The sequence below is a fragment of the Cupressus sempervirens genome, chromosome 1, assembly GCF_028749045.1.
Source record: "Cupressus sempervirens isolate cs-2001-9-10 chromosome 1, ASM2874904v1, whole genome shotgun sequence".
In the NCBI taxonomy this organism is placed as follows: Eukaryota; Viridiplantae; Streptophyta; class Pinopsida; order Cupressales; family Cupressaceae; genus Cupressus; species Cupressus sempervirens.
Window position 1 is genome coordinate 596832409 of NC_143118.1, and position 72089 is coordinate 596904497.

At 35.4% G+C, this 72089-nt stretch overlaps 1 long non-coding RNA gene across 1 annotated transcript; it reads left to right on the forward strand.

Moving 5' to 3' along the window:
• Positions 1 to 31189: 31189 nt before the first annotated feature.
• LOC149578850 (uncharacterized) lies at positions 31190 to 32618 on the forward strand. The gene is made up of 2 exons (XR_016364883.1): positions 31190 to 31399; positions 31978 to 32618. It is a non-coding gene; the product is annotated as an uncharacterized LOC149578850 (long non-coding RNA).
• The last annotated feature ends 39471 nt before the right edge of the window (positions 32619 to 72089 follow it).

Genomic DNA, 72089 nt, shown 5'->3' on the forward strand with positions numbered 1-72089 from the left:
GAAGGAGATGATATTAATCATCAAGCAAGACATGTCATTCAAATGACAAAGAGTTGTATTAAGAAAATATTTCATCTTGATCCAATTTTGAATACAATGATTTTCCATGCACATGCTCGCCTAGAAAGGGGTAAGGGAAGGAAAGTCACAGTTCCTATCTTTGCGCTCCAGTCTCTTATTAGGCCAGAGACAGTCTACTAGCTTGATCACCTAGTAGGGTATTATCCCCCTCCTAAAAGGAAGGGAAAGAGGAATAGAACCTCTCCTCAGATGATTCAGATGGAGCATGTTGAAGAATAGGTCTCCTCCAAGCAATAGGAATCGAGTATGTAAGAGCCCTAGGATGGTGGAGCTTCTCATATCTAGGTTGAATTTCTATTGCCTTCTATTTTGTCAAGTCAACAAGAAGAGGGAGAAATTATAGAGACCTCCATTCCTTTGGTGCACGAAGAGCCCACTTCTCCTATGGTTCCATGGAAACAAAAGAGGTTCAAGGTTAGAATGAACAAGAGGCAAAGAGTCTGTAAAAGATTAGTGCCTAATCCATCTATTCCTGAGACCATTCTAGAGGAAGAATCAGATGAGGAGGAAACAAAATCAGATGAGGAAGAACAAATACCTTTACAAAGGAGAAATCGATTGGAAAAAGCCACATAATTGGAGAAAAGGAAGAGTGCCACGAATACCCTACCACCCACCCAAGCAGAACCTATAGAACTCTCTTCTTTAGAAGATGAAGTGTAGCAATGGGTGAATGAGAAAAGGGAGCAACGTGATGATGTTCTCTCCATCTCAGATTTTGATTTCATGCCTGTGGGTACAAAGTTAGTTGGAGATAAGATCAGAGACACCCCTATAGGTGAACTTCAATAGCAAGATTGGACGCAGTTGCCACTAGAAACACAAGGTCCTCATTTCACTTCTCCATCTTCACCACAGGTCACGATGGTAGATAAGGCTTCAGTCACTCCTCCACCTCCAAGTTTGAAAGAGGAACATGTTCAAAAGGAACCATCATTACAAGAGCAACCAGAACTAAGGGTTACTGATGAGCCATCAAAAGAGGCACATATAGTAGAATGTGTACAACAACCTTCTCAAGAAGTTGAGGATCAAACTATAGGACCTATAGAGACTAAGACTATAGAAGAAGAGTCCTCACAGTAGGAGACTCTAAGCAAGAGTGATAAAGGGAAGGAGGTAGTTGAACACATCCCTTCATCATCTAGAGCCAAGGTTGCAAAGAGACATATCCCAAGATGGTTTTAGAAAGATATAATGTGAAGTGCCAAGCATCAGTTTTGTGCTTCAAAAGATGACATTTGTGATATTGCAAAGATTTTGAGCAAGCCTGAGTCTCCATTACATGATGCAATGCCTTTTGTGTTCGTCAATTCCATTCAGAACTAGGATTTATTTGCACAAGTGGCTCACCCTCCTGAAGGTACCGATACAAAAACTATTAGTCTTGAGGACTATGAAGTGAAAGATATTATGTTGGGAAAGCCTACACGGGATACATCTCGACAGATGATGACTATGGGAGTCAAAGAGGTTCTCAGACACATAGAATAGGATGAGATTGAAATTAGAACACTTTGTAGCCAAGTTGAGATCCTAAAGGGATATCTAGCTGAAGTTATTGGTCCTCTTGATCCTAAATGCCCCGAGGAGACTTTGAATACCATTCTTAGAGAAGGGGAAGGTGTAAAACTCAATCCATTTTTGAAAGCTTGTCAGGAATGATAGGATAGCCTTGAGGATAAGGGTGTCACAATAATCACAGGAGTCTGAAGTTGTTGCATGCTACACAAGACAATGTTGATAAGATCGTGGCAATTTTGAGGCAGGACTTCAGTATCATGGATGAGGTACAGGCATGGAGCAAAGATTTGCAAACTCTACAAGCCATAAAAGGGCAAAGGTACCACATTCTAATTGATGTATATATTGGAGAAGAATTAGACATGATAGATGATTGGATGGAGAATATTTTTGATGGAAATAAAGTGATGGAAACATTGCATGATGAGATACATAGGCTCAAGGACCAAGCTCGAGAGCAAATTTTGGGAGCAGAAAAGTTGTACAGTGATGCATGCTTGGACATTTTTGAACAAGAGAAGTTGTTACCAGTTGAGGTAGTCATGGAAAATTTTAGGAAGACTTTAGAGGGAGCATCCAGTGATGAAGACATCAGAGAAGCTTTCAGGATAGAGGAAGCATTGTTAGAGTTGGACACCAAACTCGAAGATTTTGCAAAGACTCGAATTGTGGTGGACAACTACAGCTAGAAGGTTAAGGATAAGGATGAGGCTTTGGATCTTCCAGATGCTGCTAATATTATTGAGATGATAGAGAAATTCAAGGGCAAACATCCAAACATAGCTTTAGGATGAAGATGGACAAAACCCAGATGCCAGAATTTTAATTTTGACACTTAGCAGAATTTTAATTTTGACACTTAGTAAAATTTTGAGATTTTGACCTTGTCAAGGTCTCGCAGTTCCACAATTAAGAGGTGCACTGATATTTGACTTCTAGTTCTAAAAATAGCACTTTCCATGCATTAGGAATGTGTTTTCATGGCAAGTTAACTCCAACACATGCCTAGTGAAGGGCCAGTTTCCATTTTTGACTCCTCCGTGCACTTCCACTTTGACTGATGGCTTCCTCCTACTTTCTCTCTCATGCTTTCATTATTTTTGACATGTAAAGGGCTCATGTATCCAATTAATGAATAAAATATGGATGGAGTCCCTCTAAGCACCACTTAGATTGTTAGTTTGTATATATTTAGTTTGTTTTAACATTTTAAAAGTATTTTATTGCATCGAGATATCTCTCCCTTTCAACACAAACTAAGGAGATGATTTATAAATACCTCATTGTAAAATGTAACAAGGATCATCATTATTATGCAATAAAATTATGCTTTTGGTGTTCACTTTTGGAGTGTAGTCATTCTTGCCTGAATGTGTCATATTTTTGTGGATTTTATTCATGAGATTGTGATTGAGCCAAAGGTTTATTGCATTGTTTCTGGTTGTGTGATCTTTTAGTTATGGTGTTTTCTATAGATATATGAATTTCATTGATGTAACAAGCTTGAAAAGAGATCACCCGATTGTGTCTACATAGCTTTTTGTCTCGCATGAGCTCACTTTCTGTGGCCTTGCGATTTGATGAAGAGTGAAACATTATTTGATTTGTTAAAGATTATCACTGAGGATTGCATCAGTGGATTCTAGGAAGTGTTGCTCCCATTTTCATTGGTTTCCTACCGATTTCTTTGAAGGTTTAACTCATAGCGTGTTGTGTTCTATAGCTTATGTCCATTTAGGAATTTCAATTTCATCTTATTTTCTTTTAGTTTCATTATTTTCTTTCAGTTTCGTTATTTTCTTTACTAACCCCCTGTTAGAATAGGACCTCATAGTAGCTACATTGTTAGAGTTGGATTCATTGAAAAAATAGAAAAAAATAGAAAAACTATTGTTCTTTTGGTGTGATATTTTGAGACAATGAACATATTTACTTCGATTCCAAGATAAAAGGGTCTTTGGTACCAACAAAGGCCTCCTTGTGAACACACATTTATTATCTACTAAGCGAATTTTGGTACGTCACAAGAAAAACACTAAACCTTGGAGTAGATCCCTAAAAAGATTTTCTTTTTAAGAGAGGAATTATGTAATGGATTCTTGCCATTGACCTCGTGCAAAATGAACAGCCCACAAGACCCTACACTAGATGAGGAAATAGTCATTCCTAGGTATGACTATGAAAATATGAATATTGATTAGATAAATAAAGTGCAAGAGGCACTGGAAAAGAAAAAGAAATAGAAGATACTCAGAAATGAGTATAAACATAGGCAAGCTTTGATTGAGATAAAGGACATCTTTTTAGATGCATTTAGCTTATAGGTACCTAATGAAATCAAGCCTATTATGGAGCAATTATCCAATATAGTGGACTAGGTACAAAATGAAGACCTTGATGCTAATGTAAAACTATTAGAATGGTCTAGAAAGAGATTTCAAACAAAGATTATTGAAAGAATATCAACTGATATAGCACTTTCACAAGTTAAGCTAGGAAAAAAGATTGAAAAGGTAAAGGCAATACCTGAGAGTATATTCTCATTGTACTCAAAATTGTGTGACCTATCAATTTTCACACAAGAGACTAGCCAATGAATAATGAGCTTGGAGAGGAACCTTAAAATATCAAGCATGCAACTACCCAAGGATCTAGCTCAAAGTGAGAAGCATTTTCAAACTACATTTTACACTCAGAAGGAACTATTTGTGCTTACAATAGATTAGGTAAATACCAAGGCCAAATTGATACAGATTCAATTTTCCATCACCCCACACATGCAAATTTTATAAAAAGAATTGGCCTACGCTGAAAATGTTTTAAAGAAAGACCCCTATCTTTCTACATTGGAAGGCCTAATTCACCTTGCAGCAGAGACAACCATCCAACTCAAATCACTAGAAATTGCACTAGACAACTGGGATGTTGCTCTCAGGATAGTTATGGAGGTAAATAAATCCTTTTTGGCTAAATATTCAGTTAATGTATAAAACCATTTGACATAAGTATCAAAAAAGGGGTATATAATTATAATAAAAAGCGGGAGATAAAACTAAGGGGGAGATAAGAAGATAAATTTTGAGAAAGAGAAAATAGAAAAGCCAAAAAGAAATTATAAATGCAAGAAAAGATGTGTGAAAGGGGGACTAAAACTAGAGTAGGGCAGATAGAACAAAGTAGACAGAGAAAGAATGACAATCAACATGAGACAAATCTAGCATGAGAAGTTGAGGATACAAAAAGGCACATCAACTCAGGGGGAGCTACAAATTTTGAGGTATCTTGACAAAATTTTGAACACTTTTTGAAGTTTTGTATAAATGTTGAACATATATATATTATAATAAAAAAGGTTAGATTCATCATGTATAGTTAAGTGTTTTTGACACTTATGTCAAAGGGGGAGATTGTTGATCTCAGATTGGTTTTCACAATTGAGTGTCAACACACTTAAGAAATTTTCTAAGTTGATGCCAAGTATAATATAGATGCCAAGTAGATAGACAATGTCAAGTCATTCAGATGTCGAGTGACTAATAGATGCCGAGTGAACTATAGGTGCCGAGCAAGACATAATTTCTATAGGTGTTGAGCAAGACAAAATTTCTATATGTGTCGAGCATCAATAATTAGTAAGTGCCGAGTAACACAAAATCAACATAAGAGTTTGTGCCCTCACAAAATAAGATGTAAACCATTTTTGAGCTGACATATGAAGAATCTCGAAGGATTTAAAATATCAAAGGATTTAAAAGATAAGATCAAATCTTTTTAATTCCCTATGAAATCAACATGCAACCAATTAGACAAATGGAAAGATTTGAGTAGGAAAGATGGATGAATCTCAATCGTAGATTCATACCTAACCCTAAGTCATGAAATTTTTTTGAGGTCAAAACCCCATAATTCAAATGAGTATGCAAGTGTATGCAAATGTATGAGAGAATGCTAGGGAAGTTTTGAAGGAAGTGAAAGGGGTGTAAAGACTTAGAAGAAGGACAACATTGCAGAATCAGTTATCAGAATAAAGTATCAACACTTCAAACAAAATTATATTAGATCAAGGAGGATCAGATCAGATTGGATAGAACAAGGATCTAAAATCAGAAATTGAGGATTGCAAGTTATCAGGTCAACACATTCTACTATAGTTTCTAGCCATTGTTAGGAGAATAAAAATCCTATGAAGACAGGTTGGTTTAACAAACATTTTGTAAATCCTTTAACAGGGTGACATTCCAAGTGAATGTTTGTAAATCCTTTAGATAGGTCACTTTTAACAGAGTGTTGGAGCCTTTAAAAGGGTAGGCCTTTCATAGGGCAGACCGTTGATGATGGTCAAACCTTGTAATCTTAACAAGTTACATATTGTTGCAGTGATAAGTTGTGGATGTCGTCCCCACCCTAGTTTTACCTTCTTATTTTGGAGGTTTTATGGGTGATCAAATATTTTTTTATTTTATTTTCATGCACGCCTTTACTTTCATGTTAATTAGATATGTTTCATGCGTGTATTGATTCTAGTTAAAAATTTTATAGCTTAAAGTTTGGTACTTCTGATTCAGCCCCCTTGCCACACCCCCTCCTTGAAGTATTCTTCCCACTTGTAAATTCCAATAGGAAGGACCAGACAAGAAGATTGTGTTGGCATAAATATTTGTTGATGATACTCTATTTACAGGAAATGATGACTTGTGCAAAGCATTTTTAGAAGAAATGAGTAAAGAATTTGAGATGTCTATGTTTGGTGAGATAAAATTCTTTGTTGGATTACAGATACAATAGAACAAAAATGGTATCAACATCACTCAATCTAAGTCTATCAAGGAAATATTGAAAATGTTTGGAATGGAAGATTCAAAACTAGTTGAAAACCCTATGTCTATTGGACATAAGCTCTCCAAAAATGATGATTCTAAAGAAGTAGATCAGACCACATATAGATCAATGATTGAAAAATTATAGTATGTAGTACACACAAGGCCTGATATTGCTCTAGCAATTGAATTCTTAGCAAATCCCAAGGAAAATCATATGATGGCAATCAAAAGAATCATGAGATATCTGAAAGGTACTGAAGACTATTGTTTATGGTATAAACTTGGAGGTAATTTGAACTTGAAAGTATTTACTAATGCTGATTGGGCAGGAAGTATTGATGACTGAAAAAGCACTAGTGGTGGAGCATTCTTTCTTGGTAAAAGACTAGTGTCTTGGACAAGAAAGAAACCAAATTGTACATCTCAATCCACAACAGAGGCATAATATATGGTAGCAATAGTTAATTTTTCTAACATTGTTTGGTTCAAACAATTGTTGGAAGGAATGAAGATAGAGATCAAGGATCTGATAATCATATATTTTGATAACACTAAAGCAATCAACATATCAAAGAATCTAGTGATGCATACTAAAACAAAACACATTGCAATAAAATATCACTTCTTAAGAGAGTTAGTACAAGAGAAAGAAGTCAAATTAGAATATGTTAATACAAATGAATAGATTGCAGATGTATTTACCAAGCCATTACCTAAGGATGTATTTCTATATCTAAGAGGTAAGCTAGGGGTCATTCCCCTATCTGAAGTTTACTAAATGAAGCTTAGTGATGCATCAACTAGAACCTATTAAAGATCAATTAGTTGGTGCAGAATTAGTAGGGCATATTGTAGATGAATCAGTACTGTCGAGCTATTGTTTTACGTGATGCTAAACGACATGAATTCTTGCAAACTCTTCTCTTGAAAAGCTGATTTTGTGAATTGACTCCAAGGTTTCAAGCAATCTTGCGACCTACTGGAATCTACTTAGTTGAAGATAAATGTGAATATTCATGAGGAGGCCTTTGCTGGTTCATTTTTATTTCAGATGAAATGAAGAATCTGCACATTGTTTCAAAAATAACACTAAAAAAGAACTATGTTTTTGTATTTTTATGGTTTTTATGAATGCAATCTAACAGTGTAGCTAGTATGAAATCCTATTCTAACAATGGGGTTAATAAAGAAAATAACAAGAACTTTAAAATAAATGACATGAAATTCAAAGCAAATAATGTGTAATTGAAATCCTAATAGACATAAGCTATAGAAAACAACACATCTGTGAGTTAAGCTTTCAAAGAAATCGATAGGTAACTAATAAAAGTAGGAGCAACACTTCCTCAATTCCACTAATGAAATCATCAGTGAGAAACTATAATGATTGTATGATATTTCACTCTCCATCAAATCACAAGGCCATGGAAAGTGCGCTCATGCGAGACAAAGTTATGCAGGCACAGTTTGATGATTTCTTCTCAAGCTAGTTACATCAGCAAAATTTGTCAAACTGTAGCAAACACTAGAACTAATAAATCACACAACCAGAAACAAAGCAATAAACCTTAAATGGCTTAATCACAATTCCATGAACAAAATTCACAAAAATATGACACATTCAGGAAAGAATTACTATACTCCGAATGTGAGCACCAAAAAAATAATTTTATTTCAAAATAATGGTGGCCCCAATTACATATTACAATGGAGTATATATAAGAAATCATCTCCTCAATTTGTGTTGAGAGTGAGAGATATTCTTCATGTAATAAAATGTTTTTAAACAATAAAACAAACTAATTATATACAAACTAACCATCTAACTGGTGCTAAATAGGACTCCATCCATATTTTATTCATTAATTGGATGCATGAGCCTTTACATGTTGAAAAACAAAGAATTATGAGATAAGAAAGAAGGAGAAGGCTATGAATCAAAGTGGAAGTGTCTGGAAGTGCCAAAATTGGAAGCTGATCCTTCACAGGGCATTTTCAGAGCTAAATTGCCATTAGAATGCATTTCCAATGAATGGAACGCTCTATTTTTGGAACTGGCAGTTAACTACCAGTGGAACTTTCGAAAATGTGCACTTGTAGAGTTGTGCACCTCAAAATGGTCCAAAATCTCAAAATTTTATTGAGTGTCAAAATTGAAATTCATGCATCTAGCTTTTGTTCTTCTTCATCCCAAAGATATGTTTGGATGTTTGCTCTTAAATTTTTCTATAATCTCAGTACTTTTAGCTGCATTTGGTAAATCTAAAGCCTCGTATTTTTCCTTGACCTTTTGCTTGTAATTGTCTACCTCAATTCATGTATCAACAAAATCCCCAAGTTTGGTATCCAATTCTAACAAAGCTTGTTCAGTCCTGAAGGCTTGCCAGATATCTTCATCATCAGCAACTTCCACGAAAATCTTCTTAAAATTCTCTACCACTGTATCTATAGGAAACAACTTCTCTCATTCCTCATCTTCAAAAATATCCAAGAAAGCATCGCTGTAATGCTTTTCTGGTTCCAAAATCTGCTGTCGGGCTTGGTCCTTGAGCCTATGGATCTCTACATATAATGTTTCCATCACTTTATTACTATCCGCAATTTTCTCTATCCAATCATCAATCATATCCAATTCTTCCCTTGTATATACATCTATTAAAACTCTATACCTTTGCCACTTTATGGCTTGCAAAATTTGTAAGTCCTTACTCTAGGCCCTTACTTCATCCATAATGCTAAAGTCGTGCTTCAAAATCCCTACCATTTTATTCATTTTCTCCTGTGTAGCATGCAGTAACTTTAGGTTCGCCTGAATTATCAAAATTCCTTTATCCTCAAAACTTTCCCGCCATTGCTGACAACCTTTCAAAAATGAATCTAACTCTACACTTCCCCCTTCTCTGAGTATGGTATTCAATGTCTCTTTGGAGCACTTAGGATCTAGAGGACCAACTCATTTGGCTAAATATCCCTTTAGGATCTCAATCTGCCTTCGAAGTGTTTGGAGTTTGACCTCTTCCTGCTCCATGCTCCTGAAGACTTCTTTGATTCCCATGGTCAATATCAGTTAGATTGTATCTCAAGTGGGTCTTCCCAACATAACCTCTTTCAATTGATAATCTTGAGGACCAAGGCTTTCCACATCTATTTCTTCAGGAGGGACAACCACTTACACAAATAATTCTTGGTCCCGTGTATTGGTGACAAATGCCAACGGTCTTGCCTCATGTGATGGGGACTCAGGTTTATTCAAAATCTTCACAATCTCAAAAATGTCTTCCTCTGAAGCATGGAATTGAGGTCTGGTACTCCTCATTATTTCTTTTTGGAGCCATCTTGGGATGTGCTCAGTCGAAGACTTGCCTCTCGAGGATAAAGGAGTATGTTCTGCTACCTCCTTCCCCTTATCACTCCTCCTCTGAGTACTTCCCCTTTGTGTGGGCTCTTCCTCTGTAGTCTCAATCTCACTGGACTCTACAGATTGCACCTTAGCGTCTTGGGAAGGTGGTTGAGAATGTTTCACCATTTGCCCCTCCTTCAACACTTCATCAGTTGCTATTTGTTTTGGTTCCTCCCCTTGTGACGGTTCCCAAACTTGTTCCTCTTCTGAACTTTGGGGCAAAGGAGTAACCAAGCCTTTATCTACATTATGACTTGTGGTGGAGATGCAGGAGTAAGATTAAGACCCTCTGAATCTTGTGGGATCTGCATCTAGTCTTCTTGTTGGGGTTCACCTATAGGGGTATCCCTGATCTTATCCCCAACTAGCTCTATTTCGATGGGCATAAAATAAAAATCTGACATTTTGAAAATGTCATCACCACTTCTTCTGTTACACTCTTAACCACTCTCTCTTTAGGGAAAAAATGCTGAGCTATTGTCATAATCAATTCTACTAATTGCATTGATATGGGATGTGCAACTGTGCTCACCAACCCGAAATGAATAAAGCAGATACTAGAGCTTATCTCTCTATGGGTTTGTTGCAGATTCTGAGGAACTCTCCTAAGTCTGTATGTCTCAAATTGGTATCTTTGATTTTTGCATAGTCATCTTGAAATATCGACTTTGGTGGCACGCCTTTGAATTTGAACATAATGGGCTTTGGTGCCATTTTCTCTCCAGAAGTGGATGCCATGTTCATTAGTTCAAAATAAAATTAAAAAACTTTAAAAATGAAAAAATAAATAAATTTAATTACTCTTCAATTAATGATGAATACAAAATAATGAACAAAAGGTGTATCTTTATTTGTTTATTATTTTATTATATTATTTATTTTTTATGTTTTTTAAAGTGTATGTGTGGTGCGGCTTGGTAGTGCGCACGACGCAAGGGCAAACAAGACATGTGACGCTAAAGTGCGTGATAGCATAATGATGACAGAGTGCCGTTGGGGAGGTTTTGAAGAAATGTGTGGCGCCAAGTGCGCTCAGCAAGTGTTTGGTGTGCAAAGTAGGTTTTTGGTGCATGGAGTGATGGACGCGAACCATGTGCAGGCACGAGCAGTGCAACGAGTGCGTGTAAGTGCGAGTGAGTGCGGTGCGAAATATGCACGCAGATGTCATTTGGTCTCATATCTTAGTTTGAAGTGGACTTGTATTTTGCAAAGTGTTGAAAAGAATGAAAATGTTTGGAAGGTGGTGGGGGGGGGGGGATATATAGCCATGCACCCACCCATGGGGTGTGTGGTACGCCTTTGTGCAAGTGCACAAGTGTGTGTTGTGCACCACCGTGGGTGGTGCATGCCTCGCGCATATGTGTGGTGCGTGGGTGCATTATTATTATTATATTTTTATTTTTTATTTCATTTAATTAATTAATTAATTTGAACTTTTATGACTTTTTTCGTTTTCTCAATTTTATTTTGGTTTTTCCAAATTTTTGGTTTTTTTGAATTTTTTTTGGGATCCCCAAATTGTGAGTTCGAGAAAAAAGTAGGGGAATGTTGTGAAACCACAAGTATTTAAGGTACATTTTTATTAATAGAATTGTTATCTTTGACATGTGTTGTCAAAAAGGAAGAAGTTTACTGTCATATCTCTGAGAAATTTTTGAAACTAGAATAAAGTAAGGAACCAAAGAGGGAGAAGTTTTCTAAAGAAGAAGAAGTTTGATAAAAGAGGGAGAAAGTTTTGAATGAACTTGGTAGTAGTTGTTGTAGATAGAGAAAGAATCTGGACATGTTGTGCTTCCATCAATGCCAAAGAGGGAGATTGTTGGATACAATTGATTAATTGTGTGTTATCTTTGATGTTACGCAAATGTCATATCATTAATATTCAGTATATGCCAAGCTCACTTGGACAGTAAAGACAATTTTTTGTGTCTACTGAGCATTCCTATGATTGCCTACTTCAAAAGGCAGTGTCTACCAAGTTCACTTGGGCATTGAAGGAAAGTATGCAGAAAGTGAGTGTTGACCAAGCTCACTTGGTTAATGAAAGAAAGTTGGATGGAACTAGTGTTAATCGAGCTCAGTTGGTTGCCAAAGGATTTTTGTGAGTTTGTAGTGTTAATTGAGCTTCTGTTGGTTAACAAAGGAAATCATTTCTAAGTTAGTTTCTACCAAGCTAGGTTGGCTAACAAAGGAGTTTTCTTATTTTGATATATTAAGCTTAATTGATTTATCTATTAATTCTAGCCGACTGAGGTGATGAATATTAATTATTCTAAGTTGTAATTGAGCCTACTTGACAAAGTGGAAGATATAAGTATAAGGTCAAGTTTGTGATTTCAAGGCATGAGGTGGATGCAATGCATGAAGATACTATTGAAGATTTAATGATGAGAAGAGGAAGAAAATTTGAAAGATAAGAAAAATATCCTTGTGAAGTAGAAAAACTATATTTAATCAGGAAGGATCAAGTACAAGCCAGAATAGAGATCTGTAATCAAAAAATCAATTGCATTCAAATCAAGTCATCTCATTGTTACTCTCTAACCATTGTAGTAGTGATCTAAATCTCCTAATAGAGTTGGCTTAACAATTATTTGCAAATCCTCTAACAAGGTGGCAGTTCTATTGAATTGTCTAAAGAACTCTAACAAGGCCACTCCTAACTGGGTGATTGAATCCTTTAATAGGGTCACACCTAACAGTGTGTTTTGTAACCTTTAATAGGGTTGGCTCCTAACAGGGCTCACTTTAGAAGAGTGAAAACAGTAACTAGTTGCAACTGGTGGTTTTTCTCAAATTGGGTTTCCACATTAAATCCTAGTGTCAAATGTGTTCAAGCTATTTTCTTTTATGTGTTTGCAACTAAGTTAAAGTAATGGTAATCATGGGTAACATCTAAAGTTTATACGTTAAGCATTTATCGAGTTAAAATATTTTGTATGTGTTTATTAAGCTTCAACAATATTCAGTTTTCAATTTGCATTTTATATTGACATCGAAAGGATCTAGAATTTATTTTAATAGTAATTGATTCACCCCTCCCCTCTTAGTTACTCCTCTTATATTTCCAACAAGCACTCCTTCACCCAACAAAGGTAAATCAATAATATATACCTCACCAGATTTTGAAGTTAGTTTGGATGAAGTAATTGAAATGCCACAATTAGACTTGGCAAATCTTACATTGGAGAAAACAATTTTGTTACAAGAAATTTTGGTGAAGGAAAAGAAGCAAAAAGAACTAAGAAGGGAGCACAAACTAAAGAAGGTGCTATATGATGTTAAAAACATTTTCATTGAAGCTTTTGATATTCAAAATTTTGATGGCGAGACCCCAATTATTTCCCAACTTGTAAATATTGTTGCACAAATAACTGATGGTGATATTGAATCTAATGAGAAGTTAATGAATTGGTTAACAAGAAAAACTGAGAATAAGGTTGTGGATAAAATTTCCATAATGATTTCTGAGTAGAAAGTCCAATTGCAAGAACATGTACACAAATATGACAAAACTTATATAGAGAATACAATTTTTGTACAACATTTTGTCAGATGTGCCAAGATTTACAGGTGATATTCAAGCACAAATTCAATAGATTCATGTTAAGATGTTGAGATCCAACAGCATTATTTCACATTTAGTAGAATCCAGTATTGAACACTACAATAAGCTATTGAATGCTCAAGGAAAATTGGTTGAGCTTCAGATAATTGACAATAGCATGAGATCCAAATTGATCTCTATTCAAGCAATGTTGATCAAGGTATATTTTAGTGGCTAATATTCACAAATTGGCTAATTTTAGATTTTTTTGGCTAGTAATTTGGCTAATAACTTAAGATTTGATACAACCTAAATTGCCATAGTTTTATAAAATTTAGTTCTAGAACATTTAAAATTGCTCAATAATTTATTTTATTGAAAAACTTAAATTCAAATATTTGCCACAGTATCCATTACATGATTAGATTTGAGTCACCTAAATATAATATATTATTGGAGAAATTAAATTGAACTGACCAATAATTATTATAATTATTAGTTACTTTAGGGATATATCACTAATAATTAGTTTTCAATATTGATTTAAATTATATGTAATGATCCTCATAATATTCCATGAGGTAAAAAAATGTTCAATTTTGATTTGTAATATTCCACAGTGATTAATGAACTTACTATTATTATTGAGATTCGTCAATATTTGAAACAAAAAAAAATATGATTAAAAATAATCACCAATATTAATCATATTTAAAATAAAATTTGAGAAATTTGCTAATAGAAATAATTTTGTTTTTTCAAAATAATGAAAGATTTGCCAATATTTTATATCCTTTTTTGGAGGTGACTTTCTTAAAGTTTACCCTAATGTTGATACCTCATTTGAAGGTCATGGAAAGGGAAATGCAATCAGCCCAAGATCTTATCAAAGAAGATCACAATCTTTTTGTGGCTGATAGCTTAATTGACTTAGCAACACAGTTATAGTTTTAGAATCACATCTTGGAGGCAACAAGAACCACTTGGGATCATGCACTTTCCATGATCATGCAAGTACATAAAAAATTCATTGATAAATATGGTTTGCTTCCACCCATTCAATGTCACCAGTAGTAAAGTGTCAAAAAAAGGGGAACTATTGCAATATAGAGTGGTCATAAAAAATCTGTATAAGTCTCCTAATAGAGTCCTTACTTTATTGTAACAGTCTCAAAAGATTTTAATAGGGTAGTCCCCTCATAGGGTAGATCATATATTATGATCAAACATTGTAACACTGAAAGGTTAACTATATTACTGCAGTAGTATGTATTTGTGGGTGCCATCCCCACCCTAGTTTTACCTTCACCTGGGAGGGTTTTTGGGTAACAAATATTGTGTTATGTGATTATCTTCAGGCATGTGATATATTGAATCCACATATTACAACAAGTTTACTTTTACAATTTTTGCATGCACAAGACAACTGGTGAATGTGTGAATGAATTTCTTTAAAGTAAAAGTGTTTAAGATTTTGATTCACCCCCCCTCTCATTATCTTTTTGTCTTATTTATACTTCCATCAATCAACATATATTAGGGTTTTAACTATTCAAGTAAGATCCCAAAGGAGGGGGGCAAGAATTAGTAATCTATCAATTAAACAACTTTTCAACCTCTTAAACCCTTATCAAAATATCAAATTAATAACAATAAATGAAAATATCAAACACATAAATACTTCAAAAAGGTAATGCAATACTAACATGAATAGTTGGTCTCGTGGAAACCCAAATTGGGTGAAAACCATGGTGGGAATTAGTACCCACAAATTGGGAACTTTTATGAAGTTTTCTTATTAGGAGTTAACCCTGTAAGGAGTTTACAAAGATGTTGTTAAGTTTCACCTGGTCAAAGGATTTACTTCTAGCCATGTTAGGAGATTTACCTTGTCAAGTGTATCCTTGTTATAGGACTAAAAAAACTAATTAAAGTTCCATCTTATTAAAGGATTTACAATAAAGAACATGTAAGGATCTATTAAGTTAAGGAATTTTACTATTGCAATTGTTAGGGAACAATAGATAGAATGATCTATTGAACAACACCTCATTTCCTTGATCAAATCCAATGTAGTGCACACAAACACTTCACTTCATACCCAACTAACTTACGACTTGATTAAACCTTCACATTCATGGCCACCACATGATCAACACTTAATTCTTGTCACATTCATCAAATATATAATGTTTTTCAAACCCTAAACGTTCCATTGACTTAACTGTCCCCAACACATTTTATTTTTAATTTCAAACATATAAATAGGTGTAATGTCCCCTTTCTAGCATTCATAGCATGATATTGTTGTTGGCCTATTTCCCCACAGTCTCGTAGGCTAACTAGGACATTAAAGGGGCTTAGAGGCCATTTGGCCTAGACAGTTTTAGTTGCAGGTCTTTCTAAGGGGTTCTAGGGCAACTTTGGGCATACTTACTATTTCTAGTAAGTCATCTTGGACATGGCCGAACATTCAGTCACAGTGGTATGTCGATGGTAATTGTTTAAAATTGATAGGAAAACTTATTTATCATTGATAAGATTTGTTATGCATTGATAAAGCCATTTTATAAAGTTAAATTTAAATATTTAACTTTATTAATGCATAGACTATAGTTTGTGGGAAATATTTAAATTAAAAGAGTTCCCTTTATTTTTATAACACATTGGAGACATAAGGTACATAAAGGGAGTTATGTTTTATCCCACATTGAGAAAACAAAGGATTGAGCTCTTGTGAGAACACTATAAAAGAAATGGAAGAGCTTTTTTTTTTTGTATGCTTGGATGAAGATTAATGTTATGTTGCTGGATATCTGATTATCGGGCTTGGAGGATGGAATCCCTCTTTGCTAGCATTCTCTTCGATGTTGGAAGACACAGTCAGGAGGATCAAGGGTGTTTTCACTTTAGGAAACACACTGAGTTTCATTTGGGGCATTTGCATAAAGAAATTTACAAGGGTTTGAGGTGCAGATCTAAAGTTAGTTATTGCTATAGTGCCAAATGAACAATATTTTGCTACAGTCGGCATGAACAATATTTTGCTACAGTACGGCGTGAACAGTGTTGGTATCAAGTTTACTTGTTTTTTCGGCTGATTAGAAGTTTGGAGGGCTACCGACTACATCTGCAAAATACTACATCAACTAATTCCAGGTTTCTTCTGTCAAATTTTGATACTTTGCATAATAATTTTTGAATACAAGTCTGAATAGTTGTTGCAGCCTTTAAGGTAGCTGTAAGTGCACATCTACATTTAAAAATCACCCTTTATCAGCAGATTGAAAGAGTTTCCAGATTTTTCATATACTGTTGAATGTGTGCCAAGTGTTTGTGAAAATGTTATGATGTGTATTATGCATTTTAATGTCACTTCATAGTTGTTCGTAAATCTACTCATTGGAAAGCAATTTATTGAGGAAATTAGCTTTATGAGTTTGCATACAAAGTGTTTGACAATATTCCTTAAGTTAAATTTCTTCAAGTCAAAGTTCAAATTAGGGGAGGATATTACAGTGGTATCAGAGCTATAAGTCCTGCCATCCTGTGGAGGTCTTATAGGAAATTTGGAACTGGCGGATAGAGGGGAAAGTGTTTGATGAAATGTCAAAACACTAAAATTAAAGCATTTATGTTTGAGCATGTGACAGGGGCCTTATAATTTCCGCAATACCAGAGCAAGACAAATTAGGAGTTCAGACCTACAAAGCAAACAGTCTAGTTCATCCGTACAGGGGGGTATAGAATCCAGTATTACAGACACAGAAGAGGTATTCTTTGATCAAGACAGCAATATAGGTGACTGAGATGACAGGAATACAAGATTAGGTGGAGGCGAGAATGCCGGTCCAAAGCCTGGAGAGAAAAGATTCTTACACTTATTAGAGACCTTGGTACAAGGTCAGCGAGTAGCAGAACAAAGGGCACAGGAACAGAATCAGAGATTGGATCTTATGATGCAGATGATGGATCGTCAAATGGGGTTGAATGCTAACATGGGTGGAGGAAATAATCAGAATGGTAACAATCAGAATGGAAATGATCAGGATGGGACACATAATGGAGATGAACAAGTTGGGAACAATTTCGGTCATGCACCCCAGCGAGCTAGGACAGTGAGTTCAAGGCCCATGATTCCTACATTTCCTCCTAGAGCTCCAGAGCAGCTCATACCAGAGCCCCAGATTACTGATATATAGGACCAGTTGAGGAGAGATTGGGAAGCCGGAGGGCCAGATTTTACTGCTGCAATTACCTTTAGGGAGTATATGGATGTGCGGATGAAACATATGCCACGTGGACATGACAGGAACCAGATCTATGAGCTATGGAAGAAAGTAGGGAGACTTGAGTTACCATATTATGATGGCTCAGGAAAGTCTACAGCAAGAGCTTGGGTTCAAAAGCTTGACACATACTTTCAATTGAACCCTATGCCCGAGGAAGAAGCTATTAAGTATGCAGCAATTCATCTGGATGGGTTAGCACATGAGTGGTGGCATCATGGTATGGTCACTATGGGACATGCACACATTACCTCATATGTGGAGTTTACAGAGAGGCTGATTGAATGTTTTGATAGGAAGGATCCAGAACTCCATTTCAAGGAGTTAGCTCAGCTTAAATAGTGGGGATCATTGGAAACATACATTTCAGAGTTTTAGAAACTTGCAGTGTTAGTAACAGATGTATCTGAATGGAGGATACTAGTTCTATTTATGGATGGGTTAGCTGATCCATTGAGAGGGTGGATTAAAGCTCTCAACCCTCCCACTTTGTAGGAAGCCATTAAGAAAGCTCATGACATGGATTCCTCTTCATCTTCAAAAAATAAATTCCAGGCAAAGAGTTTCCCTTCAAGGAAAGATAAGGACAGGAAACCTTTTCATAAAGAGGTTCAGCCAGCTAAGGAGGAAAGTAAGAGGTTGGACAATGAGACACTTAATGATCTCAAGAAGAAGAAGCTTTGTTTTCATTATAGGGAGCCTTGGGATTTGTCACATAAGTGTCCATTGAAAGCAAAAGCTAAGCAGATGGAGTACTTTTCAACCGAAGAGTCAATAGATGGAGATTCAGAGCAGTCATCTGAATCAGATGGAGATGATGATAGTTCTTCATAGGAGGAAGCACATGGTGATAGCACGATAGCTCAGTTGTCAAGTATACAGGAGGCCATCACTTTCAGAGTTAGGGGAACCTTGGATGGACAGAGAGTTGTGGCACTCATTGATACAGGGGCGACACATAACTTCATTGATGAGAAGTTTGTGACACGCAGAGGGCTACATACAGAGGAGCATAGGGGATTTAAGGTGATGGTTGCCGAAGGCTTCAAAATTGAATGTACCAAGAAAATCTCCAACTTGCAGCTTCGTTTGGGAGATTATGACATGACAAGAGATTTCTTTGTGGTCAACATTGGTGATCAGGATATGGTGCTTGGGATGAACTGGATGAAGTATTTGGTAGAGTTTACATTTAGCCTTGAGAAAATGGAAATGAGGTTTGAGGCAAATGGTAAGAAGATAGTGCTTAGAGGTTTGTCAGATGGGAGACTTCGAGTGGTGTCACTCAAGCGGATGCAGAGTTTCTTTAGACATGATCAGGTGCAGTGGGCAGCAGAGTTTAGAGTACTGCCTGAGATGACAGAGCAACATAAACAAGAGTATCCACCTGATGTACAAAAAATAATAACCAAACATACTAAGGTGTTTGGTGAGATACCTCCAGGGAGACCCCCGGATAGGGGAATCGAGCATGTTATTGAATTAGAGGAAGGGGCTAAGCCAGTTATCATCACACCTTACCGCCATCCGAAGAGATGTAAGGATGAAATAGAAAAGGCAATTAAGGAGTTGATTGACATGGGGCACATATGACCAAGCAAAAGTCCTTTCGCTTCTTCAGTAGTATTGGTGAAGAAGAAGGATGGTACAATGAGGATGTGCATTGATTATAGGGAGCTAAACAAGAAGACAATCAAGAACCGATACCCTATCCCGCACATCGATGAGCTTATTGATGAATTTCATGGTGCATGCTACTTCTCCAAGATTGATTTGAGATCCAGCTACCATCAGATACGGGTTAGAGAGGTGGATGTGGAGAAGACAGCTTTTAGATGCCACTATGGACATTTTGAGTTCATAGTCATGCCCTTTGGGTTGACAAATGCCCCTGCCACTTTCTAGTCCTGTATGAATAGAGTGTTCAGAGATCAGTTGAGGAAGTTTGTGTTGATATTTTTTGATGATATACTGATATACAACCGTACTTGGGAGGAACATTTGAAGCATATTGATACAGTGCTCAGTATTCTAGAGAGGGAGTCATTATATGCCAAGATGAGTAAATGTGAGTTTGGGATGACAGAGTTGCTCTATCTAGGGCATATTATTAGTGCAGGATAGTGTTCGGGTTGAGCTAGACAAGATTAGGGCCATTCTGGATTGGCCACCACCGAGGAACACTTCACAACTCAAGGGATTTCTCGGGCTTTGTGGGTTCTATCGTAGATTTGTGAAGGGATTTTCACAGAGAGCAGCACCACTTACACATTTGACACAGAAAGATAGTTTCAAGTGGTCAGAGAGGGCTCAGGATTGTTTTGACAGGTTTAAGGAGCTGATGAGTACATGTCCTATTTTAGCCATTCCAGATTTCACCAGGCCCTTTGAGCTGCAGTGTGATGCCTCGGGAGAAGGAATAGGAGTTGTTCTCATGCAAGACAAACATCCCATCGCATATGAGAGTAGAAAATTACGAGGTGTGGAGAGAACCTACAACATCTATGACAAAGAGATGCTAGCAATCATGCACGCGCTAGCTAAGTTCAGGCAATACTTAGTGGGAAGCCGGTTCACAGTAAAAACAGATCATAATAGCTTGAAACATTTCCTTGGACAGAAGGACCTTAATGATAGGCAACAGAAATGGGTGAGTAAATTACAGGCCTATGATTTTGACATAGCCTATGTCAAAGGGAAGAAAAATATTGTTGCAGATGCTTTATCTAGAAGGCCTCATTTGCTTGCTGTTGGGATAGTCATGGATGATTGGAGAGAGATGATCTTGGCAAAATATGCTAAGGATAGTTGGGCATCTAGCATTATTGAGGGAGCTATTCAAGATAGTCGATACACTATTGTAAATGATTTGATCATCTATAAGGAAAGGATTTATTTAGTACCCGGGTCTGCTATGAAGCAGAAGATTTTGAGGGCATTTCATGATTCACCAATGACAGGACATCCCAGATTCTTTTAAGACATATCGGCAGGTGAGAGAGTGCTTCACTTGGAAAGGACTCAAATCAGAGGTGCTTCAGTTTGTGAGGGAATGCCCCGTGTGTCAGCAGAACAAACAAGAACATTCTTTTCTGGGTGGTTTACTATAGCCCCTACCCATACCAGAGAAGAAGTGGGATAGCATTTCCATGGATTTTATCATAGGCCTCCCCAAGGCACAGGGTCGGGATTGTATCTTTGTTGTGGTAGACAGATTGACGAAATTTGCACATTTCTTTGCAATTTTGTCTACATATTCAACAGCACAAACAGCAGAACTATTTTTTCAAGAGGTATTCAGACTACATGGGATACCACGGAGCATAGTCAGTGACAGAGACAACAGATTTATGAGCCACTTTTGGCAGGAGTTGTTTAGGTTATGTGGAATAGAGCTCACTCCGAGTACCAACTACCACCCCCAAACTGATGGGCAGACAGAGATAGTGAACAAATGGGTTGAGGGGTACCTTCGAAACTACATGCAGGAGAGCAGAAGGCTTGGGTGAAGTGGCTACATCTAGGGGAGTACTGCTATAATACCTCTTTCCATATGTCTATTCAAATGTCCCCTTTTATGGCACTGTACGGGTATGATGCTCCTAATTTTTTGGATTTGTTATTTAGGGATAGCAGGGTGCCTAAGGCCAAGGATACTTTGCAGGAGTGCCAGGACATTATGAGATCCTTGAAGGAAAATTTGCAAAAAGCACAAAATCAGCAGAAGCAATATGCTGATTAGCATAGGGTTGAGAGGTCTTTTGAGGTGGGAGATATGGTGTACCTCATGTTACAGCCGTATAGACAGTCCTCTCTCAAGAAGAGTGGAGCAGAGAAATTGAAACCATGCTACTATGGACCGTTCAAAGTAATCAGGAGAGTGGGTGAAGTAGCTTATGAGTTGGAGTTGCCTGCAGACAGTAAAGTGCATAATGTGTTCCATGTGTCACGCCTTAAGAAGGCATTGGGTCACAATGTGGTGCCTTCAGTAGTATTGCCACCTCTTGATGATGAGGGAAAGCTTATCTTGGTTCCCGAGGCCATACTTGACTCTAGGGAGAGGGTCCTTCGTAGGAGGACTATCAGGGAGTATCTAGTGAAGTGGAAGAACCTACTTGTCGAGGATGTTACTTGGGAAAATGAGCAGATATTGCAGCATCTAGAGCTGAAATTGCTTGAGGACAAGCAATTTTGGGAAGGGCAGACTGTAATGTCCCCTTTCTAGCATTCATAGCATGATGTTGTCGTTAGCCTATTTCCCCATAGTCCCGTAGGCTAGCTAGGACATTAAAGGGGCTTAGAGGCCATTTGGCCTAGACAGTTTCAGTTACAGGTCTTTCTGAGGGGTTCTAGGGCAACTTTGGGCATACTTACTATTTATAGTAAGTCATCTTGGACATGGCCAGACATTCAGTCACAGTGGTATGTCGATGGTAATTGTTTAAAATTGACAGGAAAACTTATTTATCATTGATAAGATTTGTTATGCATTGATAAAGCCATTTTATAAAGTTAAATTTAAATATTTAACTTTATTAATGCATAGACTATAGTTTGTGGGAAATATTTAAATTAAAAGAGTTCCCTTTATTTTTATAACACATTGGAGACATAAGGTACATAAAGGGAGTTATGTTTTATCCCACATTGAGAAAACAAAGGATTGAGCTCTTGTGAGAACACTATAAAAGAAATGGAAGAGCTTTTTTTTTTTTTGTATACTTGGATGAAGATTAATGTTATGTTGCTAGATATCTGATTATCGGGCTTGGAGGACGGAATCCCTCTTTGCTAGCATTCTCTTCACTGTTGGAAGACACAGTCAGGAGGATCAAGGGTGTTTTCACTTCAGGAAACACACTGGGTTTCATTTGGGGCGTTCACATAAAGAAATTTACAAGGGTTTGAGGTGCAGATCTAAAGTTAGTTATTGCTATAGTGCCGCATGAACAGTATTTTTCTATAGTTAGCATGAACAGTATTTTGCTACAGTTGGCATGAACAGTATTTTGCTACAGTACAGCGTGAACAGTGTTGGTATCAAGTTTACTTATTTTTTCGGCTGATTAGAAGTTTGGAGGGCTACCGACTACATCTGCAAAATACTACGGCAACTAATTCCAGGTTTCTTCTGTCAAATTTTGATACTTTGCATAATAATTGTTGAATACAAGTCTGAATAGTTGCTGCAGCCTTTAAGGTAGTTGTAAGTGCACATCTACATTTAAAAATCACCCTTTTATTAGCAGATTGAAAGAGTTTCCAGATTTTTCATATACTATTGAATGTGTGCCAAGTGTTTGTGAAAATGTTATGATGTGTATTATGCATTTTAATGTCACTTCATAGTTGTTCATAAATCTACTCATTGGAAAGCAATTTATTGAGGAAATCAGCTTTATGAGTTTGCATACAAAGTGTTTGACAATATTCCTTAAGTTAAATTTTTACAAGTCAAAGTTCAAATCAGGGGAGGATATTACAATAGGATACCACATGCCCAAACACATCTTGATGCACACATTGAATATTTCCTATATCACATTGTCCCATAATTAACTTTGTGTTTAAATTCATGAAAAACAATCAAACACATCTTGACCAAATTAACCATTCTTCTAGAATCTTCATGACATGCTTTCATCGATCACTTCAATGCCAATTCATCACCTCCAATCATTAAGACACAACATCGCATTGGGTCCAACTCAACGACATTCACATCATCCATACTAGTCATTGATATTTGATCTACCACTAGTAACTCAAGTATACAAATATGTTATCAATATACTTTGTTTATTACTATAGTAATTTCTCACTAGTCATCCAAATGAGTTGTGATCACAACCATAACATATAAGGACCATTATACACCCTCTCTTATGATTGATTTACTTAAATTCATCATAGGTTTTACACAACAATCACAACACCTATTACCCTCACTAATTATCCTAGTAGTTGCATTATTAACCTTCATTTGATCATAACTTACTCAAGCTTTTATACCAAGAGTAAAGGTCATAAAATTGAACTTTATAAACATAAAGTCAATACCTTATTCATTACTTCTATACTCAACGACTTGCTAGGAACACCAAGTCAATACCTGACATCAATGATAACACGAAAACTAATCATCATGCAACCAAATCTATATCATGAAAACTCTAGACACCACTAATAATTATTGCATCAGTTATGCCAACAATAACATATAATTAAGCCGAACGACTTCTTATAGTCACAGGCATGGGGTTGAAGAGTACCACATCATACGTGTCAAAATTTTCATCTCCACCTTTCACTTATATTAATGTTTTAGTTAAGTACATTTAAAATAAAATATAATTTAGAATTCAAAATGCACAAATATTATATGGAAATGAATGAAAAATAGAAATTGCATAAGAAATAGCTATGGCAAATAACGGCTGTAGAGTTGCATATTCTTCTTCCTCCAGACTATCTTGTATTATGTAGTCTATCTTGTCTCATTCTTTACTTTCATAATGATAAATTTTAAAATGGAGAAAACTTTTAACTTTGAATTATATCAATTTAATTTATTTTAACTTCTAAGCTATACTAAACAAATAAAAGTTAACTAGGCAACAACCTACAACACAATGGTAAATTGTGTCTTATTGAAGAGGTCTTGGGTTTGAATTAACAAATTTTAAATTTTAACCAGTGAATGGAAAATGTTTAAATATTTATTTAAATATATTTAATAGCAAATAAAACTAAATAATAAAAGAAATACATTGCAGATATCAATTTTCCACAATCCATAATAAATCTTTGTTGTATTACTTTTGGGTAGATTGTGTGATAATTTTGTTAGGATAAACCACGGACAGAAATAAAAATTACATGCAAATATAACCAATAACAAAGAATAATAGAACACACAGAAATGAACACAAGGCACCAAGATTTAACGTGGTTCACCCAATCCCTGGGCTACGTCCACCAAACAGCAAGTCCGATCTTATTTCAATCCAGTGATTACAACCTGATTACAATCCGTAATCCCTTACAGCTCAATACCGCCGCAAGAACCAATTTCGTATCACCACATATCAAAAATACCCAACCCTAAGCCCTTTTTATACAAGTATTAAACCGCTTTAGGGTTATAACATGTCGGCCATATGTTGGCCATAATATGTCGGCTACCATGTCGATGTCGGCTACTTCCAAAAAAAAAAATTTTTCGGGGCGATGCCCCGAACCCCACTATTTATGAAGTATGTACAGTACTTTCCTGATCAGTCACCACAATCTAACAATCTCCCACTTGGGGACTGATCAGGCTCCACACTAAACAACAATCTCCCACTTGGAGACTGATCCTGTAGCAATACAACTACCGCATGGGGCTCCCACTAGATCAAACCACCCTGGACTCTGTGGTTCTTTTATTCACATTTAGTCTAAAAGACCAACTGAAGCTGAAGAGGAGTTCAGCTTCTCCCTTGTGACAACCTTTGTCAACATATCTGCTGGATTTTCATTGGTATGTATCTTCTCCAGCTTTAACTGTCCATCCTCCAAAACTGACCGAATGAAATGGTACCGCAACTGTATGTTTTTGGTCTTAGAATGCAGAGCTGAATTCTTAGCAAGATGAATGGCACTCTGACTATCTGTGAACAAAAAATTATCCGTCTGAGGATGTCCCAATTCTTCCAAGAAGAACTGAAGCCATATCATCTCTTTGGCGGCCTCTGTAGCAACAACATACTCTGCCTCTGTAGTGGAGAGAGCATTAATCTTCTGTAGCCTAGAAACCCAGCTCATGGCTGCCCCACCAACAGTAAAGACATAACCTGTAGTACTCCGCCTGGTATCAATATCCCCAGCCAAATCTGAGTCAACATAGCCTTGTAAATCAGTAGTAGAGCCCCCAAAGTGTAAACACTTATTGGATGTTCCTCTCAAATATCTGAGAATCCACTTGACAGCATTCCAATGCTCAAAACCTGGATGACTCATATACCTGCTAACAACTCCCACTGCATGTGCAATATCTGGCCTAGTGCATACCATAGCATACATCAAACTTCCTACAGCTGAAGCATAGGGTACCTTGGACATCTTATCCTCCTCTTCCTGTGTCTTGGGACACATCTCCTTAGTCAATTTCAAATGACCAGGTAAAGGTGTGCTGACAGCTTTAGCATTCTCCATAGAGAAACGTTGCAACACCTTCTCAACATAATCATCTTGAGATAGCGTCAATGTTTTGTTCTTCCTATCTCTGCAAATCTTCATACCAAGGATTTGTTTTGCTGCCCCCAAATCCTTCATAGCAAATGCATGTGCTAATTGGCGTTTCAGCCCCTTAATATGATCCATGTTAGACCCAGCTATAAGCATATCATCAACATATAAACATAAAATAATGTAACTATCATCATCCAACCTCTTAAAATAAACACAGTAATCTGAATGACACCTATTATATCCATGCTCATGCATAAAACTGTCAAATTTCAGATACCATTGCCGAGGTGCTTGCTTCAGGCCATATAAACTTTTCTTCAATTTGCACACTAAGTTCTCCTTACCTTTGACCTCAAAACCCTGTGGCTGAGCCATATATATTTCTTCATCCAAATCACCATGAAGAAAGGCTATTTTAACATCCATCTGCTCTAAATGCAAATCTTCAGTAGCCACAAGACTTAAAACAGTACGAATAGAAGTCATTTTAACAACAGGAGAAAATATTTCATCAAAATCAATTCCTTTTTTCTGTGCAAATCCTTTTACAACTAACCTGGCCTTAAATCTTTTCTTACCTCCTTCCTCTTCTTTCAACCTGTAAACCCATTTATTCTGTAAAACTTTTTTACCTGCAGGCAACTTGCACAAATCCCATGTCTTATTTTTCAGCAAAGAGTCCATTTCATCTTTCATTGCAGACTCCCACTGAATCTTAGCATCCACCTGCACAGCTTCATCATAACTTTCAGGTTCACCAGCATCAGTAAGTAAAATAGAATACAAAGAGGGAGAAAACCTTTGTGGAGGTCTAATTGGCCTTTTTGACCGTCTAACATTCACTGGTGTATGTGGTATTTTTTGTTGCGGTTGTTGCACATCATGAGGAATGGCTGGAACATCAACTTTTGAAGTATCATCCAGCACTACATAATCATCTTCTTTCTTCTCATGTTGCTGCAACAGATCTTTGTACAACACTTTTTCATTGAATATGACATCTCGGCTTCTTATAATTTTATGATTTTCAAAATCCCAAAGCCTATAACCAAATTCATTAATGCCATATCCAACAAAGACACATTTTTTTGATTTAGCTTCTAGCTTGGTTCTATTTTCAGAGTCTATATGAGCAAAAGCTTCACAACCGAAGGTCTTGAGAAAAGAATAACTCACCTTCTTACCAGTCCATGCTTCCTCTGGAATACCACAACCCAAAGGAGTAGAGGGACCTCTATTAATCAAATATACTGCAGTATTGACAGCCTCCGCCCACATGTGTAAGGGCAACCCAGCATGCAACCTCATGCTCCTTGCGCGCTCCATTATAGTCTTGTTCATGCGTTCAGCCACTCCATTTTCCTGTGGAGTCCTTGGAACAGTTTTTTGTCTACGAATACCATTAGTGGAGCAATAATCTTCAAATTCATGACTGCAATACTCACCACCATTATCAGATCTGAGACATTTTAATTTCTTACCAGTCTCATTTTCAACCAAGCATTTCCATTTCTTAAAAGTTTGAAATACATCAGATTTCTGTTTAAGGAAATAAACCCATACTTTTCTAGTTGCGTCATCAATAAATGTAACATAATAATGAGAGCCACCAAGGGAAGATACCTGAGCCGGTCCCCATACATCTGTATGCACAAGTTCTAATTTCTCCTTTTTGTTTTCCTTCCCTGTCTTTACAAAACTCACTCTCTTTTGTTTTCCATACACACAACTTTCACAGAAATCCATATTCACACATTTTAGACCTGGTAAAACTTTCCTTGAATGAAGTACTTTCATACCTTTCTCACTCATGTGCCCAAGTCTATTGTGCCACAGCGCTGTATCAGAATCCACAGCAGCTATTTGTTCTCCCTGCTCATCTGCAGTAATTGTTCCTGAATATTCATTTTTCTCTGAAACAATCAAAGTAGAAGGAACAATATGACCTGTACAAAGATATAAGGTGCCTACTTTCACACCTTTTGCTACTACAAGGGAACCTTTTGAAACCTTCCAATTTTTATCATTAAAAGTAACTACACAACCCTCATCACCGAGTTGCCCTACTGAAATTAAATTTCTACTTAGTTTTGGAACATGTCTTACCTCATGTAGTAGCCAATGATTCCCATTCTGCAACTTAATCTTAATTTTTCCCTTTCCAACAATTTGACAGGGTTCATTATCCCCCAAATAAACAAGCCCAAAATCCCCTTGGACATAATCAATGAAATAACCTCTATGAGGTGTAGCATGAAAAGAAGCACCAGAATCTAAAACCCATGAATCATCAACACTCTCTAAAGACAGAAGCAAAGCATCCTCTTCGGATTTGTTACTTACCACATTTGCCTCTTTGTCTCCATCTGATTTATCTCCTTCATTTTTCTTTCGAGTCCAGCAATCTTTCTTTTTGTGCCCTGGTTTCCCACAGTACCAGCAATCATTTGGTCCTCTCGATTGAGACCTCCTCCCCTTTGACTTTCCTCTTGATTTCCCACGATTTCCAGAGTTACTTCCTCTTTCAGTCGTTCTGCCCCTGCTTTGTGCATTTAAAGCACTTCCTGATGTAGATCCACCTGAGGATTTTCTACGAGTTTCCTCACTTAAAATAACACCGATCACATCATCATATTTTAGGGTACTAGATCCAGGAACAGAATTACTCACCGCCATTACCAAGCCATTCCAGCTTTCAGGCAAAGAACACAAAATCAAGAGAGCCCTAATTTCTTCATCAAAATTGATACCCACAGAAGATAATTGACTAGTAATAGTATTAAAGTCATTTAAATGATCTGCAATAGATCCACCTTCTGCCATTTTCATATTAAATAAACGCTTCATGAGAAATACCTTATTTGAAGCGGAGGGCTTTTCATACAGTGTCGCTAGGGTTTTCATCAAATCTTCTGTCGTCTTTGCTTTTGTAATATTAAATGCCACCGATGGTGCCAAGCATAACCGAATGCTTCCAAGTGCCTTTCTGTCCAAAAGATCCCATTCAGCCTCTGACATAGTTCCCTGATTCTTGGCTTTTCCTTCCAACGACTTCCACAAATCCTTCTGATATAAATAGTCTTCCATTTGCATCTTCCATAATTGGAAGTTCTGCCCATTAAACCTATCAACCCTCAGCTTACCATCATCTGCCATTGCTCCCACTCAACCGTGAGACTCCCACTTAACCGTGAGACTTTCCTGCAGAGGATAACTGAGAAACAACTAGGCTCTGATACCACTTGTTAGGATAAACCACGGACAGAAATAAAAACTACATGCAAATATAACCAATAACAAAGAATAATAGAACACACAGAAATGAACACAAGGCACCAAGATTTAACGTGGTTCACCCAATCCCTGGGCTACGTCCACCAAACAGCAAGTCCGATCTTATTTCAATCCAGTGATTACAACCTGATTACAATCCGTAATCCCTTACAGCTCAATACCGCCGCAAGAACCAATTTCGTATCACCACATATCAAAAATACCCAACCCTAAGCCCTTTTTATACAAGTATTAAACCGCTTTAGGGTTATAACATGTCGGCCATATGTCGGCCATAATATGTCGGCTACCATGTCGATGTCGGCTACTTCCAAAAAAAAAATTTTTTCGGGGCGATGCCCCGAACCCCACTATTTATGAAGTATGTACAGTACTTTCCTGATCAGTCACCACAATCTAACAAATTTTTTATCAACGTTTCAGATCACACTTTGTGATCCATCATTAGGATGAAAGGGCTCAAGGAGAAATGTAGTACAAGGAGAAATCTTTGTTATAAATCTAAAAGAAATACATTTGTAGTAGATAATTTCTACTCACAACAGATGGGGTAAGTATAGTAAAAATAATTTTTTTATTGTCTTCATTTTTTAATAAAAATTTATTACATTCAAAATATATAATTTACATTATTGTTATTTTAACTCCTTTTAAATAACTTATTTTAAATTTTGTGAATACTTTTTATTTTTACGATTCTAGAAGAAAATTAAATAATTTCCTTAACTCTAAAGGAAGAAGTGAGAGAATGATGTATGTGTGTGTGACAGAGAGACACGAATGAGGATAAGTAGGGCTTATAATAGATAAATCTATGGTAATTGAGAAGGTGGGGAAAAAGGAAAAGGAAAGGAAAGGTGGTTTTATAGTCCACGACACTATGCCATAGTTTTTGGGTTTACATATGGTGACAGTGATATGGGACTACCGCGCACTCTTTTTCGAGAGGCGCTTGGCGCTACAAATGAGGCGTACATACTCTACCCCCCAGTGGGATTTGAATTTGTGACCTCTCTTTCAAGAGTACAAGTTCTCCACCACTAGGCCAAGAGAGACATGATTAGATAGAGTTGGTAATTATGAATCAAGACATTTAAAAAAAGATCATAAAATCTCCCTCATATAAAATGTGCATGATGATACCTCGTGAAGTTAATAGGTTTATTTTTATTTCATAAACAATTCACATGAAGACACCCTTCACTCATTCTAATGATGGATCATTGAGTATGATTTGAAATGCTTAAAATGAAAAAAAACTCACAATCTCTTCCAGAATCATAACTCATATTTTAATTTTTAGGATTCTAGAAGAAAATTAAATAAATTTCTTAACTCTAAAGGAAGAAGTGAAAGAGAATGATGTGTGTGTGACAGAGAGACACGGGAAGGAGGATAAGTAAGGCTTATAATAGATAAATCTATGGTAATTGAGAAGGTAAAGAGAGACATGATTAGATAGAGCCGATAATTATAGGAGATTCGAATCAAAACATTTTAATAAACTATTACAATTATTCTAAACATGTTTCATTAGAAGTGAACAACTTAAACACCCAACATCATATATGACACAATACATCATAAAATATCCTAGATATAAAATGTGCATAATGATGCCTCATGAAATTAATTGGTTTATTTTTATTTCACAAACAATTCACATGAAGATCCCTACATATCAGACTAATCTCCGGAGAAAAAGAAAGTCAAACCCTTTTTTTCCACATTCCCAAAAACACAGTGCTTTTATGAAATCAAATACTGAAAATTTCACAAAAATCTATTGATTTTTTGGAAATTGATCAATTGTACAATTTTCAATTTCCTGAAATATAACCGCCTTCAGAACAACATTCATTGAGTTTTTTTCTGTACTTGTTCAAATGATGCTATGATTGGATAGTACTTAATGAAGCTTTTAACAATGACTGTATTAATAAATGTCGAACGAATATAGACAAAAACAAACATATAAAAAAAGGCATAATAAACAAAACACTCATCCCAATAAAAAAATATACCACATTTCACTATTAAAATATTCTTTCCAAATTTAATTGAAAAATGGACTCTATAGCGAATTGCCCGATCAGGAGGAAGAAAAAAACGGCGATGCTGAAATCCTTTTCGATCGTCCCGAAAAGGACCGTCCTTCTACACCAATGACCTTTCAATGCATTGAAATTTAAAAGCTGTGTCTGACAAGGTTTGTAATTCCCTCCATACTGAATTAATTTTTTTTTCGTAGGCGTGCTCCACGATTCATTGTTTAGCCTCCAAAATTAGGGTTACGAATAGTTAATGCAGGGCCACAGATTCTCTGGTGTTCAGGTAAAATGGCGATCTGAAGTCTTTTTTTAATAACTCTCGCCCGCTTCATTCCTCTGTAACTCCAGTTTTTTGGCAGCCTAAGAAGATTGTTCTAAGATATTTCCCCCGTCTTGATTTAACTTCCCTTTTTATTAGGTTACTTTTCTTTCCAAGGCAAATAGGTCTCTGCAAATTCGGAATAATAGCTTAACCTAGCTAACAAATTCTGTTTGTGTTTTTCTTTCCGAATAGATTGAGTTGGGTTTCTCCTGATGTGTTGTTTTGCATCCAATAAAGCACAAATTTACTTTGAAATTGTGTTGGGTTTTCATTGATGTGTTGGGTTTGTTCTTTTTTTGCCTGGTTCTGTGGACAATCCAAATGGAAAGAGCTGAATTGCCCAATTTATTTATTTTTTTGTGAAGGTTTTTCGTGTATTTGGAGCTCCTTACTATTTCTTATTCTTTTAAACAGGAAGGTTTGAGAATTCTGTTTACTAATGGATTTGGAGAAGCTTTCTGAGGAAGATGCAAGGACCAAGGCTTTGGAATATGAAAATGCAGAGATGAAGAAAACCTTGAGGGCTGTCAGAAAGCAGTTATCCATATTTAATGACTTGGTTTTATACCCAACTTACCAAAATGAGCTGGAATATTATCCCAAGTCTCAGAGATCCATGGTACAGTTGGCCATGAAGGCCAACTTCTTTAAGAGCTCATATGAGATAAGGCAGAAGACAGAGGAATGCATGAAAGAGAGGTGGTCAAAGAGGGTTAGTAATAAATAACCCTTTAATAATTGATAGCTTTGTAGCTTGACAATGTCCCATGCAGAGGCTAGCTAAATTTTGTATGCCACCATTGTTTGCATAAGTTACGAAGTAGTTTTCAGGTGGCTTTATCAAGTTATTTTATGAATTGTTTTTAGTGTTTCTGAAGGAAAATGTAGTCTCATGTGGGTATGATCTTTTATTTTTGTCCGTGTTGGAAAGCCACGCATCCTAAATTATAGGAGTTCAGAAAGATATTCTTCTCTGTTGGGACTTATAAAAGGACAATGTTGGGTATTTATGACTCTCATGTTTAATGTGTTCAAATGTAGTAGTTTTTTTTCAAGGCAGTGTTTCAGTTCTTTCTTCTTGTTTTATTTTAGTTTCTGTATTTATATTTTATGAGACAGAAAACAAACAATATTGAAAAAAAGAAGGCAAAGTTTCATAGTTTCTGTTCAAGGGGAACATTATTATCCAGTTTTAAGCTTCTGTAGTAGAGCTGTATAAAAACAGTCAAGCGAAGATTATGTTAGGTCTGGAAATCTAATGTAATAGAAAATAATGTAAACATAATGGAAACTTTACTGGGTTTTGTTCAACGATATTCATTACATAAATAAAATAGTTATATAGCAGTTCAACTACTATTTAATAACTACCAAAACTGAAATTTATAATCTAATTCTATAACTTTAATGATGAATACGTTAACAACCCCACCTGATCGGAAAGGGTTATATGAAATTAGGAGTATTTTGAACTCCTCAAACTTTGAACTCAACCAGAATCATTTGCTAGTTGATTTGGATCATCTTTTGAAAGCTTGTCCCTGTGATATGATCTAGAATCCGTTTGAACATGCCGATTCAAACATTTATACTTCAGCATGTTGTCCATTGTTGGACTTTAAATTTATATAATGAACCTATTGCTTTGATAGGTCTCAGTTTGAGACTTATTTTGTCCCTTTTGAATTAGCACAGTTTGGGTGCATAATTACTGAAAATAGCACACATTGGGTGCAATGAACTTGTATTGTTCATGTTACAATTTGATAATAACACACATTGGGTGCAATATAATAGCAGACATTGGGTGTTATGAATTGTTTTGTCCATATGACATTTTGATAATAGCACACATTAGGTGCAATAAAACAATACATTTGGTGCTGTGTATTTGTCCTTCATTTGAACTTGAACTTGGAAGTCACTTGAACTTGAATATGAAATTGCACTCACTTGAACTTGAATTTGACATATACAAAATAGCTATTGGATAAGATACCACATATTTATCTTCATTGCTTCAAATAGCTAGAGTGTATTAGTATGGACCACAAATTTTATTTCCAATATAAAGAAATTATATTTTTACCAATAAAATCCCATGACCATGACTAACCATAATCTTTTTTGAAATTATGCTAAAGATGTCACAGTTGCACAGTTTTGAGAAATATTTTCTACTAATTGATGTAGAGGATCAAATAGCTCTCCCAAATCTATATATCTTCTTTGCTAGTTGATCTAAATCATCTTTTGAAATCTTGTACATGTGATATGATCTAGAATCCGTTTGAACTTGCAAGATTCAAACATTTATACTTCAGCATGTTGTTCATTGTTGGACTTTAAATTTATATAATGAGCCTATTGCTTTGATAGGTCTCAGTTTGAAACTTATTTTGTCCCTTTTGAATTAGCACAGTTTGGGTGCATAATTACTGAAAATAGCACACATTGGGTGCAATGAACTTGTATTGTTCATGTTACAATTTAATAATAGCACACATTGGGTGCAATAGAATAACACACATTGGGTGTTATGGACTTGTTTATTTGTATTCCAATTTGATAAGAGCACACATTGGGTGTTATGAATTGTTTTGTCCATATGACATTTTGATAATAACACACATTAGGTGCAATAAAATGATCATTTGGTGTTGTGTATTTGTCCTTCATTTGAACTTGAACCTGGAACTCACTTGAACTTGAATATGACATATACAAAATAGCTATTGGATAAGATACCACACATTTATCTTCATTGCTTCAAATAGCTAAAGTGTATCAGTATGGACCACAAATTTTATTTCCAACATAAAGAAATTCTATTTTTACCAATAAAATTTCATGACCATGACTATTGTCATCAACAATAATCTTTTTTGAAATTATGCTAAAGATGTCACAATTGCACAGTTTTGAGAAATATCTTCTACTAATTGATGTAGAGGATCAAATAGCTCTCCCAAATCTATATATCTTCAACATCATTTTCGATCGAATACAAATACACATTCTTCACTCCACTCTTATACATCTGGCTACGGAAAAATCCATTTTTTTCCCCACTTTGTTAATAAAAGTACACCTTTGCTAAATCACAAGTATTTACTTGACATTTAAACTTGATGACATAGTTGAATGCTTTTTGAAATTCCAATATCATGCAACACTTACCAATTAACTTGGCCCAAATCTGATGTCTTGTACTCAACACTCTGTTTTAAAAACTTGCTATTATGAAATAAATATTGAACTTTTCAAACAACATTCATTGCTAATGCTCAAATACTAGACTAGGTAACAATCCAATAGACATTATTCAATCTAAAATATAATTTGGTACCAATCTTTGGACCAAACTCCAAAAATCTAAGAACCAATAAATTGAGTGTATTAACAGGCTCATGAAAATACTTCAATCCTACTTACATGTTGATTTTTGAGTCAGTCCAATATTGTCCATTGAAAATCATACATAACTTTATTCTTGATGACATTTAATTCAAGAACAAAAACATACTAGATATTGAAATGACCTTTTTTTGAACAAATAACCAAAAACATTCGAATCATAAATTCCAATATATGCTCAATTCAAGAATCAAATTTGAACAAAATGAAGTCTTACTCTTTTTCTCTTCCTTTAAGATCATTATCAAAACAAATTTTATTAAACTACAAAACATTGCTCAACCTGCAACCATCCTTTGTTCCACCATTTCTTCACGGGAATGGTCATGGTAGCCAACAACAAGAGAGCCCATATATTTCACATTCTTTCTTCACTGTTATGATATCACCATTAGGCCTGGAAATCTGATGTAATAGAAAATAATGTAAACATAATGGAAACTTTACTGTGTCTTGTTCAATAAGATTCACTACATAAATAAAGTAGTCATATAGTAGTTCAACTGCTATTTAATAATTATCAAAACTGTAATTTATAACTTAATTCTATAATCCTAATGATTAATACGTTAACAGATTATGTGAAGAAAACTGGTATGAAAAAAGCAAAGAATTCTAAGAATATGGAAAAGGATATTCAGGATTGCACATTTACAATTTAGCTTTCATTTAGAATTTTAATGCAACCTTGGGCTACCATGTAAGCAACTATTAACTTCGGAAATAGCAATGAGAGAGGCTGTTGAATGGAGAATCATGATCGCAAAAGTTGGGTTGTAAGCTGTGCAACTATGGGGATGAATTGTGGGTTAATGGAATGAAAAGCAGATCATAGGGAGACCATGGAAACCCAAATAATTACCCTGTGGGCATTGTAACAAGAAAGGAGGGTTCCCTTGATAGACAAGAAGGAAGCTGAAAGATAGATTAAGGACAAAAGAGGGAGATATACAAGATAATATGTGCGATGTGATACTGAAGGCGATCTAATAGAGTAGGGAACACTTCAGAATATATAATTCAATTATTTTAATTTTCAATATCTGGGTTTTGTGGTATTATCAATGCTATTGTCATCGCCTATCAGACGTGTGATAGTAATACAATAATCTATAATGATGATATAGGGGAATGCAATTGTCTCGCTTTGAAAATGTAGCCTGAAGCTGATATGCCTTGCTAGATGAGTATACAGCCCATTACTTCTTATCAAGTCAGCACGCCCCAAAGCTAATAGTAGTTTTGTAACTCCTTAAATTGTCCTTCACCAGCTTCATGTATAGTATTGTAAATTAGTACCCTTTAATGATATAGAATGCAAATGTTTATTCAATTCATCCAATGTCTCACATCAAAGGTAGGACTTCAATTTTTGAAGATACGCATTATCTAATTTCTATTGGTAATCCTCTTTCCCTTCATTGTTTGCATTTCAGTTTACATTTTCTATTATGTATAATTGACATTTTCCCATATTATATTTAGTTTATTGAATGCCTTTATCTATTGGTTTTGTTATGATTACAAATCAATGTTATATAAGTCATTTGAAGAAATACTCATCATCTCCAATAATGTAAAGTGTTCATTTTTTGTTATGTCACATTTTTCATGTTCATTGAATTATACACTCAAAGTGTTGCATGCAATCTTGTAAATATTTAATTGTTCATTCACCTCCTCATGTATATTGACTTAAACAATGATTCTTTGAATATATGAGAACATAGAAGTTAGTTGAATTAAAGAGGAAAAAATAGGCATTCAATAAATCTAAAATTCTAGATATTGTACAATATTTTGCATGATAAAAAAGTATATTACAGTACTAATTGAACTATAAAATTTCTTCAAATTTTCCTGTTCTCCTTATCATTTGCTTTTTAATTTAGGTTTTTCCTCAATTATTCATACTTTATGCTTCCTCAAAACACATTTATTAGTTTAATGAACATCTTTTTGCATTCTTGGGCTCTCTCATCCCGATGATGGATCATTTAGTATGAACCAAAACGTTGATGATAAAAAAACTCACACAATCTCATCCATAAGCATAAAATGTACAACTCAAAAAAGAAAAATCTATCTAAATCTGTAATTTTATCTAGTTAAAAAATCAAAAGAAAATTTTATATACGAAAAAATATTGAAGTTTATAATATAAATTTTTGGAAAGGAAGAAACTATTAAAATCTTTACATTGAGCTAAACTTTTGAACTATAATTTAGATTCACTTATAAATATTAAAAATGTTCTTAGAATCTCCTAGCACTGTTCTAATAAATTATAATATTTTTACATTTGTATTCAAGAAAATAATTATCTTATAGATAAAATATCTTTTTCCCATGAAAAGTTTTATTTGAAAATAATAGCATGTTTTAAGGGATAAGCTAGAGTTTATAAAGAATAGTGTTGGCTAGAATAGAGGTTGTGATTTTGACTATCACTCCTTTAGAAAATTGTGAGAATATAATAAAATATGGCATGTAAGATGTTAATGTGTTATGTAATTTTTATTATCTTAAAATAGTATAAGGCATATGCCATCATGTGAGAATGATATAAGGATTTTTTCTATCAAATGTCAGCGTATAAGCATGATATAAGATGCCATGTTATATATGCATGGTAAGGAATGTTTCATAAGATGTGATATAACAATGTATGAGTGTGGTATAATATGCATGGTTGTGTAAGGACAGTGAGAAGGGATTTAGAAGAGATGCAATTGTGTAAGAATAATAAAAGAAATGTTGTAAAAAATGTGATTATTTATAAATATTATATAATAGGGTTTTTGTAAGATGCACATGTTTAATATCATGATACAAGATATGTTCTATAAGTTTTTTTTATAATGGCAGCCCATGAAATCAAATATCATATTATACTCTCCTTTATTATATGTGCTTACTATACTCTAAATTTGGCACAATTGTTCCCCTTAGTGTGTCATCATCACTAAAGTGGGGTTAAAATACACATGGGTTTCACTTAGTGAACCTACATCATTATAAGTGCATTTGTTGCATACTAAAGAATCTCCCTGCTTAAAACAAATATTGCTCCTAACTTCTTTTATATCACACCCTCTAATACAAAATCCCCACCCCTTGCCCCAAAAAATCTCCTCCTTATTTAGGCAATATATTATCCTCATTTTCCACCCATTTTAAACTACCCAATATGAATGCATGTAGTATTCTATTGTCCTTTTAGTGAAGACTTTGTAACAAAATGCAATAACACAAATTTTCATACTAGAATTCCTCTTACTATAATTTTCATCTAAATTAGAGATAACTTCTAGTACTCATGGTTTTAATCTTTTTATCCCCTTATTTTCTTTTAGTTTATCCTTATCCCTTTGTTTTTCCTTATTCACATGTGTTTCACCCTTCCCTTAATCTTGTTTGTCCTTCTTATGATGTTATTATCCTTTCCTACACCACACTCATTTTTTGTGGCTTATTTTAATGCTTTTTCCACACTTTTAACCTTTTTTCATCCAATATAGCCCCCTTGTTCAGAACCATCTTCATTCACATTTATCCTTCCTCTATCACCCCTCTCAAATAATTTTGAGATTATAACATTTAAAAGCACATGCACCCCCTCATTTAAATTGTAGAAATATTCCTCTTAGTGAATAATATTTAATACTTCACTTAGTACAGTTTATTTGTAACCTTTTACTTGAAAACCTTTGAAAATCTACAAATAGACCTCTCACTCCAAAAATTTTCAATTATCATTCTCTTTTGTTATCATAAGTTTTTTCTTACTTTTAAACTAGTCATTAAATCTTGGAACCCATAGTCTCTTGGATTATTCTCTTTCTTTGGAGCTTAATTTGTAGCCATTTAACAATGGTTTGTTGATTATATATTTAACATTGTGTGGCTTCTTGATCTCCTTCTTCCCTATTGTTACTCTATCAAATTATCTTCTCTTATATCAATTTTTATTCTTACCACATTGCTTCTCTTTTTCATTATATTGTTCTCACATCACCCATTTCCCTCACCTTGTATAACTTGATCCTCTTGTTCATCCATTTTCTTTTCTCTAACACTTGTTTCCCTATTTCAATATCACATTTTTATTTTTTATTTTTTATTAGCATTTGGGTGTTTCCACCTTTAATATCCATTACTTAGGGGAAAATGACATCAATGAGTCTAACAATCTAAACTATATAAAACAAGTTCAACTTTGTCTCCCTAAGCCATTCAACACAAGAGAAAGATGGGCTTCCAAACATAACTCTCCATATGACTTAAGTTAGACTACCAAAACCGAAGTAAGATAAAGGGATGCCAATACTAAACCCAAGTTATATCAAGGAAGTACACAAACAAGACCTCTTTCATGCAATACAATTGTCTTGAAACTAACAATGTGGATGTGAAATTGAACTAATTAATTTAATGACAAGAGTTAGATAGATCTAGGTGCTAAATATACGCAATCAACCCAATCAAGATATTGAAATAGATCTATACTAAAAGATGAAATTAATGATAAAGTACTCACCTCAAAATGTGCAAGGAAATGCGCCTTTTTCCTCTAAAAATTGTTGATCTAAAATTGTGAACTTCTGATTATGGATCTGCAACCATGATAAGATAAGATAAGATAAATCTAATAATGTCCAATAAAAGACCACCAAAGGTCTATGGGATTGAGAGCATGCAACCAAAGAAGCAATGGACAACAAGACACCAAATGATGTTTGAGAAAGAGCAAGCGAGAAACAAAAGAAAAAAAGCAACAAAGGAGCTAACAAAGAGGCAAGACCTAGGGATGCTTCCTACATTGAAAGAAATCCAACACTGAATGAGACGGTTATGGGCAGGAAGGAACCCTGGTCCATTGCTGCGAGTTGCAGGAGTGGTGATGCAAAAGAGTAAGAGTAAACCTGGTGCGAGGTCTCACTAATCTGGAGTGGCTAGCCATGGGGGTATTGGAAGCACTAGAGGTTCGCTTCACCCCTCATGTCAGAGACAAGGGGAAGAAGAAGGTGGTGATGAGAAGTTGATCCAAGGCCTTCAAGGTGGTCAAGAGTTATAAAGTGTGGTCCTAAAACTACATCGCCTCCCTAAGATAGAGTGCTAGACCCTTTGATCTGTGTATGCAAAGAAAGCCATGAGGGAACTACACTCTCTGAATAGACAATGGAATCTCCCTTTGATCTCATAGTAGGATGGGCAACATAAGATGAAATGGGTCTCAGTCTCAGCCTTAGACAAGAAGTACAAGTGATAGATCTAGTCCTCTTAGCCCATATGATGATTAGTCTGGATCCATAACTAGTGGAAGCCAACTTTGAAAGATCCAAGGGAGATGCGTAAGGCATGCCACCAATGTCGTGACAAGTAGCTAGGTCATGTAATAATCCCATCAGTTATAACCAAGAAGTGTTTAGCGTAAAAGGGCATCTTAGTATGTAAATCCCCAACCAAGTTACTCCAAGTCACGATGATATAATGTATGTAAATGTTTTCCCTGACATGCCCATTTAGCTCCTATTGTGACCAAAGGAGATGAGCAGGAGCATCTAGTGAAAACTGGAAGGGAGGGAGGTGGTCAATATCAATCCCTATAGAGCTCAACAAAGAGGTCACCTTAGCATACCAACATTGACCTTTAGGGAGGGATTTGAGGCAACAACAACAATAGAGGAGCAATAGGCCAAGTAAGCATATCCATGACGACCATCCACATAATCCACAAACCCACAAAGCTAGTGAAGAAACCAAACCAGATAAAAAATGACACCCAATATGAAAGGATGAGCCTCAAATTCTGTCATAATAATGCAATGTGGGGTGAATCTATGGCATTTGACAATGTGCTGGAGAAGCAGAGTCTGAAAACACACGATAGAGGCCCAATATAAGTGAAGAAGAGATGGTCCCCATACCACTGAACTATAAAGCATTGTTGCTCTAACCAATGACTCTAGAAGGGACAACCTTGACATCATGTCCTAGAACTAGTGTTTGAAGCATTGTCTCTCAAGCATAGCAAGGGAGCACATCCCCTTATTAACTATGGGCTAGATGGCCGGCCTCATACTGCAACGATGTCTTGAGAACTTGACATTGAGGTATGTGTAAGAAGAGGTGAACTCCATCTCCTATCCCTGAAAGTAAAAGTGTAGATCAGATCTCTTCAATCAGTTGAATACCATAACCTGAGTCTTACTCAAGTTCACAATCAGTTGTTGCAAGTCACAAAAGGAACCCAAACCATCTAGGAGTCTCTGAAGACTCTCAGGAGAGGATGCTAAAAGGACCACATCATTAGTATAAAGGAGAATGGAGATCAAAACTTGGTGTAAGTAACAATCATCACCTCAAAGCAAAGACTCTCTAAGAAAGGTCTCAAGCTCATCAATATAAATGCCAAATAGTGTGGGGGAAAGAGGGAAACCTTGTTTCACCCCAATATTTCTTTGGATAGGAGCTGAGAAACCCTCAGGGGTCTAGAATCTACCCACAACATTTTTGTATAGCCTCATAATAGCTGTCAACAAGATCTCTGAAATCCCAATGTCTTTGAGCCTTTGGAAAAGGGCCACCCATGGGACGGTGTCAAAATCCTTATGGAAGTCTATGAAACAATAGTAAAATTTTGCAGAGCAGTGTTGAGCCTCCTCGATAATAGCCTGTAACATCATGATGTGGTTCATGGTTTGGTAACCTACCTGAAACCCATCCTAGCCTCTATCTCTACAAGGCCTCCTATCAAGCTCTCTAGTAAGAATAATGTTCAGTGTTGTGGCATAGAGCTTGGAAAAGGTGTGTCCAATCATGATAGTCCTATAGTTGTGGGGTTAGAAGTCAGCCCAAACTTGTGGATCAGATAGATCACATGCCTCAACTAGGAGTCTAGGAAGCCAATGCAGACCACTTTGTTAAAGAGTGTGGGAAGAAAGGAGCACAACACTGAGGCAAAAAGCTTGAGGAGCTCAACCTGAAAACTCTCCTCGTTAGCCACCCTACTACATCTCATGAATCTGGTAGCCTCAAGAATGTTGGAGGGGGTACAAAGGTGATGGTAGTGGTGAGACAGGGTGAGGTGAAGGGAGGGAGGGGGTTGGTCATGGATGTCATATAGAGTGGAGGCATGGGTGGTGAGGGAGATGAAATTGAGGGAGGAGAGCAGGGGAGTGGAGTAGCGAGGGAATAAAGTGCGCCAGAACAACTTGGGATCTTGAGAAAGCATGGAACATAAAGAGAAACACTGGAAATTAATGAACAACTATTTCTTGAAGTGAAGGAAATGATGATAAGCAGGGCAAAGGCTCATGAAAGAAGTAGAGCAAGTCTCAAAGGTCAAGTACAAGTGGTGATGATAAGACTTATAGTCATCATCAAACCATTGATTCATAGGGCATGTACTATGATACTTGGATGATGAGAAGGATGATGTGAGATGGAAAGGAGTGTAGAATCCCATATCATAGCTATCAACAAGTCAAACAAAGAAGTAGCTTGGTCAAGCTTGGAGAAGCTACCAAGGGGAAGGAGCCACCTGAGATGGAAGGTGAAGAGGGAAGGGTCACTCTTGGGAAAGAGAAAGTGGGCAAGGGTGTAGGCTAGAACAAGAGGAGGGTGGGGAATGGGGGGAGTTAGGGGAAGCCAAGGGTAGGGAGAGAAGCTAAGTGAAAGGCTGAGGAGAGCATGATCGACCAAGGGAAGGTGAGATATGGAGAAGTAGCGAACTAAAGGAATAAAGGAGGCTAAAGAAAGAACATAGTCCACAACACTCACACCACTAGACTGGTGCCAAAAAATGAAGAGCTTAGAACCTAGGAAGCAAGAGAGGTCATTCAAAATCACCACATCAATAGACTCACACATCTAGAGAAGGTGGCATCCACATATGGATAAAAGTTGACAATTGTCTTAGGAGGTGCATTGGAGCTCAAAATTGGCTGGATCAGTCTCAGAAGTGTAAGACCAGTCTGAACCATAGTCATGTAAAGGTGTCTACAAGTATCTAGTTTAGGCATTAACGTCCCCTAAAATGATGATGTCCCTCATAGCCATAAACATGAAGATGCACTCCTATAAGTCTGAAAAAGGGTCTCTGTCCTCAACGCTATGAATAACGTACTGAGAAGAGATGGGCGGGAATGATGCAAAGAATCCTAAAAATAAAACAATTAGTGGGATACATGTTGATCCCTTCAAAATATATGAAATAATTTCATTACATAGAGGCATCTTACGAGGCAAAACACAACATGTTTTAACACAAAAACATCAACCCTTCTCCATTTGCATATCCTGATTACTATATTTGATTCCATTAATCATAACTTTTTTTCTAAAATTCTTCTTGCAAAAATATCTAGTGGAATCATTCCAAATTAAATATTCTAAAACATATCCAAGTCTAAGTATAATATAATATGCCAATTACAAATTATGTTGTCTGCACCAAGACCCACTTTCTTTGTCATAAACTAGAAGTAAAACATGTAACCTTGCCTAGGGAATCACATATCTTTCACAAAAAAAGTTAAAATAGCCACAAACAAATTCCAAATTGTCAATTTGTGGGTCTAGTTTCCAAATATGTAAGACATTAATTTTTCCAATACATAAATCATTATATAAGATCAAATCTTTCCTTGCAACACCATTGAAGGCATATAAAAACTAGTCTTCACTCAAATCTTCATAACTTTTACAAATCTGCATAAAAATGTCTCAAAAGAAAAGGAAATGGAAGGTAATTCACATATCTTTCCAATGAATACATTTAGACTTCCTAAACCATCCATATGGGTCCATACTGAATGCTACAACATGACTGTTCGCAAGTGTTCTCAAATATGAGAATAACAACTTTCACCAAAATGATCATAACTTCCTCAAAACTGCATGAAATTACTCCAAACCAAAGAGAGAAGAAAGAAAATTCAAAAAAATATCAAAATATACAAATTATACATGGTTTCTAGGCTGTACATGGCTGCATGGCCATACAAGGCTTGGAACCAACACAAATCCAGAAAAACCAATCAAAATAGCAATAGTTGAAAACACCAAAATTCTCCAAAATGATTCTTTCTTTTCCTTATTATCATTCTAATTAATTGATTTGGAACTAAAATTACAATGGTTTTATAGGATTTTTTATAGTTGATAACTTCCCAACCAACTTTTGAACCAACTTGTTACATTCTTTAACCCTTTTATTTTTACACTTTTTTCAAAGTTTTAAAGTTGCAACATTTAAGCAACTTTTACATTTTAGAAATTTTGACCTCACAACTTTGTTCCAACCTTAAAAATATTTAATAATGGGATATAATCACCATTTACAATAATTTTACCCAACCTTGGATTTACAAACAAATTTTGACCTCTTGACCAATTCATGACCTTACTAGGACAACTAGGGCAAATTGACAACATTTACAATTTATGACAAACTGGCTTCATAGCCTTTACATCTTGAACCAAATACTCAAATAAATTATAAATGGCTCAAATTAATTTAACTATATCACATAAGATATATTATTCTCCTTGTGTTCTTGTTTCGTAGGTGCTCTTGCACTAGGGAAGTAGCAAGCGATAATGAAGATATCTCTCTAATGATGTCTAGTATGACTAGTATGGCTGATGTGAATCCACAAAAATTTGGTATGGACAACCAAGGTAGCCTCAAAAATATTGTCCCAATAAAAAATTCCATGCCTCCCAAACCTTGTACCCCACTTGAATCATGAACCTCCTCCCTGGATATGGATAGCCACCGATAGCCTACAAAACTCAAAAGGGGGTGGTTCAGACTCTCATGACTCTCAGTGATGATAAGGGTATCTGTTGAACCAAATGCATCCTGAAATAGGCCAAGTAGGGACCATAGCAGTCCATTTCCATTCCAACAGTTGACAAGATGAGAGCCAAAGGAGGACCCAACCTTGTCAGACTATTGGTAGGCACGTCATTTGGTTTTGTCGACTTGTTTCAACACCCAACCACTAGGAGAAGAATCATGGATAATTGTCTTAAGACTCTTAATAATCACCCACTTCCCACTACACTTAGCCTCAATAACTAGGCCCCTTAAGTGTTTCAACTTTTCAACCTATGCTTTAGTGAGATCTTCATCCAAGAAAGTTTTATTAGGAAGAGATAATAACATATTCTTTTCTCTAAAAGCCTGTAATCTATCTAAGAGGGAGTGAAACCAGAGAAAGAGGGTTCCGTCTGGGCCTAGCCAACATTTGTCTAATGAAATATTGGAGATATCAAGTTGATCTATAAGGAAAGAATGTCCAAAAACAAGAGGGTTAGAAGTGGGGGGATACCGTAGACCTGCAGGTTTAGTTCCTAAGCTTGCCTCACCCACTTCTCATCTATATTCCCTTGGACTAGTTTCTCAACACCTAAGAAATGTGTTGCAAAAATAGTGTTACACAAGGTCATCCAAGTGTTTTCCTTGTGTTTAGTTTCAGACATGAGTGATGAATTCCTATCAACAATTTTAGTTTCTCTCTCCTTAATAGTTGTGAGGTTGGTGGTTGTAGTGTTAACAGTTGTTGAGAAGTTATCAATAATAGTTGTATTGGAGGCTGTCGGTTGCTTAAGTTCTAGGATTGATGCTGAGAGAGACTAGATCATGTCTTTAAGTTCTAGGTTAGATTTAACCTTAGATTCTAGCATAAAAACCTGATCTACTAATTTGTGAGAGATGTTAGATATAGAGAAAATTGTATCTTTTAGTGCTACATTATCTTTCTCTAGTTTTTCTAGATAGTCAACAATTTGCTGTGCTAGGAGTGGATCAAGTGGAGGAGTTATTCTATCAAATAGTTGACGTGTAACCTCCCACCTTTAAAGTTATAGCTATAAGTTATTGGAGCTCATAAAATCTACACTAAATATTTGTATGAACACGGTAGAATCATCACACTATCAAACATGAAACATCTTTCCCTGGTGCATTTTGTCAAATAGTTCACTATCTTGCCTATGCATTCAATCCTTAACAATTATTGGAGCCATTTTGTCAAATAGTTGGCGTGCATCGTCAAATCCTACACATGGATTAATCATTGCCAAGTCTACTGACTACGTTTTATTCTAGTTCCATTCTGCAACTCCAAGTCTATTCCTATTCCATGAAGATCCTATTGTTGACATTCCTATCATGTTTGTTATTAGTGACATACATTTAGTCAGCTTGTAAGTTCATACCAACCATATTCTACTATTTATAGTGTTAACCAAGCATTCCAATTGCTACCAAGTCCTTTGGATAGATTTTAGTTTACCCCGAGTAGTTACTATGATGGTGTTGATTAGTAGTGTAAACCAAGCATCTTAGTGTATGCTGAGTTTTCCAGTGCAAACCAAGTTGTGTAGTGCTTACTGAGTTTGCAGTTGATTTATTCGAGTCTAGTGTTAACCAAGCTACTCAGAATTAACCAAGTGACTTAGTTTATACCGAGCTTGAAGTGATAGCATTGATCGAGCTATGTAGTGTGAATCAAGTGATTCAGTTTATATGCCGATTTTCATAGTATTCACCGAGTCACCAGTGCAGACTGAGTTCAAGACTACTTAGAAGTGATTAGTATGGACCAAGATTCTACGTCTATTGAGTGCATGATGATGTTGAGCATTGACAGTGGATGCCAAGTATCAGAACCTTACCAAGTCAATCTTTGGAACCCAAGTTTTTACACTTTGGCCGACTTCATAATATTTGTGTAAACTTGTATTATGGCCGACTTTGTAATTTTGTAATTTTAATTAGTATATATGTAATGTATTGTATCACATCCAAATAATCAAGGAGAAGTAATGTAATCATCAAAGAAGAGCATAAGAGCGAATTACAAAGGCTACAACAGTATAAGGAGCAACAAAGATTTATCTATCATAGCAAGGTGATTTGTACACTTAGAGGAATCTCATTCAACAAACCAAGTTGCAGATAAGAGATTAGCTATTGCTTCATCCTAATAGATGGATTAGTCAAATCCTTTAACAAGGTAGACCTAAAAATCTTATGTAAATCTCTTTACCGAGTGCATACTTCATTGTATGTTTGTAAATCCTTTTGCAAGGTAGACCTAGCAGTCCTTATTGCTCCTAATAGGGTAGATCACCATAAGTGATCATTGTAAGCCTTAATAAGACAACTTTATACTACAATACTAAAGATTGTGGGTATCATCCCCACCCTAGTTTTACTTTCTATTTGGAAGGTTTCTGGGGCACCAAAATTGTGTGTCAAAAGTGTTATGTATGCTTTAATGTTTCTAGTTTCTCATGTATGCAATTAGATCAAAATATACATGAAGGATTAACTGCTAATTAAGGATAATTTTTTATAAGTTACTAATTCACCCTCCCCTCTCAGTAACTTAGCCTATCATAATATTTTCAACAATTGGTATCAAAGCATTGTGGTTCTTAGAGAAAAGTTTAACAACTTGAGCAAAGATCAAACGGAATGGAGGTATTCAAACTTGACAATGCTATTGATGATGAGAAGCTAGATTTGGAATTGACTATTGGAAAACTCAAGAAAGCAAAAGAGAAACTCTCTCAATCCCTGAAAAGAAGAAAATATCATGCAATCTAGATGAATGATCTACTCTACATTGAAGAAAGAATTGAAGATATCCATTCAAGCAATTCAAATGAAGTTGATGAAGCAATCAAAAAATTACTAGAAAGGAATAGTACTCTTCAAGAAGAAGTATGAAAACTAAGAAAAGAGAAAGAAATTTAGTCAGTACAATTGTGTGAAGTCATGGAAGAGAAAAACAAGATAAGAGAAGAGATAGAAGGTAAGAACAATGAAATTCAACATCTATCCCTTTAGCAAGAAGACTTCATTGATCAGCTTACCAATGCAAATGAAGAAATCATGAATCTAAGATCAGAAAATGAAAGATTGTAGAATGATCTAAACATTGAAAGACAAACCAATGAAAGAATGATGAAATCTCAAGAAAACATGAATTAGTTGAATGAGCAAAGTCATTACAGACAAAAGGGAAAAACAAGAATTGGATATACAAAAGAACGTGAATCATCCAAGCAAGGAGCTCAAAAGAATAAACCTACTTGTAGTCACTATGATAAGATAGGTCATACATCAAACAAATATTGGAGCAATGGGAAAGCAAAATTCAATGGAAAATGCTACAATTGTAATCAACATGGTCATAGGGAAAATGAATGCAAAGAAAAACCTAAATTTGAAGGCAAATGCCACAAATGTAAGAAGCATGGGCACAAGTCATCAAAATGCAAAACTAAGATATTGAATCTAGTAGAACAAATTGTAAAAGCTATATTTGGTTGGGACTACAACACTTGGTGCAGATGTCATTACTATGGAGAATTTGGACACATTGGCATGAATTGTGAAAAACATCACTTGAGGAAAAGAGATACCACTAAAAGATGTTTCATTTGTCCAGAGCTTGGTCATCTTGCCAAGAACTATATGAATACTAGACGAATTGAAGATGAAAAGAAGGAAAAAGCTGATAACATCAGAAAGCAGATGAAACAACAATGGGTTCCAAAGTCTATCGAGAATGCAAGTCTGAGCAATGATGATCAAGTCACTCAAGAATTGGGTAACTCCACCCTTTCCACCTGATTTCTCAAAGAAGAACTAAAACTAGGATACTAAAGAGGAAATCTAATATTAGTTCTAGTTGACATGATGAAAGATCCATATTAGCATTTTGGATGCAAAGGGATCACCGAGTAAGAAATGGTAGTCATCACCGAGTTACTATTCTTACAAAGTGAGGTCAAGTTGCAAACTCTATTGAGAAAGGTCGAGAGTAACTAAGCTTTATGTACTTACCGAATCATGGAAGACTCTACTGAGTATTCAATGCAAGTGAAGTGGATGATAGTCTATCACTTGAGCGAACATTTGTACCATGCATTTATAACAAAATTTGATAAAAATGATGAAATCAATGTCATTTCTCATAGTGAATTTTTGAGAGCTATTTGTGCAAAGCGATCTTTTGAGCAATCAAGTGACTTGAGAAAATTTTTACAGAAAGTTTTCATATTTTCTCAAACCCTACCAAGAAAAGATGGCATCCACAAGTAGCAAAGAAAAAAGAGGTTCAGACATGTTGGTTCATGATGTAGAATGGAAAGCACCGAATTTCAAGTTAACTCCTGCAATTGTGGAAACCCTAGATCCGAGTGAAGTGTAGTCACAAATCCCTCCCAAGGTACTGTTAGTTAATGATATATGTTCACATTTCAAATGTACAATTCAAGATATTGGTACACTAGATATAAATGAATGTTTGAATGGGTTATGTGTTGATGGTGTGTTGAAACTTGAACATCAACATCTCAAGGCAAAAGGTTTAACTCACATTCCTCACATGCCATAGGATTTCCAAGTGAAATGGATAAGATTTATCCTTAGGCATGTGCATAATGGTTAGCTATGGTTGGAGCAACCAATTTTGATAACTAAGAAGATGATCCATAGGATCACTGGTCTCCCAATATTGGCAAAAGCTAAAATGACTAAAACCATAGGTTGGGTTGAACTAGAGAATAAAACCCTAGCTAAGTGGGATGGAAGGGAAATGAAGATAAGTGGTGTCACTAACATGGAATTGAAGTTTGATATTCATGTCATTGCCCACAAAATCTATAGTTTGAGCATATTAAATAGTGTATCTTGTGAAGCAGTTGATTCGATGTATAAGGTAGTCAAGAATAACCTTTCTCTTGACCTTGCTGAGTTATTGTTGAACCAATTCAACAAAAACATGGAGAGCATCAAGAATTCCAAAAATAATCCATGGAAGTTTGGTTCACTCTTGATATGTTTATTTTTCTATGTTTAGAAGTTCTTCCCATCAAAAGGTACTTTTTTTTGGAGAAAAGATGTACCAGTCCTTTATCAGATTAATTAGTACATTGCTAAAATGGGAGAAAACTATGCAAGTATCATGGAAAACTATTTTGATACATTTAAGGAGAAAATGAATAACAAATTCTGGATTCCAAGGAAATTAGTTGAGGATTATAAAGATGATGTTTGTTTCATGGTAGATAGTGACAAGGTGTATATTCAGGCAATTAGGCCAAGAATTGCATGGGTAAAACCTCTAGGATATGAGGTGAATATTGATGAAACCAAAGACATAATTGAGGCATTAATAAATGAGCTATCAGATCCCAACGTTTCTTACTTTGGCACCTATGATGAAGCAAAGGCTAGGATAGAATTAGAAATAAAGCTTCCTTAGGTAGTTAACAAGGGCAAGAAGAGCATTAACAATGGATACCAAGTATCAGAACCTCACTGAGTTAGTCTTCAAAACCCAAGTTTCTACACTTTGGCCAACTTTGTAATATTTGTGTAAACTTGTATTGTGGCCAACTTTGTAATTGTGTAATTGGATTGGTATATGTGTACTTTTTAGATCTATGGTTGTAAATTTGATAACTTGCAAGTCTATTATATAATTAGTGCGTGTGGGTGGTTATAAAGTGGTTTTCCTTGGTCAACCCCCATTTTGGTGATTTCCACCTCCATGAATAGCTGCTAGAAAGATTATTGTGTTTATGTTTCTCTTGGATCCTAGATTGTAGATCTAGAATTTAAAGAGTGAGAAAATTCCAAGAATTTATTCTATGAGTGAAAACCTAGCATGTAAGTATAAATATGTGCAAGATATGAAGAGAAAAAAATCAAATCTAAACATAACATAGAAAGAATACCAAGCCCCCAATGCTAAAGTACCCTACCCATCTTCATGATCATCTTTCATCTTCATGGTGTCATACAGTGTTTGAATGTTGAATTACAAAGATGTTGATGAAGATCTCACTTTGCAATGAAATAATTAGATTCAACCCATAACCTCACCTTGCAATTTCTCTATATCAGATTGGGTCTCCAAACATTCTTATCTCCTTCTATCATGTGCAAATGAGGCCATTGATGCCCTTTTGTAGTGAATTTCCTAGATCACCCTTGTAAGAGCTGACTGTTGTGAGTGAGAATCACATTGAAACTTGAAATAGGACTGGGGCCCAAACTTCATAGCCACTAGAGAATAGGTTGACCTAGGTTAACCTATGTTGGAATAGGTTGACCTAAGTTAACCTATGTTGGAATAGGTTGACCTATTCTAGAAGTGGTCAACCTAGATCAACCTATCCACTAGGAGGATAGTCTTGGATTTGTAACCTAGGATTGTAGAAGTACATAAGGACTAGGTGTAATGTGCATTAGAGACTGATAAATCATGATTCAAATTAGGAAATAGGGCCTAGAAAGAGGAGGATGCATATAAATTAGATCCTACATCAGCCTTTGAGTGAAGAAAGGGGAAATTAACTAAGATGTGTTAAGTTGTACCTCAATTCCTCCTAGGAGAGAAAAAAAGAAAGAGGAAAATGTGTACTCAAAGTACAAGCGTACAATGAAAATACACTAAAGATGAACTAAAAGGTCATAAATTGAAGTGTTTCCAATTTAAGATGGTTAATTTAGCCCCCAAATTAGTGATATATGAAACTATGTGCATATGCAAGCTACAGTAAGAAAAACATTTTAAAACAAAAAATGGATATGGATAAGTCCACACACATAGTTCCTACAAGGAAACATTAATAACCACATCCTACAAAACCACATGTTAGTGATAATAAAAACCACCTAGGACTTACTAGAGAAAGATGAAGAAGTTCATAAGTAGCTATATACCACCCCATTTCGGCTTACTTGTTCAAAAAATGTGAAATAGGGAATCATGTTTACCACAACACATTGAATATGGAATGTGTTGACAATTATCCTTTAAAATCATTCAAGATGAATCCTAAATGTCTTTGAAGGAAATTGGATAGAAAGGAAATTGAATGAAAACTCAAATGCCTGTAATGATGCCCAAATTATTCAAGATGTGATCAAAAGAGTAAAGGAAGTTATTAACATCTAACAATGGTAATCTAAGTTTTGAAAAGAAATTCAAAAAGTAACCTAATTAGGAACATACATAAAGAAAAGTTATCATAGTTGAATCTCATTTGAAGGATTTTCTTGAAGGTGAAGGAGAAAGATGTTGAGGAAGGAGGAACTATCACTAATGTGGATGGAGGTGTTCAAGAAGGTAGTGGCATATGGTGCAAAGCTAGATGAGTAAGGCCTTGATTCTTGTGATGATTTTAGGATTTTTTAATTATGTTGTAGAAACTAATTTTTAATGCCTATGTTAGGAACTTGACCTATTCCCAGGAAGTCATCTTTTTCTTGTGAGGTCAACCTCTACCCTAGGGTGGAAGTCCACCTCTTGCTAGGAAGCGAAACTCTTCTTGATAAGTTGACCTATGCCTAAGATATATAAAAATACATAATTTCATTTTGAGATATTGATATTTGATGAGGGATATTGATTAGGGTCCATCATGTTTCCATTGCAAGAGATGTTGGTGATGAGAGAGAACTATATGATGATCTTTTTTTGTGAACATATAGAAGAATTGGGAGAAAAGGAGACATGGATCATGAGAGACATTGGCCTCTACTGGGGAGCTTGATTGTCTCATATACACTTTCATAGGGCCTTACTATTAGCACTGATGAAGAGATGGGATGAGGTTACATGTTCTTTCCATCTACCTATGAGAAATATGACCATCATGTTGGAGGGTTTATACTATATCTTACATCTTCCAATTTGAGGATAGAGGGTTAGATCACAAGTCAATCATTCTCTAGGGGAGATTAGAAAATATTTTGAGTACTACATGGGGATGTCATATAAGGGAAAAGAGAGAACCAATTAGGTTAGTGTGAAGGGAATCTTTCTTGGATGGACTCATTTAATCATGTGGCTCATCCTTTGTACTATTTTTATAATTGTGATAGTCAATACAAATGGTATGACCTTCTGCACTCCTCTGACTCATGTAGCTTAACACGTGGAGAGGGAGTCTACATTGTATGGGTTAGAGCATGCTCGCACACCTATACTATGAGCTTGGTAGTGAGATATCAGAGACATATATTAATGATATGAAAACTCTTACAAGTGTGGGCCTTTGATCACATCATGTGCACCATTCCTTTTGGAATCCTCATGGACATGTTGATTAATTCATTGAGATCATTGCATACCCATTGGGCCATCCATGTTAGTTTGGAGATGTACTATACTAGAGGGTTAGACTAGACTTGCTACTAGTTGCAAAGGTGGCATTAAGTTTTTATTGTCATATGATGACATGACTTGACTTAGCAGTGAAACTGAGAGAGATGGAGGCTACTAGAGGTAATACATGATTATATTGTAGTTCCTTGCTATTTTTAATTAATTTAAAAATGGATTTTGAAGGGACCCAAAACCCACTACAACTTTTAAAGAAAAAATATATTCAACAAAAAACCCCAATACAAATCATTTCCAGTAGACACTGACAAGTAGCCCCAAAAAAATTAGAGGAATAGTGCAAAGGGAAGCATTGTACAAGACAAAAAGAAGCTGACAAAATAGAAAAATAAACAAAAATCCCAAGCTACCCAATAGGCATAAACAAGGAACCCATAATCAATGAGAAACAAGGAAAAAACTAAGGTTTTCCTTTGCATCCCTTCTTTTTAGAGTGCAGAGTTATGTCAATATGAGGAGGGGACATCTTATGGTGTTTTCCAATAACATGAATCCACCCCTTCTCCACCAAAGACAACTTATTCTATCAATCTTGTAAAACCATACCTTGCAATAGAAATAGGACAAGAACCAACGATGACATAATCGATAAGAGAGTTATGGATAGGGAATGGATTGGGGATCTCTTCTAGAAAAAGATAAAATTATTTTGTTGGGCACAACTAGTGCCAATAGTTACAAAAACTCCATGCTTTACAATGTCATTAATAGCAATTTTCTTTGTACAACCTAGGCCCACCTCTTCTACCGAAGTAGAAATACTAGGCCTGACATCACTAGATAAAGTAGAGATACCAATAGGTTAGGAACTTTAACCCATGTAGAATAATCTAAAAGAGCATTGGCCTTATGTAGAGAGCTAGTTGGAGAAGTAGGAAAAGAGACACCAGTAGAGCCAACACCCACAATAACCAACAGACAAAGCACTGGCAAAAACAAAACTAGTAACAATATGGATCACATCAACATAAGACTCTGAGAAATGATTTGGAAAAATCTCTTCTTAACAATAGTATAATTTTTAGAAGAAGCACCCTTCCACCAAGAAATAAACTTTTTTTTGTCTTAGTCTTCTCTAATCTACATTAGGCTACGAAATGACTCATATTAAAGAAATTTTTACATCTGAATGGGATCCCTTCATAATCCAAATATTGAATCCAAAAACCCTTACAATGTTTTAACTTTCAATCTTTTTAGGAAACCCTTTACAGATATCTATATCTACCAAGATTAATGCATAAGAAAAGTGCATAATATCAAATGAGTTATCATCAACCATCAAGAACTCTCCAAGATCATTTTCGACCACTTCCAATAGGAAGTCAACCTAAAATGAAGAGGAAGATATGGGAGCCTCACCCATATCACAAACTTGGTAAGGTTTTTTATGAGGGGGGAGAAATAGTGTACTAAAATTTCACCATCAATACAAAAAAAATTCCAAAGTGAAAGAATGATTGCACAAAATCATCTTTCTATCATCAACATTTACAAACTTATCAATAAAAAACCCTTCACTTTAGGGTAGATGTATATGGTACCAAATAAAATATGTTGCCTATGAGAGAATATCCACCTATATAAATCAGGAAGACTAAACCAAACACCCTTCAAACAAAAAATCACACCATGGTGAAATGAAATAGAGGAGGCATGCATAATGTCCTTCACCAAATCCTCTTCCAATGTGGTAACATAGGGTTTGAAATAGGGAAATTTCCTTTCACTTTAAAACTTGATTCACCACAATTTAGAATCCCACTAGGAAGAGGGCTTGAAGAACCAACTGAAACCTTGTGAGTAGATGGTAAGGTCCCACTAGATAGAGTTGCTCCAAGAGATGATAAGAACCTAGACGATGATGAATCTCTAATATTAAAAATTCCATTCAATTCTTGACTAGGAGACCAAAAAAAACACATAAGTCACAACCACTGACCAAGATCTAGCAGAGGAGAAAACTCCCATAGACAACAAAACTCACCCGCAAATGACAAAAAACCTTCCAAAAATAAAAAATCACCAGTAGATGACAAAAATCTATTTCCATTTGACAAATAGAATTTCCCTAGCCTTATCTAAAGTCATTATCTTGCGGTGCCCTACTATTATGATAGGGTGATACAACAATTTGGCCTTCAGTAGGGTCCTCCCACATAGGTACCTTGATCAAACACAAACATAGATGCATAGAGAGCCATGAGACTACACCACAACTAACTATTGATGTTATAGAACCGACAGACACAGAAAGCCTAGATGATGTCATGACCCCTCCTATAGTTGAAGATGCGAGAGTGGTGAGGGATTACTTATGGTATGTGATTGTTCAAGATGTAAGGATCTTGTTCCTAGATGACTATCCTACTAGAGATCCAAGTCCATACTTCAGGGATGAGTACAAAGATAAGGATGAGGAGGAGGAGAAGGAGGAGGATCTACCATTAAGTGGAGATTCTATGGAGGCTGAGGGTGGAGAGGAAGTGCTTGTAGTAGGCTAGATAGTAGATAAGGCATCAACATCCCCTATAGAGACTAGGCCCATATGATTTTGAGAAGAATGAGCTCACAAAAAGATGCTCCCAACCTTAATGATATGAGTAGAGCGAGGAGAGGCCAGTTGACCAACTCCCATAGGACCTCTTTGAGAGATAGACCCCAATTTTCATGAAGGAGATCCAAGTATGAAATAAAAATTCATAAGCTTTATTGATGGAAAATTTATAAATATGTGATAAATGATATATACAAAAATGTGATATGCAACTAGCACCGAGGAGGGGAGATACTCAGTGAGAGATGTTCTTAGAGATATGGTTGTAGCATCAAGGATTCCATCCTTCTTGCAGGTACATTGAGAGGGGATGTGAGATCCTAGGAGATACATGGATATATTTGCACCCATAGTGGTGTAGCTACAAAAAAGGGTAGAGAGGGAGGATCATCTAGAGTTTGGGGTGCAGGAGTGATGACACAAATCATGGATTGATTAGAGAGGAGCTCAGCTAGGAGTCATAACTACATCTTGATTGCACATAGAGTAACAATATTATCACACCATAGATTTAAGATATCCATATTTCATTGTCCACTAGATGAGATATGATGTACTATTTTGATATCAAGCATGTTTTGTATTGTACCTACTTTTTATACCAAAATAATTTTATGATGATGATATATATATGATGAACTTACATGTTTACTAACTCTTATACTATTTCTATGATTAATATGTTTCATTATTAATAGCATAAAAACTAAAGAAATAAGTATGAGATGATGAAAAAAGATATGCACTTAAAATTTTAAAGTATGATTGTACCATATTAAATTTGAAGCACCTCAATTTAATGATTATTAGCACCCATTTAAGGTGAGGTTATCATCCATTTTCATCTTTCCTTCTTTCTTACCTTTTTTGTCCTTTCTCCTAGGTGGAGTTGGGGTAAAACCTAATAGATCCTCTTTAAGAGATCCTATTTTCATGGTGTAAAGATTAAGGTAGGATCTATCCACCCAGTTCATCCCTTCCCTTCATTTCATTACTTGGAATCTACTATTTGCATCAAAAAAAAAAAAATCCTGAGCTTTGTACTCGATTTCTAGGATCTGGGACCTAATCGGTGACCCCGAGGGCCTCTTGAAGGTTCCTGGACCTAGTTTTTAAGGACCCAATATATCCTTGACCAAGGACATAGTGCATCCCATATTGGGCCCTCTTTTGGGTCCTCTTCTTGGATCTCATGTCCAAATAGATTTTAGGGTGTTAATTCCTAGGTAGATCGACTTGTAGGAGTTACTCAATTTTGCACCTTTTATAAAACCTTCCATTTTATCCATTTGATATCTCATCTCATGTCATATCAAGCATTGAAAAGTTCAATCTCTTAGGTTTTCAAGAATTCAAGGCATTTCAAACGATCTCTTCATTGAAAATCAAGGATTCATGCATTCAAGCTATTGAAGGAGTTTATGCTATTGCATTTTCAACATTCAAGATCTCTTGTTGCATCTTCTACATTCATTCTCTCAAGATCTACATATCTACATTCATTCAAGCACATTCATTCACGAAGGTTTTGGTTTCACTTTGATCTCCTTTCTAGAGTTTTTGAAGTTGAGTCAAGGCTATTGCATCTACATACTTGATTATATTCAAAATTCAAGAGCATATTCATAGATTTACATTTCTTTATGTTAGATCTATCACTACTACTTTCTATAATTCATTCTTAATTTCAATTCAAGGTTAATTCCTAAACTAGGGTTTGTTTGCAACAACCCCTCACCCCCACTCCCCACCCTTCACTCTCCCTCTCCCACCCCCCCCCCAAAAAAAAAAAATCCTTATTTTTGCATGTTTTAGATCTCATATTGGTGAACAAGTTGTAGATTTGGATACCCTTTTTAACCTTCTTTAGAATTGAAAAATAAAAAACAATGTCACACTCATTCTTGAAAGGTCGACTAGGTTACCCTTAACATGTAAGGTTGACTAGGTCACCCCCAATCATCTAGTTTGGCCCTAACAATTCGTTGAACAAGTTTTGGGTTTTGTTTGTCTCACCATTTTCACCCTAGCTCATGAGATTTAGCCATTTCAAAGGTCATTTGATAGCCTATTTTCATGTTTGTATTTCACAAGGTATATCATTCTCCTCTTTTCCATTTCAATATGTTTCATCATCTCATTATTTCTCTATATTTCAGCATTACATCATCTATCTTCTTGCCTAAACCCTCATAAGGTGGAGGTGGAAAATAAATATGAGTTATTCACTCCTCTTCTAAGTTATGCATCGATACTTCCTTTTGTGTTAATTGAATCTACATCAAAGGAACATATCTTGGTCTTCCCCCTTCTAAAAGTGTTAAGGTGGTTGATTCCATTTTACCCCTACACAACAACATTTAATGAAAACATTATACATCAATTTTGAGAAAGCTTAAATCAATACTCAAAAGGAAAATGCAAGCATATAATACAAAATATTAAAGAATGAATTAAGCATAATAATGATGAAAATGTATAATATTAGCAGGTTCATTAAGAGTTACTCAATCATATCAACAATTATACACACACCAGAGCCATACATTTTTGTGACAAAGTGACGATGTAGCCAATTAGCACTAAACTTCCTCTTTTCATTGGGTGGAGCATTCACATTTCCCTAATTTAGATAGAGCTAAATCACCAACCAAAAAGGAATGCTCAATCACTTTATCACTGTATCTTTTGTTGATAGATATGTGATAGGCTATGATATTTTATAAAGAATTAGTATGTTTCTCATCTAACTTCTTAAGCTCTTTTAATATTTTCTTTCTAGAAGTGTCCTTATCAATTATACTATTGAATGAAACTCTCAAAGAAGGAATATGTAGCTATAAAGGCATAATCATGTCTACTCCATGCACAAGATTATAAGGTGATGTTCCAATCATAGTACAAACACATGTTCTATAGGCCCACAAAGCATAATTGATTATGTCAATCCCTATCATGTTTATCAACCATCTTCCTAAGGATTTGCTTGATAACTTTATTAGAAGCTTCAATATGACCATTAGATTGAGGAAAATAAGTGGTAGAGAATTAGTGATGGATGAAGTATTTCCCAAAGAATATTTTCCATTCTTTATTTTTAAATTGGGTTCCATTTTCAGAAATGATCGCCATGTAAATACAAATCAAGTGATAATGTTTTGAAGACTAAAATGGAAAATAACTTTTATTGTAGTTGAATGAAGAGGGACAACTTCAACCCACTTAGTAAAGTAGTCGGTGGTTGTAAGGATATGTAGTTTTTCCTTGAGAAGAAGGGAGGGATATCTTACCAATGAGGTCTAAACCCCATATAATAGAGGGCAAAGGAGGTACATGCGAATGCAATGCATAAGAAGGAGCATGAATCAAATTGTTATGGTGCTAACATTATGTGCAGTTTTTGACAAAAAATAAATGAATCTTGTTCCATTATTTTCCAATAGTACCCCATGCGAAGGAGTTTGTTGACTAATGACTATCCACTGAAATGCCCCAATAGGGTCTAGCATGAGCTTCTTGTAAAGCTACAAGGATCTCATTTTTATTAAGTCATCTAAGAAAAAGGCCATCATAAGAATACTTATAAAGAACATCTTTGAGAATGATATACCAAGCTACAAGCTTTTGAATTCTATTTCTATAATTCACATTCATTGACTCATGGAACAAACCATCCTTCAAATATGATAGATATGTGAATACCATTTATCAAGCTGCATTTTGAGGCAAGTAGTATCTAATGAGTTATCCTTTGAGATAGTAGGACTTGATATGGTTTGAATACTAAACTAGAAATTTATCACACCATCATCTAAAGAAATAAGGGACACCACGCTAGCCACAACATCATCATGCCTATTGTCCTTCTGAGGTAATGTTTGAAGGGAGGAAGAAGAAAACTTATAGCCAAGTCACAATATTTTGTCAATTTATCATTCTTTGAACTTTATAAGTACAATTGATTTTTTGCACAATTAATTGCGAGTCACCAAATATTTTGATAAGATTGACTTTTAGAGATAAAGTTTCTTTCAATATTGTGATTAAGGCTTCATACTCAACTATGTTATTAGTGCAAGAAAAATTGATTGTATAGGATAGAGGAATATGTTTCTTAAATAGGGGTATTAATATGAAACGTGTACTAGACTTAGTTTGACATCTAGATCCATAAAAATATAATTCCAAAGTATCATCTATCTTGATAAGTAAGAAAAACTCATTTCGGAATTCAATAGGTTCCAATGTGGAGAAATATGAAGCATCCTTAGCAAGATAATCAATTAAGGATCTCCCTTAATAGATTTTTGAGAATGAATTTCAAATCGAACTCCATGAGGAGCATCTTGTATTTAATAAGATATCTTGGTAAATCAATTTTTAAAAAGAGATGTTTCAAAGGATCAAACATCACATAAATGTTAACCTTTGCATTAACTAGATAATGTTTGAGTTTTTGGTAGGAAAAAACTAAAGAAATACATTATCTCTCAATCATGGTGTATTGTATATCATAATGTTGGAATATTCAAATGTGGAAAGAGTACTTATGAGGGGGAGGGGGGGGGTGGTGAATCAGAAGTACTAAAATTTGTCCTATAAAACTTTTATGTGGAAATAAATTGCATGCATGTAAATACATTAAGTAAACATGAAACTAACACATGCATCAATAACACATAACACCTGAAATTGGTAACCCAGAAACCCTCCAGGAATAAGAAGGTAAAACTAGGGTGGGGATGATACCCACAAAAATTACTGCAGCAATATTGTTTAACCACTTCTGATAGTTTGCCCTGTTAAAGGCCTGCCCTGTTAAAGGCTTTACACTATGTCAATAGTGACTTGGTTAAAGGATTTACAAACACTTAACATGAAGTGTCACTCTGTTAAAGGATTTAATCACCTATCTCTAGGATAAATGAAATAGCTGTTAAGCTAACCTATCACCATAGGATTTCCATGCTAATACAATGGCTAGAAAGTATTAGGTAAAATGAACCTGATAGTTTACATTCCTTGATTGCTGAATGTTGGCTCTGTTCTGCTTTGTCTGATCTTGATCCTTTGTGATCTGATATCTTTCGCTTCTGAAAATAGTATATCAACCACTCTATATCTTCTCCTCTATATCATCATCTTCATCATCTCCTTCTCTATCATGTCTTCTCTATGAGATATCGTCTTCCTTATAAAGACATTCAAGGATTTAGGGTTAGGTCTGGATCTACGATCCATATTCAATCTTCATTTCCGCTTAATACTTATCTTTTGCTGATTGGTTGCATGCCTTTATCATTTTTCTTATTGGCTGCATGCAAATTACATAGGAAATATAAAAGATTCGATCTGATCATTAAATCCTTCGAGATTTCCTTATGTCGGCTATAAAGATTGTTTTTATCATAGTTTGTGCGATTCCAAACTCTGTTCTACTAAGTTACTCGACACTTACACAAAACTGTGTTACTCAGCATCAAAACTTTACTCGACACCTGATCTTCACTCGGCATTTACACTTTACTCGGCACCTACACTTTACTCGGCACCTGAAGATTACTCGGCATCTATTGCACTCGGCACCTATTCTTGATCTTGGTTAAGTGTATTGACACTCAGTTGTCAAATTTATTCTTTAAGCTAAAAATCTCCCCCTTTGACATGAGTGGCAAAAACACTTAACCCATGTGACTCAGTAATTAATCCTTCATTCAAACTTTGCTTCCCAAAATTTGCTTTCTCCCCCAAAATTCCAAAATTTGCTTATCTCTGCTATCTCCCTGTCAAAATTTCAAAATTGGCTATCTCTGCTATCTCCCCCTTTTATTATACTTACTCCTCCTTTTATTATACTTATCATTTCATTCCTGTACTCAACTTCTTTCTTTAAATTATACTTACTCCCCCTTTTATTATACTTATCATTTCATTCCTGTACTCAACTTCTTTCTTTAATTACTTATTCTCCCCCTTTTTTGACACTTATGTCAAGGGTCTTTACAATGAAATGCTATATTTGGCCAAAAATGTGCTATTTACTTCAAGGAGTATCTTCAGAGCTGCATCCCAATTTGCTAATGCGACATCTAATGTCTTATGCTGGATGGCAATCTCTGTTGCTGGGTGTACAAGTCCATCAAATGAAGAAAGATTGGGGTCTTTCCTAAGGACTGTCTCTGCATTTATTTGCTCCTTATGAAGTAATCCCAAATGAGGAGTAATTGATGATTGCATTTGTATCGATTTGGCTTTTGTAGTTGCCTCCTCTGCTCCCAAAACGACTAGCTCTCTTTGTGTGTGAAGCGATTGGACAAAATGCTTCTCACTCTGAGCTGGATCTGTAGGGAGTTGCATACTAGAAGTTTTCAGATTGCTTTCCAAACTCAGTATTTTTTGGCTAGTGTCTTGTGTGAATGTTGAAAAATCACACAACTTGTTGTACAGGGAAAAGATGTTTCCTAGTACAATTTTAACTGTTGTAACTTTCTTTGCCAGTTCTTCTTGTGCTAGTGCTATATCACTAGATATTTTACTGTTTACTTTTCCTTGGAACTTCTTTTCTGACCATTCAAGTAATTTTACATTTGTTTCCTGGTCTTTATTAGTCACCTGGTCAACTATATCAGAAAGTTGTTCCATGATTGGTCTTGACTCATCTGGAGATTGTAAGAAAAAAGCTTCCGTGAATATGTCCTTAATTTCATTCAATGTACGCTTATGCTTGTATTCCTTTCTTAGTGCTTCTTGTCTCCTTCTTTTGTCTAGTGCACTCTGAATTTCATTAATCTTTTCTTCTGTAAGAGTGCTAGATTCATAATATGGGATTTTAATTTCTTGATCAAGCTCAGGAACTCCTTAGTGAAGTCTCCTGACTGCTTTTGATGAACTCGAGCTTGGTGTTCTGATTTTCAGCTGTAATCCATCTGTGCTCGGCTGCTGAAGAGTTTGTGTTGGAGTCCCAGATTTGGGTAATGCAACCAGTGTTTGTATTGCAGTCTCCTCCTTTTTCTGTGTCTCTTTTTCTTCAGCTTGAGTATCCCCTTTTTGAATGCTAGATGGGGTTGAACTTGGTGGTTGTTCATATTTTTATTTTGTTTCCCCTACTGCTGTACTTGGCACTTGGAGTGTATCAGTACTTATACTTGGTGAAGGTGGTGGTGGAAGGAATAGAATACCAGTAGTTTGTGTGATCAAAGGTGGCATTTGTGCTTTTACCCTTGCTTTTTCTTTGACTTCTGGATTCTGTAATTCATCAACACTGACCAATATAGGATTTGAACTTAATTTTGGTACTAAAAATGATTGGTCAAGGATTTCCAAATCCTCTGCAGTTAATGGATTGATGTTTTGAACTGAAATTTCTATAACATCCTTTATTTTTATGAAATCTACAGGTGTGATGGTGGCATGAGGAGGACTAGGAGGAGATACCTGTATGTCTTGCATACTTTGATCTTGTGGCTCAGCTATATCTTTCTCTTCCTCTTTCTCCTCATTGAGTGCCTCTCCTTCCTTTTCTCCTTTACTCTCCTTCTCCACTAGTTTCTTCTCTTTTATTTCTGATGCTCCCTTTTCTTTTATCTTGTCAATTGCTTCTGCCTTATATTCCTCATTATATACATCTTCAATCTTCTTGTAAACTATTTTCCACAATCTTGTGGATTTGGTAACTACCTCTTCAATTTTATTCTGTAGAATACTAAATGCTCTATACTTGGGAGTGAATATGTTATCATGCCTTTTTATGGTATTTATTATTTGATCTCTAGTCAAATCAGGCAACAATCTTGCCAATGTTGACTCCCTTATTTCTTTTTCCATTTGTAAACAAAATGCCATTTATCCTCTATGATTGTATACATTTCTCTCGGCATAGAGTCATCTAATTCTAGAGGTGTGTGCTTATATTCAGCCATCATAGCATACACAGACTCCTCTAATTTATTTTTCTCTCCTTTGGTGAGCTTAGAAAAATTCAGATTCTTTAATCCTTTGAAATCATTATTTCTAATTTCTGTACATATTTTATCAACATCAATCTGGGGTATTTGTCTTACCTCTTGAGATTGACTGTTGTCTTCTGACTTTGTTTCCTCCTCATCTGTTTCAGGCTAGGGAATGAACTTCCTCTTCTTTGACTCAACAACAGTCTTCTTTGAGTCTTTCTTCTTCCTTTTAGCCTCTTCTTTTGCTTTTTGAGTTTTGGCCCTTGTGGTTGGTCTTTTTGGTGCTGGGGCAGCTACTTTCCTCCCCTTGGATTTAGGAGCAGATGGAGTTGTGGTCTTTTTCTTGACTGGTGCTTCCTTGGCTACTTCAACCTCAACACTTTCCTCTTTGTCTCCTTCTGACCCTTGAGTCTGATCCTGAAGTTTGTCTTCTTCTTCTTCAATGACTTCTTTTTTTTAATGTCATCTCCTTCTTCTTCTGCTGTCCCTTCTTCTTCTACACCAAACTTTCTTTTGATTTGTCTTACCATTTTCTCTTTCTTCTTTACTATTGAAGCAGTCTTCAACTCTGTTATTATCTTTGATTTGACAACATCATAAGTTCCAAAGATTTTTGCATTTTTGTCTACTTCTTCTACAAGTAAGGCTGTTATTGCTGCAGAGGCTTGATCAGCATCAAGTTCATATCCTAGTGGCCTAAGCCATCTTATTCTAGGTATAACTGCTTGCACATAAGTATAATCTATATCTACAAGAAAGAAAATATCTTTTTCATATTTCTCAGTCATTGAAACTAGAATTCTCATTCTTTGTTTCTTGGACTTTTTGAAGTTCTCAAAATAACCAGTCATTTGGGCATCAAAATTTTCACCCATTTGTTCAATGTATCCATTAATTTGTTCAACAATTGTTTTGTCTGGATTCCATTTAACTTTCCCTATAGAAGGAAATTCTTTCATCAGATAGAAAAACATACATATCAAAACTGATCTAAATTTACATTGAGCTCCTTTGCTCTTCCTTATAGCTCCTAGATTTTCATTAATCTGTTGAAACATGAGCTCTGCCAGATCATAAGTGTGATCCCTTTTTATTATCTTGTATACAAGGTACACTATTTAATCTGCTTGATTGATAGAATTTGTGTGAAATAATTCTTACAGCAAAGTCTAGTAGAGGATCAATGACTGTGTCGATAGTCATCCCTCTATTGTTCCATTTTGCACCTATATTTCTCTCAATTACTTCCCTTTTGTCACTTCGCAGGGTCTTTGGCCGATATAGGGTTGGAATACCAGTAACCCTATGAATGATTTTCTTGGTGAATTTTATTGGCCCTGACTCTAACCAAAAAGCTCCGTTATGTATTCGGCTCAAAACTATCCATACCCATTCTGTTTTGAAGACAGTCAGAAATGCTAGGGTTTTGGTTAATCCTTTTCTTTCTACAATGGAAAACTCATTTTTCAGTACTTTGTTTTCACATAATTTATCATATGCATTATGAATTTCTAAGTCTCCTATGGCACCAATTTTACAATTGTAGCATCTGCGAACATCTTCTACCACAACAACTTTATCTGGAATAACTGATAATGCACCTGCAGGATCATTCTTGTATGCTACTTTAGGTATGGGCTTAAATTCAGGTTGTTTTACTTCGTTTCTGACCAACTAAACTTCATGGCTTTCTAAACCCTTGGTGGTTCCTGACCCGGATGCCATTGTTTTCCAAACTAGGGTTTTAGAATTCAAACAAGTTTGTGAGACCTACGTAGCTTGACACTTAAGAGAAATACCTAAATTGACGAGATCATTGTTGGAATCTTTCACGAATTGCTTTTGAACTTTTCTTGATCTTCTCCACTCCTTTTTCGGCTTTGCTTCTTGATCGCGATGCGAAAACTTGATTGAAATTGTGATAATATACCCTGATTTTATCGCATTAAATGCTCAACTGCCAACTCGGCTTCTGAAGAAATTTCAACCTAACTCGACATCTACTAAATTTCCTTTCTACTCGACTTCCATTGGAGTTTTTCAACTCGGCATCGGTTATCAACTTGGTCGCTGTTGGGAGCTTGGCATCTATTTTGAGTTTTGACTCGATATCCAAAGGTAGCTCGGCATCAACATTTAGTTTTCGTCTTGACATCTTGTTTCATGTAGATTTATACTTTGAATTGCTTCTTTGTCTTGGGACTGATGTCTGATATAACTTTGTATATCAGTCCCATACACTTCTCATGCTTAGTTTGATGAAGTGTGATCACTTGACCCATTGGGTGAAGTGATCCCTTCACTTGATGTATTGCAATCATCTCTCTTTTTCCAAGTCTTGTTCATTTGCCCCCTTATCTTTTCAATATCAATCTTTTCTTTGCCTTTATTCTCTTCAGACTTGGGTGCCTTTGATCTTGTAGGACAGTTTTTGTTGATATGACCAGTTTTTAGACAACTGAAACATGTGGTTTGGTTCAACCATCTTTTGTAGTTCCCTCTGAAATGTGTTCTTATGCAGTTCTATGGTGTATGTCCATATTCTTGACAATAATGACAACTGTACCTGGTATTGTAATCCCAATGATGATGACTTTCTTTTCCTTCTATTTTTGCTGGTTGATTTGATGTCCACATAGGTTTTGATCTGCATTCAAATGCCCTATGTCCATACTTATTGCAATTATAACAATGTCCATCAATTCTTTGAGTCCTTGTGAAATTGGATCTGCAATCTTATGTCATATGTCCTTGCATGTTGCACTTGTGACAGAAACTCTTACTCTTGGGTGTGTTTGGTTGATTGAATCTTCTACTCCTGCACACATTAGCAGTATGTCCCTTCTTATTAAAATAATGACAAGTGGGTTTAGTATTCTTACCTTTGTCACTTCTTTGTTCAGCACTTTTTGATGATTCTCCAACTTCAGTGCTATTGTAACCAAGTCCTGATGTATCATGGGCAGATCTTGGAGTTTTTAGCAACTGTTCAAAATACTTGATGGCTTCACTTGACTTGTTGAGATTGTCTGCTACCTCTTTTTCTCTATTCAATTCATTCTGCATCTTCAGAGTAGAGATCTCAATGTCCTTCACATTGAGTTCATGATGAAGGTTCATCATTTGAGCAAGTGTATCCATCTGCATGTTTGAGATCCTTGTCAGTTCAGTACATTTTTCTTCAAGTCTATTTGCAAGATTCCTTTTGTCATTTTCCATCATGACCTTATCATCAACTACTCTTTTCTTTTGTTCTATAATTTCACATATCATTATGGCCTTTGATTCATGTTCCATCTTGAGAGATCTAATCTCTTCTGCTTGAATTTTTTTTTTCTCCATCAGTTCTTCTATTGCTGCATCAAACTCTTTGGTATCTCCGTTGGAAAATATGTTGGTGGTATCAATTTCCTTGTAGTGTATATCATTCTCAGCTATGGGCAGATCTTTCCTTTTTTTTAATGAGTTTCTCAAATTGATTCTAAATTCCTCCAAGCTATGCAGAGCAAGTTGCACATCTATCACCTGATTTTCAATGATCTTTCCAAGTTTGAAAGCTTCCATCTCTAGATCTTTTCCTCCAAGCTGTTAAACTTTTCCTTATGAGAACCTGGTAACGCTCTGATACCAATTGTTGGAATATTCAAATGTGGAAAGAGTACTTATGAGAGGGGGGGGGGGGGGGGGGGGGTGAATCAGAAGTACTAAAATTTGTCCTATAAAATTTTTATGTGGAAATAAATTGCATGCATGTAAATACATTAAGTAAACATGAAACTAACACATGCATCAATAACACATAACACCTGAAATTGGTAACCCAGAAACCCTCCAGGAATAAGAAGGTAAAACTGGGGTGGGGATGATACCCACAAAAATTACTGCAGCAATATTGTTTAACCACTTCTGATGGTTTGCCCTGTTAAAGGCTTTACACTGTGTCAATAGTGACCTGGTTAGAGGATTTACAAACACTTAACATGAAGTGTCACTCTGTTAAAGGATTTAATCACCTATCTCTAGGATCAATGAAATAGCTGTTAAGCTAACCTATCACCATAGGATTTCCATGCTAATGCAATGGCTAGAAAGTATTAGGTAAAATGAACCTGCTAGTTTACAATCCTAGATTGTTGAATGCTGGCTCTATTCTGCTTCGTCTGATCTTGATCCTTTGTGATCTGATATCTTTTTCTTCTAAAAATAGTATATCAACCACTCTATATCTTCTCCTCTATAGCATCATCTTCATCATCTCCTTCTCTATCATGTCTTCTCTATGAGATATCGTCTTCCTTATAAAGACATTCGAGGCTTTAGGGTTAGGTCTAGATCTACGATCCATATTCAATCTTCATTTCCGCTTAATACTTATCTTTTGCTGATTGGTTGCATACCTTTATCATTTTTCTTATTGGCTGCATGCAAATTACATAGGAAATATAAAAGATTCGATCTGATCATTAAATCCTTCGAGATTTCCTTATGTCGGCTATAAAGACTGTTTTTATCATAGTTTGTGCGATTCCAAACTCTTATGCTGATATCATGGATTAGTCGGCTCCTGAAATATTTTTGTTGCTCAGCACATGCTGTTCTACTGAGTTACTCGGCACTTACACAAAAATGTGTTACTCGGCATCTAAACTTTACTCAAAACCTGATCTTCACTCGACATTTACACTTTACTCGGCACCTACACTTTACTTGGCACCTGAAGATTACTCGGCATCTATTGCACTCAGCACCTATTCTTGATCTTGGTTAAGTGCATTGACACTCAGTTGTCAAATTTATTCTTTAAGCTAACACATAATTGATCAATGTTCAACTTATGTAATATGAAACACATTCCTTACCATATTTATCATGTTGAACCAATACAACACTCAACTCTTTTGAAGAAGTGAAGGTGTAGAGGAAGGATGACTTAGTTGGTTGAGTTGGTTGTAAAGTAGGAGGGTTAGTGATATAATTCTTGAATTGATTTAATGAAAACTTAAAATATTCATTCCAAGAGAAGGTAATATTCTTATTAAGAAAGGAAATGAAATAAATAGTACTATCTGCTAGATATGAAACAAATATATGAATGACCTTTATTTTCCCTTGTAAGCTATGAAGTTGTGATATATTTTAAGGTGGAGATATATTAACAATAACATCAATCTTTTTTGTATCAACCTCAATGCGTCTACTAGAAATAATGAATCCAAGGAGTTTTCCATTTTCAACCTAAAAGGCACACTTTTATGGGTTTAAAAACATCTTATATTGATGTATCCTCTCAAAATTTTGTTTAAATATAGGAAAATCTTCATTTCATTGAACATATTTAGCAAGGATTATATTGACATAATCCTCAAGAATCTTATAATTTAATTAGGAAAGATCAATATCATAGCTCATTGATAGGTAGCACTCGTGTTGCTTAACCAAAAAGGTATAACCACTCAACAAAAAGGTTCCTTGAGGGATAATAAAGGCAGTCTTGTATTGATCATAAAGAGGAATAAAAATTTGATTATATCCTAAAAACCCATCCACAAAGAATAAAAATGTATGTCCCTTTGTAGAATCTACATTTATATCAATATTAGGGAGGTGGGAATAATCCTTTAAGGAGGCATTTTTTAAATCCCTAAATTTGATGCACATTCTTATATTATTTTCACCCTTTGCAATAACCGCAATGTTAGAAATCCAAGGTAATGATCTACAAGACCTACGAAATTGACATCCAAGAGTTTTTCTATTTCAGCTTTGATGAGAAGAGGGACATTGAGATTCATTGTACAAATATTTTTCTTGATTGGTTTATCATTAGGTGCAAGACCAATGTTATGAGTGATGATCTTAGGATCAATTCTAGGCATGTCTCAATACACCCAAGAAAAAAACCTAAAAAATTAAAGAAAAACATCAATGAGTTGCTTATGTTCCTCTTCATCTAAACATTTTCTAATCTTGATAGCCTTCTTAGGGAAATTAGGATTTACTTGCACATCCATAGTATTAGTGATTATGAGATTGATTTTCTAAGTGTCTTCTATAGATTGGAGAGAATGATGAAATTGCTCAAAATAGTTCTCTTTCCCAAAATATACATCAGTGTTCAAACAATATGAGTTTCTTTTGTAATGAAAAGAAGGAAAATTATCATATGCCCATAAGAATTATACTATAGTATCATCATAGGAAAATACATTCAAAGACAATTTCTAATCTAATGCGATAAGATGCAGGTTCACTAACTTTAGAAGACCACTACAAATATAATTAACATTAAAAAAGAAAGTGTATTACTTGTAGGGATTGAATGCAAAACCTTAAGTATGTTCACAACCATCATTTGTTATGGGAACATGTATTCCTTGTTCAAATTTCCCACAACCTCAACCATTAAAACCATGTTTAGTGATAAAATGATAACCAAGAACAAGTAGCCACATTAAAAAGAGTTAAATGAAATTCATAGGTCACTATGTCATAAAAATTAAGTTTAATTGTTTTGATAGTTTCATTAGATGAAGAAATTAAAAAGTTATCAATCAATTCTCTTGAAAGAAGAGTAGATCAAGCAATTGTTTCAATTTTAAGTTTGGTGCATGGGCACCTAAGAAATTGGTTATATTAGGATGTCCAAGGTTACTATAAGAAATTTGATTATATTCTAGTCATATATGATGTATTGATGTCATTTTGGTATGTTTGCATCATAATAAGTCATTGTGTAATCACAAGATGTAAAGGTTGTCCTAATTGTCCATTTAGGACCTAGATTGATCAAGGGGTCAAAAAATGTAAACAAGCCAATTAGAGTGTGACATATTTTTAATTAAGTAGTTTTAGTCCATTATGATGTGATAGAAGGGTTGCTATAAATTTGCAAAGTCTTTTAGGGTTAGAAGTTGCAAAAGTGCAACCTTTCAAAATCTTATCATTTTCCAAAGTTGCACCAAAAAGTGATAAAAGGAGTTGTTGTTCTTGAGAGGTAGTTAGTTGGTTTGTAACTGTAAAAGAATAATGAAAACAAATCATGGTCAAGTTCAAGGACACATGAGGGTAGAGTAGAGAAGATTTCGAGCTAGTGTTGAAAATATTGGAGGAAAGTTCAAGTGTTGAAACTTGCATACCTTTGAATTTCATGCTTGTTACTACAATATGAATATAGTCAAATAGAAAAACCCTCAAAATACCTTCTTTTATGATTGTGAATGGGTAAGGAGGGTGGCTAATATGTTACCATCAGATTTGTAGTGTAGTTTGGAGAAAAACAATAAAGGGACTTGAATGATTGTACATGTAAGTTTGATTATTTTGTTACAAAATTGTTTCATGTTTAATTTTGAGAATTTATTTTGTACTTAATGGATTGATACTACCTAAAATTAGTTGGAAGTTGCTAAAAATTGACCTAGATTTGTTTTAAAGAAAGTTGAAGGATCTGTCGTGAAACAAGATGAGAGATCATGTGATTCTTCTAAAAATATGTTAGAAATCCTCATATGACCTTTGTGCATGGGTTTAATCATAACTATGCTTGTAACATATGAAAAATTATGGTTCTTGGTTTTTTTTTCAAGTAGACTAAAAGAAGTTTCAAATGTAGTTGGTCGTTTGTCAAATAGTTATGGAAGGTGGTAGTAAATTGATGACCTAGTAGGAAATATTAAAAAAAACTACTTGTTTGGATAGTAAACTCTTTTATCTTTTTTCCAACACCACTAGTATGAATTGGGAATTATGTCTAAGTGCTAAATAGATCTAAGTGAGTTTAATTAGTCCATTGCACCATGTAGTGGCATCCAACTCCTTAATAACCCAAGTTAGTTGTATTAAATTTGGAAATACAGTTGGAATCTTTCAATGGAATGATAGTGAGTTGGCAAAGTCATGTTATTGTGTTTTAACATAGGACTAATGGAGTGTATTATGATCCCTCTCCACACAAATGAATTGGAAATAAGGTCTAGATAGATGTTTCTATTTCATATATGTACTGTGGAAAAGGTTATTGATTGTCCTGACATAGTAGTGACAACATGGTTCATTGTTTTTGTATTTGAACAAAGATAGTATGTTACATGAAAGGAAGGTTAATGATGGGTACTCATATTTTTAAAAATATTTTTTTTTTGGATGAAGATAATGACAAGATTTTTCTTATGGAGGATAGTTTAAGGCTTTTCTAAATCATTGTCAAAATTGACATGAGAAAAAATATGGTTAATTTTTCATGAATTTATGAGAATAATAGTAGTTTTGTAAAGTTTGTAGTGCCAAATTTATTGTTGAATTAGGGTAGTGAACTTGGTGAAAGCATGAAATATTTGGAGACTAAGGTAATGTGCCCTTGACTAGTGATGTTGGTAT